This window comes from Cannabis sativa, chromosome 1 (genome assembly GCF_029168945.1).
Source record: "Cannabis sativa cultivar Pink pepper isolate KNU-18-1 chromosome 1, ASM2916894v1, whole genome shotgun sequence".
Lineage (NCBI taxonomy): Eukaryota > Viridiplantae > Streptophyta > Magnoliopsida > Rosales > Cannabaceae > Cannabis > Cannabis sativa.
This window is the reverse complement of record NC_083601.1, coordinates 67,346,945-67,419,033: the sequence shown is the minus strand read 5'-3', so window position 1 is coordinate 67,419,033 and position 72,089 is coordinate 67,346,945. Positions and strand designations below refer to the sequence as shown.

The window sequence follows — 72,089 nt, the reverse complement described above, 5'->3', positions numbered from 1 at the left end:
GGACCATGGGTCTATATAACCGAGCTTCCAATAAGTAGATCAAGAATTTAGCACTAAAATTCACTAACTTATTAATTCTTCGTTGAATCCACGCATAGAACTTAGAATTGCACTCTCAGTATATAGAATGCTCTATAAGTTCCACCATATAGACACATCATTAGTTATCCATTGTTATAATCCTAATGTGATCAATGATCCTCTATATGAATGATCTACACTGTAAAGGGATTAAATTACCGTTACACCCTACAATGTATTAATTCCTTAAAACACTTGACCCCGTATAAATGATATTTCAGCTTATGTGAAATGAGTACTCCACCATTTATGTTCGTTTGGTCAAGCTCGAAGGAGATCATCCTTTGCTTACTATTCGCCAGATAGAAGCTATAGATTCCATGTTTATGCTAGCGCTCCCACTCAATTGCACTACCGTGTTCCCAAAATGTACGTATCACCCTGACCTAAAAGTAGGCTTAACTAACAAATCAAAGAACACGAATAGCCTTTCAAGATTGAGCCTAATCATAACAGGATTAAGAACATTTGATCTAGGATCTGTTGGAATTTATTTTACCAGGATCTTAGATCTACTCACAAGTATGTTTATTAACATCCTAAATATGAACTTTCTAAAACGATGAAATAAACACATATAAAGTTTAGGAAACCTTACATTGGGTGCAGCGGAATAATATGACTCCTTCCGTTCAGATATCTAGCCCTTGATTCCTTTCTGTAGCAGAGCATTATCAATATCTGAACCTGGATCTCTTTCTCTGAATCTTTGATGCTGAATCTCCTTTGCTGATGATCTTTCTTCACGATCTTCCTCACTATGATTGAGGTATCACTTGATGTGTGTGGGCACTACTCTAATCACTAAGAGAGGTTCGAAATATTGAGGAAGAAAAGAGAGAGAGAGTGGCGGCTAGAGAAGAGAGTGGAGGCTCGGGTTTTCGATTCGTAAAGTGTGTTTTTCCTGAAGCCTTCACTATCTATTTATAGCATTCCTCTAGGGTTTGATTTGAATTATATGGCATTAAAATAATGAAAAAATCATTTAAAAAAGATGACATAAGTGGCCGGCCCTAGGATAGGTGGACTGGGCCTTGATTTTTGCAATTTTGCAATTTTACCACTTTTGTATTCCCATTTTCTCAAAAATGCCAATTTCCTAATTCAATCATTTAAATGCCAATTCTAACTATTTAATAACTATAAATAATTATTAAATAATATTGTCATTTATCATATTTATTAATTGCACCATACAAAGTATCATAATTAACAAATATGCCCCTGTTAACTTTTTCTTTACAATTTCGCCCTTACTTAGTGAAAATTTCACAAATAGACATAGTCTAATTCGTGAATTATAATTGATTAATCAAAACCAATTACATGAGTCTTACAAGCAATATTATCTCAACTAGTGGGGGGACCATGGGTCTATATAACCGAGCTTCCAATAAGTAGATCAAGAATTTAGCACTAAAATTCACTAACTTATTAATTCTTCGTTGAATCCACGCATAGAACTTAGAATTGCACTCTCAGTATATAGAATGCTCTATATGTTCCACCATATAGACACATCATTAGTTATCCATTGTTATAATCCTAATGTGATCAATAATCCTCTATATGAATGATCTACACTGTAAAGGGATTAAATTACCGTTACACCCTACAATGTATTTATTCCTTAAAACACTTGACCCCGTATAAATGATATTTCAGCTTATGTGAAATGAGTACTCCACCATTTATGTTCGTTTGGTCAAGCTCGAAGGAGATCATCCTTTGCTTACTATTCGCCAGATAGAAGCTATAGATTCCATGTTTATGCTAGCGCTCCCACTCAATTGCACTACCGTGTTCCCAAAATGTACGTATCACCCTGACCTAAAAGTAGGCTTAACTAACAAATCAAAGAACACGAATAGCCTTTCAAGATTGAGCCTAATCATATCAGGATTAAGATCATTTGATCTAGGATCAACTAGGCGATATTGACTTGAATAGATATTACGGTAAGTTTAATAAATCTAAGTCAAAGTTCAATATCGGTCCCTTCCGATGCATACTCCATGCATCCAACCCGAGCTTTACTTTAACCAATGTTCTGGAAAGAACATAGTATTTCTCCAAATACAAGTAAACTCTGTTGTAGATTATCATATCAGTAAAACCCTGTGTCTGATAAATCTAGGAAACTTTATTCACATAGTCATGTTTACTTTCCAATGTGTTGACGGCACAATAAACAGGATCAAGTATGTGAAAAGGGTTTCAGATGAATTTATACATTATGTACATATAATCATGAAATAAATCATGTGAACCATGCAACATTAAATGTTATTTCTGATCTATATTAATAAGTAAATCTGATTATATTGAAATGAGTTTTATTTAGGGCATAAAACCCAACAAACTCCCACTTGCACTAATATAAAACAAAAAGTGCGTTTCAAATAATCTCAACACCTTGATATACAAATCAAGTGTAGTAGTAGTAAACTCCTCGTAATAGGATCTGAAAGGTTGAATTAACCACAACCTTTTCTCCACCATTACTCTTCCTTTAATCACAAAATCATTGATAATGTGAAATTCCTCTCTATATGTTTACTCTCTTGGGATACTGGATTCTATACCTTTGGCAACTACTTTTGGTTAATCAGGAAATTAACACTAGTAGTTTAAGGCAATTTGGAATGGTGCCAAAGATGTATAGAACTTTCATTAGACTGAATAAGTAACTTTCCTGCAGCTTTAACATTCAGTCCCTCTCTGGTAGACTTAGAGAATTCAGATAGGTTTTTACACTTCTCCAAAATCACTATTCCACCCCCAGAGTAATCACCATCTTATCAGAAATATTTACTAGCACATAGGCAAATTTCGAAATCTGATATGGTGTAGTCTAAGAGTTTTAAACACACCCTTATAGACTAACATATAGTTCCTCTTCTTTATCTTAAGATTTACTTGATTGTCTTCCAATGTTCTTCTCCTGGATTAATCTGATACCTACTCATTACTCCCACTCAACAGCAGGTGTCTGGTCTAAGGCATACAAAAGCATATCTAAGACCTCTCACTGTTGATATAAGAAATTCTTTCATGGCTTTATCTTTTCTGGAATAGTTAAGACTTTTCCTTAGATAAATAAAATCTATGCCTAAGAAGTTGTGAAGCTTCTATAGATTGCCATTAGAAAGAAAATGCTTCAGCATCTTACTTAAGTTGCTTGCATTAGAGTAAGTAATTCCCAGGTATACCACAAGCCATAGGTTTAGATAAACTCAAACCTATAATACTAGGAACAGGAAGTTTGTTAAGTCCATTGAATAGACTTATAAACGAAAATTTCCTTTTATGTCCTTGTAATAGAAAAATTTAGGTTACTCCATGTGAATGGATTAAACCATAGTTCTATTGGCTTTCTACTTAGTTTCTTATCTTGACAATCCATTACTTGTTTAAACTCACAATGGATTTTAATCACTAGTGTCTCCCAAGTCATAAGAAGGTGAGTTCCTAGAAACTCTCCCACTACGACAAGGCACCGTGAATTATGTCTAAGAAAACTAAATGGTATTAACCTCTTTGGTTGTGACAAGACAACAGAGGCAGTGGGATCATCATATATTATATAAGATGATAGAACACTTTTGGAATCAAGAATTAAATATCTCCTTTATTTGCTACTTGTTTTCAGACTTAGTCATTTTCTTAGAAAAGTAGTATTTGTTTGAACAAACACTTTCTTATCTATTGACAATGGGATGGTCCACCCCTAATCATTTAGAATAGCTAACAAACCATGGTTAACAGTTCTAGCTTTTCTTAAGATTTTGATTAGGTCATCCATGAATCTGGTAATGATTTACGTTAAGTATACAACCATTACATCATTCTGAAATTGTATTACCATAGAAGGAATTAGGCAACGACTAGTAACTAATCATCAATATGCAACTCGAAATTTCTGGGGAGGTAAGTTTGGATATAATTCAAAAATCAATTTAATGATCTTTGAACTGCATATCTACTAACTATTTCTCCACCCCTATCAGTTCGCAAGATCTTTAACCACATACCTTAATGGTGTTTAACCATTGCTAGAAATTAATGAAATTTTTCAAACATTTCAAATTTCTTTGCATAAGGTATAATCTAGAGTTATCGTTTTAAGAATACAACGAAAAACTCATATCCACCCCTGAATGTACATCCATCTGCGAATGAGATGAACTACTTTCAGTGGATATAGGCATATGAACTCTTTGCAGAGATTGATCTTGTCAAATCCACTATGAACAAGATACAAATGCCATAGATTAAAAAAAATGTGGTAGTGTCTTTCGATGACATATGTTTAGTTACATCAAAGAGTTCTTAGAATACTGCAAGTGGATCCTGGTCACAGAATACCTAACTCATATTCCATACAGTTTTAATCCATTAATAGAAGATGGATATTAAACACTTGAGAAAGTGTAACTGTATTGTATTCTGGAATTAGAAATATAAGAATATTTCTGTTTGGATTCTAAAATTAAAGTCAAAGACTTAAATTTATACCAAATATTATGAGTAATTCTATCTTGGACCACCACTACTAATACAAACTCTAAGTCAGATTTGCCCATACAAGTAGGAGATTTCTAAGATTGAGGATTTATATCAATTGGGAATAGAATTTCGGGATTATAATCATATGCGTCATTTAATTTCTTAAGAGAAAATATAGAATGACATAAAATGATTTATAGACCATTCATCCAATGATATGTTATTAAGCTAATTCGAAATGAATAAGCTAAGAGGAATTAGGATAATTTCGTTTAAAATAAGAATCCAACGATGCTTCGATTAGCGAAAGTCAAAGTAATCTTATTTATATAATCTTCTTGTTTCATATCGTAAAAATACTAGTCTAAGGTGTCATCAATTGATGAACAGCTAGATGTCGTATATACAATATTTATCTTTCGAGATCTAACACTATTATGAATGTCTAATGGTGAAAATCCACTAGGGATTTATCTCATTAGATAAACAAGCCAAGTTAGACCAACAATGAAGATTCGAAATTAAACTACAACTTAATAACAGAAAATAACATGGTTCAATATAAATTCATACACAATTCAGAAATTATAAGCATATAGCAAGTAGGAATGACAAGAGAAAATACTAAAACTTACAATCCTAAATAATTTCCAAGGTTTTCAACAAACTGATATCAGTGTCCCGTTTAGGCGAGAGTCAAAGCTACCATTCATTGAATAGAGTTGTCAGCTCGTCTAAAATGTTAAACATTCTAGCAACCTTTTATTCGATCAAGATTGGAATTCAGCGTTGTCCCGTTTAGGCGAGAGTCAAGGCAATTCTATCTTATGAGCTTCCACCATTGTTTCATAATTTGCAAGTCAAGTATGGTCGCCACCATTAGGGTGATCCATACCATACAAAACACTTACAAACTACTTATCATGCGAGGTTAAACGGTGCGAAATTGCTAATGAACGTTCCTCCATTAGGGAGGATTACTCACTAAAACAAACGCGGTGTAAAACCCACAATGGAGATCGAATGTCTCTATAATAAAGCTCATTATTTGAAAAGAGTTGTATTTTCTTTTATTCTCTTTATTTATTCTATTTATTTTAAATATATATTTATTTAATTAAAATTTCCAATTTAGAATGAAAAATTCTAAATATAAATTTTAATTTAATATTTATAAATTTTACTTAGATGGATATGAAAATAATATGAATTATTTCCATCTTTGTAATAATTTCCAATAAATATTTAGAAAAAATATTTAAGTTGTTACAAAATTAATTTAAATTAATTTACAACTCAAATTTAATTTTCTATAAATATATATTGCATTTCGAAAAATTAAAGTATATAAGAATACAATTTTCGAAAAATGCATATTAAAATAAAAAATAAATCCTGGAAAAATTATTCTAATTTAATGTTGGCCCAAAATTAATTAATAAAATTAATTTGCAACAAAAAATATAATTTTCCTATTTAATTAAATATATAAGAAAAATTTCAAATATTTAAGTAGATGATGAAAATCAACTTAAATATTAATTTTCTATTTAATTAAATACACTAGAAAAATACTTCAAGCAAAAATATCACCTATCTAGATTTTCCTTTGACTAATTAATTCAATTTCTAATAATATACTTTAATTCAATTTATTTTAAATTAATCAATAAATGAAAAAATCATTGATTTAAGTTGATCCAAGAATTAATTAAAATAATTAATTTACAACTTAATCTATTTTTCAAGATAAAATTCGAAATTCTAGCATTTAAGAAATACAATTTCGAAAATTGATTAATAAAATAAAGAAAAAATATATTTTGAAAATTATTTAAATTTAGTTGAAAAAAAAAAAAATTTCAACTAAAAATAATTTTCTATTTAATTAAATGTCATGAAAAAGAAATATTTAAGTATGATGATAAAAATCAACTTAGATATTTAATTTTCAAATTAATTAAATGTATTAAATTCAAGAAATAAATAATTAAGTGTAGAGAAGGCTTAATTATTAATCTCTAGTTTAATACTAGGAAAAAATATATTTAAAATAAATTGTACCAAAATTAATTAATAAATAATTAATTTCACAATTTATAATATTTTCCTATTTAATATTAGAAATAATAAGTAGTCTATAAATAACTATCTAGAAAATATCTTATTTGACTAAGTATCTTTTCCACAAAATTTGAAAAAATATCTAATTTAAGTTGTACTAGAAAAATCTAGAACTTAAATATTTTCAAATTTAAATTTAATTAAATATCAAAAATTAAGTTGTAACCACTTAATTTGAAAATATTCCATTTTAAGTTAATATTTGAAAAAATATTAACTTAAAAAATATCTAAAGAATCTAAATAACCAATGTCTAAAATTCCTCAACTTAATTTTGAAATTTTGAATTCAAAAGATATTCAGATTTAAGTTGGTTAGTTGAAGATAACTAAATATCAACTTAAATGGGAATATTTAATGAAAAATTTAAATTAAGTTCCAGAAAGAATCTAGATGGTTATAATTCTATATTTAATTAAATACAAGAAAATACATATAGTTTATCTTAGAATATAAAATTCCTTAAACTATATTTTTCTTAAATTAATTTCAAAATAAATGAAATTAATTATGTTGCTAATCAATTTTATTAGGTTAAACTAGTGTAATTAACCTAGTACAGTCATTCAAATCAGGCAAATGGGCCTTCACAATTGGGGTGGTTTGTGTGAGGGGGTGCTGGGTTCAGTATGTCGTACCCACTTCTATGGCTCCCAACTCTCACACAAGGCCCAAAAGAGAGGAATTTAACCTTAATAAGAACAACTGTTATTAATTGAATAAGCCCAAAACTAAATGGGCCTAAATAAAATCTATCAATGTCTATGACATTTTATTTAGCAACATTAACCTATATGCATCTATAATAAAATTAAACACATAGGCTCACACAGGCACACTTTGGATGGGTCCTATCATGTTGCTAGGTCATACACAGATGAAAGAAGATTGTAAATATACCTGTTACAAATTATTATCTTGACCAAGGGAGCCATCAGATCATTAGATCTGGCAAAAAGTAACCATGGCTATTTGCAATCAAGTAATAATAGGTTTTAAAAACTTACACATAAGCTAAAACACATACTCCTGCAACAAGGTTAGTTGGATAGTTGGATGTAGGATTTATTTAATTTTAAATTAAATATTTAATTTCGAAAATAATTAATTAAATAAAAAAAATAATTTTTCGAAAAATTTAAAAAAAATTTGAAAAATTCGAAATTTTTTTTTTTTTTAAAAAATTAAAATTTAAAATTAAACCTACAATTTTTGAAAAATTAGGTTTCAACCAACCTAAATATCATTTCAAAAAAATTTGCTAACTACTTTTAAATTTTAAATGTTATTTTATAAATAAAAATTAAATAAAAAATTAGAAAAGATAAATAAATATCTTTTTCAAATTTTAAATTTAATTTAAATAAATAAAATAACAAAATTTAAAAAAAAAATAGCAAAATATCTTATATCATTTAAAAATTACATAATTATAAATATCTTATTTTTAAATTTAAAATAAGATAAGATATAATCAAATTTTAAAATAAGATAGATTTTTAAGCAAAAAGATAAATACTAATTCTATTCGAATTCAAATTACACTAATATCTTGAATTAATTTAAAAAAAAAATTAAATTAATTCAAAATGATAATTAGAATTGAATTAGGAATAGTAATAGTATATATACAAAACCATACAAAAAATTGGAAGTTAATTCCATGAAAAAGTATGAAAAATTGAAGAAAAAAAAAAAATTCGAAACTGTACGGACAGTTCTGCGATCGCAGGAAAATATCAAGACAAAATTTCCGATTTTGTCAAATCTTCAAAAAATCATAACTAATTCAAATAAAATCCAAATTGAGTTCTGTAAAAGGCTAACTTGCTTAATTTTTTCCATACTATCCAATAAAAATAATTCCAGAAACGAAATCACAATTATTTTTCACGAAAATTTCACAATCATCAATCAATCATCAAATAACACTCAATACAACATGATACCATCCAAAGAACATACAAACAATCGTTTTAAAGTCCAAATTTCATGTAAGTAAATCAATTACCATGGCTCTGAGGCCAGTTGTTGGAATTTATTTTACCAGGATCTTAGATCTACTCACAAGTATGTTTATTAACATCCTAAATATGAACTTTCTAAAACGATGAAATAAACACATATAAAGTTTAGGAAACCTTACATTGGGTGCAGCGGAATAATATGACTCCTTCCGTTCAGATATCTAGCCCTTGATTCCTTTCTGTAGCAGAGCATTATCAATATCTGAACCTGGATCTCTTTCTCTGAATCTTTGATGCTGAATCTCCTTTGCTGATGATCTTTCTTCACGATCTTCCTCACTATGATTGAGGTATCACTTGATGTGTGTGGGCACTACTCTAATCACTAAGAGAGGTTCGAAATATTGAGGAAGAAAAGAGAGAGAGAGTGGCGGCTAGAGAAGAGAGTGGAGGCTCAGGTTTTTCTGATTCAGAAAGTGTGTTTTTCCTGAAGCCTTCACTATCTATTTATAGCATTCCTCTAGGGTTTGATTTGAATTATATGGCATTAAAATAATGAAAAAATCATTTAAAAAAGATGACATAAGTGGCCGGCCCTAGGATAGGTGGACTGGGCCTTGATTTTTGCAATTTTGCAATTTTACCACTTTTGTATCTGATTTTCTCAAAAATGCCAATTTCCTAATTCAATCATTTAAATGCCAATTCTAACTATTTAATAACTATAAATAATTATTAAATAATATTGTCATTTATCATATTTATTAATTGCACCATACAAAGTATCATAATTAACAAATATGCCCCTGTTAACTCTTTCTTTACAATTTCGCCCTTACTTAGTGAAAATTTCACAAATAGACATAGTCTAATTCGTGAATTATAATTGATTAATCAAAACCAATTACATGAGTCTTACAAGCAATATTATCTCAACTAGTGGGGGGACCATGGGTCTATATAACCGAGCTTCCAATAAGTAGATCAAGAATTTAGCACTAAAATTCACTAACTTATTAATTCTTCGTTGAATCCACGCATAGAACTTAGAATTGCACTCTCAGTATATAGAATGCTCTATATGTTCCACCATATAGACACATCATTAGTTATCCATTGTTATAATCCTAATGTGATCAATAATCCTCTATATGAATGATCTACACTGTAAAGGGATTAAATTACCGTTACACCCTACAATGTATTTATTCCTTAAAACACTTGACCCCGTATAAATGATATTTCAGCTTATGTGAAATGAGTACTCCACCATTTATGTTCGTTTGGTCAAGCTCGAAGGAGATCATCCTTTGCTTACTATTCGCCAGATAGAAGCTATAGATTCCATGTTTATGCTAGCGCTCCCACTCAATTGCACTACCGTGTTCCCAAAATGTACGTATCACCCTGACCTAAAAGTAGGCTTAACTAACAAATCAAAGAACACGAATAGCCTTTCAAGATTGAGCCTAATCATATCAGGATTAAGATCATTTGATCTAGGATCAACTAGGCGATATTGACTTGAATAGATATTACGGTAAGTTTAATAAATCTAAGTCAAAGTTCAATATCGGTCCCTTCCGATGCATACTCCATGCATCCAACCTGAGCTTTACTTTAACCAATGTTCTGGAAAGAACATAGTATTTCTCCAAATACAAGTAACTCTGTTGTAGATTATCATATCAGTAAAACCCTGTGTCTGATAAATCTAGGAAACTTTATTCACATAGTCATGTTTACTTTCCAATGTGTTGACGGCACAATAAACAGGATCAAGTATGTGAAAAGGGTTTCAGATGAATTTATACATTATGTACATATAATCATGAAATAAATCATGTGAACCATGCAACATTAAATGTTATTTCTGATCTATATTAATAAGTAAATCTGATTATATTGAAATGAGTTTTATTTAGGGCATAAAACCCAACAGGATCAACTAGGCGATATTGACTTGAATAGATATTACGGTAAGTTTAATAAATCTAAGTCAAAGTTCAATATCGGTCCCTTCCGATGCATACTCCATGCATCCAACCTGAGCTTTACTTTAACCAATGCTCTGGAAAGAACATAGCACTTCTCCAAATGCAAGTAAACTCTTGTTGTAGATTATCATATCAGTAAAACCCTGTGTCTGATAAATCTAGGAAACTTTATTCACATAGTCATGTTTACTTTCCAATGTGTTGACGGCACAATAAACAGGATCAAGTATGTGAAAAGAGTTTCAGATGAATTCATACATTATGTACATATAATCATGAAATAAATCATGTGAACCATGCAACATTAAATGTTATTTCTGATCTATATTAATAAGTAAATCTGATTATATTGAAATGAGTTTTATTTAGGGCATAAAACCCAACACTCACTACCTTGGTAATTTACTAAAATGCCCCTTATACTTAAAATTAGGGTATTTCTAAAGCTAGGGGTAAAATGGTCAAATTCCATAACCCCATCTAACCCCGATATTTTATTTTCTCTAAAATATTTCCCATTAAGAAATAAGGTTCTAAACTTACCCATGTGATCAAACTAGCCATCCATCACATTTTCCGTTGTTGCCGAGCAAAAATTACAAAAATAATATATTTCACATATAAGCTAAATAATACCCCCGGAGTTTAATAAAATCCCCTGAATTGAGAAATTATAACTCTAATATTTATTTCTAAATATTGGGTCCACAAATAATTAATTTCATAAAATAACAAAAATTAGTGCTAATTGCCTTTTCTAATCCAATTTACTAAAGCGGTCATTACAATTATCCCCCCGTTAAAAGGATTTTGTCCTCGAAATCTAACCTGAATAGCTCTGGATGTTGAGTCCTCATATCAGGCTCCAATTCCCAGGTGGCTTCTTCCACCTTACTGTTCTTCCAGAGTACCTTAACTAAAGTAATAGTCTTGTTCCGAAGAACCTTTTCTTTTCTATCAAGAATTTGCACAGGTTGCTCTTCATAGGATAAGTCTGATTGCAGTTCAAGGGCTTCATAACTCAAGATATGAGTCGGGTCTGACACGTATTTCCTCAACATAGAAATATGAAATACGTCATGAACAGCCGACAATGCTGGTGATAAGGCTAGCCGATACGCTACCTGCCCGACCTTCTCAAGTATCTGAAATGGCCCAATGAACCTAGGACTCAATTTACCCTTCTTGCCGAAGCGCCTAATACCCTTCATGGGTGAAACCTACAGGAAAACATGTTTCCCCTGCCTGAAATGTGACATCTCTGCGCTTCGGATCAGCATAACTTTTCTGCCTGCTTTGAGAAGCCAGCATCTGAGCCTTAATCTTTTCAATAGCTTCATTGGTCTTCTGAACCAAGTCCGGACCCAAGTACTTCCTTTCTCTAGTCTCGTCCCAATGAATAGGGGAGCGACATTTTCTACCATATAGCATCTCATAGACAGCCATCCCTATTGTACTCTAATAGCTATTATTGTAGGAGAAATCGATTAAAGGCAAGTACTTACTCCATGAACCCTCAAAGTCCATGACACAGGCTCGCAGTAAATCTTCCAATATCTGAATCGTTCTTTCTGACTGACCATCAGTCTGAGGGTGAAAGACTGTGCTGAACTTTAACTTGGTACCCATAGCCTTCTGAAGACTCACCCAAAACTTCGATGTAAACTTTGGATCCCTATCTGAAACTATAGATTTAGGGGCTCCATGGAGACGAACTATCTCCTTTACGTACAGTTCAGCATATTGATCCACTGAATATGTAACTTTCACTAGTAGAAAGTGAGCTGATTTTGTAAATCTGTCCACTATGACCCATACTGAATCATACATTCCTGTGGTTTTAGGCAGTCTAATTACAAAATCCATTGCAATGTCCTCCCACTTCCACTCAGGAAGGACTAAAGGTTGCATTAACCCTGCCGGCCTTTGATGTTCAGCCTTGATTTGCTGGCAGGTTAAGCATTTGGACATGCAGTCCACCATATATCTTTTCATCCCATACCACCAGAAATAGGGTTTCAAATCCTGATATATTTTGGTGGTTCCCGGATGCAGTGAATAAGGTGTGGTGTGAGCCTCATCAAGTATCTCCTTTTTAAGCTCATCAACATTAGGAACACAAACTCGAGCTTTATATAACAACATTCCACTGTTCGAGACTGAAATTTTTTTAGGCCAACCAGCCTTTACCTCGTCTTGATCCTTAACTAGCTCGGGATCTTCTAATTGTGCCTTTCCGATTCCCTCTAACAGATCAGATTGAAGTGTTAAGTTATGCAACTTTCCAACTACGAACTCAATCCCTGCTCTAACCATTTCAAAGGCTAATTGAGGGGCTATCAGAACCGTAGTACAAACTTGCCCGGGACCCTTTCTACTCAAAGCATCGACTACAACATTGGCCTTCCCGGGGTGATACAGAATCTCACAATCATAATCTTTAACCAATTCCAGCCATCCCCTCTGCCTCATGTTCAAATCCCTCTGGGTGAAAACGTACTTGAGACTCTTATGATCAGTATAAATCTCACATTTTTCACTGTAAAGATAATGTCGCCATATCTTTAGAGAAAAACCACAGCAGCAAGGTCTAAGTCATGAGTTGGATAACGCTGCTCATAATTTTTCAGTTGACGAGAGGCAAAGGCTATGACTCTGTCAGCTTGCATCAGAACACATCCCAGACCCTATCTGGATGCATCACAATAAACAACCAATTCTCTTGATCTGATGGAAAAGCTAACACCGGAGTTGTTATCAAACGTTGCTTAAACTCCTGAAAACTTGTTTCACAGTTGTCTGACCACACAAATCTCTGATTTTTCTTAATCAATTCGATTAGGGGCATAGAGATCTTAGAAAATCCCTTGACATAATGTCGATAATACCCTACTAAACCGAGAAAACTTCGAACCCCTATCACAGACTTTGGCCTCGGTTAATTCTTCACTGACTCAATCTTACTTGGATCAACCATAATCCCATTCTTCCCAACAATATGCCCCAGAAAAGATACCTCAGACAATTAGAATTCACACTTTTTAAACTTTGCATACAATTTGTGATCCCTAAATCACTGCAATACCATTCGAAGATGATGCTCGTGCTCCTCTTCAGACTGAGAGTATACAAGAATGTCATCGATAAACACTATGACGCAGTTATCGAGGAAATCCTTGAATACCCTATTCATCAGATCCATAAAGGCCGCAGGAGCATTAGTCAATCCGAATGACATTAGCAGAAACTCATAGTACCCATATCTGGTTTGAAAAGCAGTCTTTGGTATGTTCTCTTCCCTGATTCTGAGTTGATGATAACCAGATCGCAGATCAATCTTCGAAAACACTGTCTTTCCTTGAAGCTGATTGAATAAATCGTCGATTCTGGGTAACGAATACTTGTTCTTAATTGTCAACTTGTTTAGCTCCCGATAATCAATACACATTCTAAGGGAACCATCCTTCTTTTTCACAAACAAAACCGGAGCTCCCTAGGGCGATACACTGGGTTAAATAAACCCAATAACAAGCATCCCCTGAAGTTACAACTTAAGCTCCTTGAGTTATGCTGGACCCATCCGACATGGAGCTTTAGAAACAGGTTCAGCTCTAAGTGCCAGATTAATTATGAAATCAATCTCTCGCTGCGGCGGCAATCCCGGCAATTCTTTGGGAAACACGTCGAGAAAGTCTCTTACCACCCTGACTACTTCAGGCCCAAATGTTTCGGGTCTGCTAGAGTCAACCACCACTGCTAAAAATCCTACACATCCACTGTGTAGTAAATCTTTAGCCTTTAATACAGAATTAACCGGGACCCGAGACCCCTAAACAGATCCAACATAAACAAACGGTTCTTCATCTTCTGGTTGAAAAGTCACCATTTTCTGCTTACAATCTATACTGCCCGAATACTTAGACAGAAAATCCATCCCCAGTATAAGGTCAAACTCAGTTAATTTCAACTCTATAAGGTCAGCTCTCAACTCCCTTCCCTCGATCTTAACTTGCATAGCCCTAATGTGCCTATTAGAGATAACCAATTCCCCGCTAGGCATTAGGGTTCCAAACCCTCTTTCTAAAATATCACAAGGCCTACCCAAAAGATCAATTATTCTTGTAGCTACATATGAGCGTGTAGCCCCTGAATCAAATAATACTGTAAACAAGGAGTTGTTGACAGGAAGCTGACCTGTCACAACAGAAGGACTGGCTGCAACATCAGTTTGGGTAATAGTGAACACTCGAGCAGGAACCGGTTTTGTCTCGGCTTTCGGCTCCTCTTTCTTTGCCTGAGGGCAATCTTTCTTGAAATGCCCCACCATGCCGCACAAAAAGCATGTCTTCCGGTTGCACTCTCCCGGGTGATGTTTCTTGCAACGAGGACACTTAGGGTAGGAGTAACCCTGGCGTCCACCTCTGCCTTGGTTCCCACGAAACCACTTACTTTGCCCTGAACCACCAGATGTTGAAGTAACTTTCCTTTTCTGACCAGTGGTGGAGTCACCACCATCCCTACCATAGACAGGAGTAGGAAAAGTGGGGGTTCCACCAACACTCGAAGTCACTCGGGGCTCCCGAAGGAATTTCACCGCACCTTTGGCTCTCAAAGCCTTTTCGACCATTTCAGCATATGAAGTTCCTTCAGTGGTAGTAATCACCAAATCGTGCCTAATCTTTGCACTCAAACCGGCCAGATACTTTTCTTTCTTGCTAAAATCAGCTGGCACGATTCCCAGAACAAGCTTGGCCAAACGGTCAAACTTAGTAGTATACTCCGTAACCGACATCCCTTCGATTTGTACCAGATCAGGGCACTCTTTTCGGTTAGCACCGCGCACGGCTTCATTGTAGTATTTAGAGTTAAACAACTCCTTGAATTCCTCCCAGGTCATCACTGTGACGTCCCATGTGAGGGTTATCAACTCCCACCACACGAGAGCGTCCTCCTGAAACTGGAAAGTGGCGCATGTCACTCGATCGTTACCAACCACTCCCATAAAGTTAAGGATGCACTCAATCACTGTGAGCCACTGCTCAGCCTTCATTCACTACTACAAAAATGGGTTTTCCCAACGTTTTTAAATAGTCGTTTAAAGTATTCTCGTCAGTTTCCATAACTGTCGCCTATACAACCGTCGTAAAACGGGCATAATAGGCGACGGTTCAAAACCGTCGCTAATGTGGGTTTCCCGACGGTGCTTGCTTTCGAAACCTTTCATACCACGGCTCCATACGGTTGCCAACAACAGGTTGTTCTGCTGGCACCGCTGGAACTGCAACGGCCTGAGCAACTTGTTAAGGAGGCTCAGCAGGAGGACCCTACTGCCTCAACCTTTGAATATCTTCATCCAGTTGGCGGATCTGATCTTGCATTTCCGCAAATCTTTGCTCCCAATCCAGAGGAGCTTGTGGTGGATTTATAGGGCGACCACCGTGAGTTCTGCCACGGCCACGGCCACGACCACGGGGATTTTGGGGATTTCCCTGACCGCCTTCGGTCTCAACCATCTTACCCTGACTTCTTGTATTTCGCGGGATGTCCATTTTATAGGACTTAGCCTTTGAATCCACAAGCCAGGTAGGTTAGACAGCGATCAAAAATTAACACCGCTCTTAAGGACTTAAAGGCAACACACTTTAAAATAATTAATTAAAATCTATTATGCTTCCTAACATGCTTTCATAATTATTTAAAATACTAAACAAGTACGGGCTTACTGAACCGTGAACCGAGATTTCTCTGATGAAGATTGTACATGTCTTGGCAAGCTTCGGTAGATAAGCCTGGCGGCTCTGATACCAAAATTGTAACGCCCTAATGCTAAGGCACGCTACAGTACTTTTTCAATTACAGTGCAATCTTTGTTAATCAAAGAATTTTTTCGAAAAACGTGTCAAATTAAAACTTTTATATTAATTAATAAACTTAATAATATATTAAAAGTTTACAAGCGCCGAGATCCCGTCTTTAAACGTTTTAAACTTAATATTCCAAAATACAAAATACAACTTCCAAATGTCCCGAGACCGAACACTCCAGGTCGCGCTGCTTTGACATGTACAATCTTACCCTAGTTCAAGTTCACTCCTGTTCAGCTTTCGCCTTTCCTTTACCTACACATGGAAGTAGAACTGTGAGTCGACAGACTCAGTAAGAAAAGCATATAACATATCATATAATTTTCGACTTGTACTTAGGCGCCCATACACTTATTTACAAGGCTTAACAGATGAGTACGAACGTTCCATACTAAGGTATAGCCACTATACCACATACACTACGTACCTCAATGTACGAGTGTTGGTAGGGTTTGTTCATACCCTGAGTACCCCTGAGTGATATACCACGCACTCACAGTACCTCTCCGTACCTATGCCGGTATCACGGTACTCTCAAATAACATTTACTATACCAATGCACTCTATACCATAACCGTATAAGTGTTGGTAGTGCAAATAACATTTTAAGCATGCATATATACATAACATATACATACACTCAGATATTCATATCACACATTATATAAAGTTCTTACCTTCTTTCTGAACTCAAGTGTGCTGGCCGACCTGAACAGAAAGTGTCGTGCTAGATGGATGCCCTAATCACATTAATTATAACACAGATGAGTGACTCGCTAAATCACTTTCCTGGGACTTAAACTTGAAACTAAAAGTTTCCATATCGATAGATAACATGGCAAAACCCTAAATATCTCAAAAATGGGAAAAACTAGGGTTCCAAAAACTCCTCCAACCGGCAGACCGGTTCCTAACCGGAAGTCCGGTTCTGGGTCACCAACCGGTCGACCAGTTGCTACAGGTCCCCCAGAACTGGAATTCCTGTTCTGTGTTGGGAACCCGAAAAATTCTCCCCATGAGCTGAAAATCCAACCAAACTCTACCAAACTTTCCAGTATACCTGTACAATGCTTAAATAATAATTTCCAACCAGTATTTCACAAAACAAACCAAGGAAATTCAACTTGCCATTAATGATTAAAGCTTTAAACTCAAAGCTCAAAGTTGCATAAAACCTAATCTAATCAACAATACCAGCAGCTAGGGCCCTTAATCAACTCAAATTAAACTTAGAATTCAAACCTTAAGCATATCTAAACCTAACATCCACTAAACTTAGAAATCACATATTAAAACTAAAATACAACTTCAAAAGCTTAAGGGAAAAGAAGCTAGGGTTTACCTTATCTCCATGAACACTTGAATCTCTAGTTGATTTCCAGCAAAACAATGAAGATGAGCTTGGTTTCCTTCTGGTCTAGGTTGGCCGAGCAAAGAGAGAGAGGAAAAGGAAAGAATTTCCTTTTGGCTTTTCTTTATCTTTCTTAATTTTCCTCAAATGAAAAGGATTCTATCTAATCCTTTGCTGAGTTTTAATTGCTAGGTGTCATCATACAAGGTAGCCACCAACTCACTACCTTGGTAATTTACTAAAATGCCCCTTGTACTTAAAATTAGGGTATTTCTAAAGCTAGGGGTAAAATGGTCAAATTCCATAACCCCACCTAACCCCGATATTTTATTTTCTCTAAAATATTTCCCACTAAGAAATAAGGTTCTAAACTTACCCATGTGATCAAACTAGCCATCCATCGCATTTTCCGTTGTCGCCGAGCAAAAATTACAAAAATAATATATTTCACATATAAGCTAAATAATACCCCCGGAGTTTAATAAAATCTCCAGAATTGAGAAATTATAACTCTAATATTTATTTCTAAATATTGGGGTCCACAAATAATTAATTTCATAAAATAACAGAAATTAGTGCTAATTGCCTTTTCTAATCCAATTTACTAAAGCGGTCATTACAGATTAGAAGTTCCAGGGTCTTTTGGATTTGTTTTCTTCGTAGCATTATTTTTCTAAGGAGCATGATCATCAGGAATATTTTCATCGTGAGCTAAATCCCCTGATTCAATTCTAGCCTCCAATCTGGCTAAAGTTTCTTGCATTTTGATGGGAGAATTCTTAGTGATCTGCCCATTTTCTTTTTGGTTTCAACAAGTTCTTTAGCCATTCAAATGACTTCAAGATTTGGCTCATAGTAGTACTCCTCTTCTTTGTCTTTTTCATCATTTTCAAGATCATCCTCTGGATCTTCTGGGTCATCTTCATTGATGGGATTTTCATCAACATATTTTTCATTATGTTGAGTCTTCTTGGTAGGACGACTAGTCACTTTTGATGCATCTCCTACAATACATCCTTTCACATGTACAGTAGGACGATTCACATCATCCATAGGAGTGTTCCATTCGGGAGAACTAAACTTTTACTCGTCCTCGAGTAAAACACTAAATAAACATTAAACAAGTCAATCTCCAAAACATGAGAAATTTTCAAGTAGCTTCAATAACATGATTATGTAAAATTTCACTTATGCATATAATCTAGAATTTCAGTTCAATTACACCCTTGACATACTTCAATTTATTTTCATTTAGCTCATGAAACCATAGAATGCAATTAACTACAATTGAACCACTTTATGCATGCCAATTACAATCATCAATCCACTAACTCAAAATTAGATATGCTTGCAATACTTACTATTCTCCACTAATATAAATAAATGCACAACTAAGAGTCAGAATGTCTTTTTAGGCTTGTAGTGTTAGACTTAGGTAAGGGTAGATTACTGTTGGGTTTTGTGCCCTAAATAAAATCCTTTACAATCTAATTAGTTATCAATATAAGAAAATTGAAGTGATTTATGTTTGCATGAATTTTACATGCTTATGGTTTATTATGTTTATACACAAAATCTGTTAAGTCCAGATCAAATGTTTATTCACAATTACAGCATTGTCAACACAGTGGAATGTGATTGTGATTATATGATTCAAAAGACTAAGTCCCTGTTTAATTAGTGTTTTGGATTTACACCGATGTGATAATCAGCGATGATGTGTACTTACACTTGGAGTAAGTGTTATGTTCTTTCCAGGACATTAGTAAAGTATACTAGTTTCGAATGTATGGAGTATACATTGGACTGGACCGATATTGAACTTAGTTAAGATATTATAAACTTACCGTTGTATCTTTCCAAGTCAATATCAGTAGTTGATCTTAAGATTAAAAGAATCTAAATCTTGATATGCTTAGGCTCAACTCAGGAGTGTTATTCATGTTCTTTGATTTATTACTTAAGCCTACTTTTGGGTCAAGGTGATACGTATATTTTGGGAACATGATAGTATGATTGAGTGGGAGTGTTGAACATAAATATGGAATCTATAGCTTCTACTGGTGTATAGACGTCAAGTGATGATTCCCTTTGAGCTTAGCTAAATAGAAGTAAATGGATGAGCTCTTGTTTAAGTGACTAATTCTTAGATCACTAAACATCATTTACAGGTAGCTAAGTGTTTTAAGGGGCCAAATACGTTGAGGGGTGAAAACGGTAAAATTATCCCATCTCGATGTAAATCATCTATATAGAGGATCTTTGATCACAATAAGATTATAACAATGGTTAAATGAGATAGCATATCTATATCGTGGAACATATAATATGCTCTATATAAGTCTGAGAGTGCAATTCTAAGTTCTAAGAGTGGATTCAACGAGAAATTAATAAGTAGAAATTTACTTAGTAAATTCGGTTCACTTATTGGAAGCTCAGCATATAGATCCATGGTCCCCATTCTAGTTGAGACTATACTGATTGTAAGACTCAATAATTGATTTGAAATTAATCAATTATTATCCTAAAGTTAGACTATGTCTAATTTGTGAATTTTCACTAAGCAGGGGTGAAATTGTAAAGAAAAGAGATTCTAGGTTAATTTATTAATTAAGAGACTCTACATGTCTAATTAATAATTAAATTAAATGACAATATTATTTTATATTCTATTTTAGTTATTAAATAATTAGTTTTGACATTTAAAAAGTTAGAATTGAAAAAATGACGTTTTTGAGAAAATAGAAATAAAAATTGTGAAAACTGCAAAATCCAAGTGAGGCCCAATAACTGTAACGCCCTAATCTATAGGGACGCCACGTGTGTGATTTTATAAACTAGTTTAATACTAATAGAATAATTCATTATTAAAAACCGTGATAATATTAAAAACTTGACTAAGTTAAAACACTAAAAATGGACATTATAACGGCATAAAAAGTGTGTTCCGGGAATCCCTGTTGTAAAAAGTTTTGCTAAAGAAATATATACGACAACCATTTAAACATAAAATCAAAATACACAGCAGATACAGCCAGTCTAAAACAACTCCTGGCAACTCGGCACGCAGGCCGGCGAGGTCAATATGTACATTGCTGGAGAAGACTGCCACCTCATGGTTGATCTAGCTTTTCTTTGCCTTTACCTGCACCACATAGCACCCGTGAGTCACAAGGACTCAACAAGAAAAGTAATAATAACAATCATATAGCTTATTATTCGAATATTGTCATTTATACACAATAAGAATCAAACCATCACACTTTGTTCATAAGATGAAATCCAAATCACTACTGGCATCTGCCACGAATAAACATTAGTATACAGATATTTGGTAATACAAAACCATTATACCAATAATGGAATTCATATTCATTTAATCATATAAATAATATATATGTTACCTCATTAAGCAACCATCTTCATGACATCATGTTGCCTAATTAGGCAAGTCGATGCTTTAATCTGATGATCTTGTATTGTATCGCCTAATCAGGCAAGCCCATGCCATAGCCTGGCACCCATATGTCGCATAACTGCATCACCTAATCAGGTGAGCCTATGCCCAAAAACCTGCACCATATATCATACAATTGCATCACCTAATCAGGTGAGCCCGTGCCACAATCTGGCACCAATATATCGCATCGTCTAATTAGACGAGCTCGTACCTACGCCCAGAACTTATCATATGTCACTGACGCTCGTACTTACGCCCAGTACGTTGCCGGGAAAATTGCATCACCTAATCAAGTGAGCCCGTACCTACACTCGGTACTCATCATATATCACTAACGCCCGTACTTACGCCCAGTACGTTACCAGGAAAATTGCATCACCTAATCAGGTGAGCCAACATATCACATGCATAATATTATCACATTATCAATACTCAACCAATCAATCTTTTCACTATATAACAATATTAACTATATCTCAATATTAATCAATTCATAACAATACTAATTGTATTACATACAACGTACTATGCAGTACAATATACTTTTCAATATATAACAATATTAATTATATCTCAATATTGATCAATTCATAACAATACTAAGCGTATTACATACAACGTACTATGCAAGATACAATATACTTTTCTATATATAACAATATTAACTATATCTCAATATTGATCAATTCATAACAATACTAACGGTATTACATACAAAGTACTATGCAGTACAGTATACTTTTCTTACCTTTAATCCAGATTCATATATTTCAGCCAACCCAAGTGGAGAACTACCCCCGGTGATCTCAGCCCTATGTCACAACAACGATAAACCAATAAGTGTTTATCCCAAAATACTGCTTATATTCACATAAGACAATCGAAGGTTTTCTACCAAACCCCGCAGTATATATACACTAAAATAAAACTTATATTTTGGCTCTAAAACATACACCATGTTGTAGAGCTCGTTGCAATCTTCGAAACGGTATATAGAATGTCCAAAACGGACACCTGAGTCAAAAGTTATGACAAAAATACGATTTCTGATCTCTTAGGAATTTCTATAAACTGTGAAATACGAAAATTTCAATTTTCGCACTCACCGAAACACTACCAAAACTTATCCAAATCACTCCAAACTTCACAGGGTGCATGTATGCCATAAATACTACCATCCTTACGTAACAGAATTAAAAATCGACCCCTTAAATGAAAAACGCCATTAACGTTCGGACTAAGCTTTAAAAAGTTCCAAACTCGAATTCTAACTCAAAAATCACTTCTAATTCAACAAGAAAATATCGAAACTAGTCCCATGGCTACCCGAGAACAATTCTATAAGGTCAGAACCTTCATAACTATTCAAATTCACAAAACCCCTATACGAAACCAATTGTTTTTAAACTTAAAACGAAATTAAACCATACCTTAAGCTTTCCCTCTTCAAGGATTTGCTATCCTGCTACTACCAGAGCTTAGATCGCTAAGTTTTGGATTGAAAATTAAAGAAAATGGATATAAAGAGAGAAGGTTTTATCGAAGGAGGAAGAACGAAGGTTTCGTTCGTCGTTCGTTCTGTTCTGTTTCACTGATAACTTAATATATATATATATATAAAAATTAACTTACGTTAACTTATATATATAAATAATATTATAATAATATATTAATAATAATAATAATAATAATAATAATAATATAATAATATATTAATAATAATAATATAATAATATTAATAAAAATTTTATTATTAATAGTTATCTTATAATTTCTTAGCCATTAAGAAATTTCTATTTCTAAGGTATTTAGCCAACTTTGAGTACTCTAAAATACCCCGATATTTCTAAAATCAACTTATCCCAATAATCTCATCAATATTTCTAACTAAAACTGTTGTGACATTTTTAGCCTCCAATCGAGTCTCTCTGTGGTCGCCAAACTTGAAAATATTTTTATTTCACAAATAACTCATATTATATCCACGTATTTCAAATAAATCCCCGTAATTAACAAATTACGCTTATGTATCCACTTATTAAGTCTCCAGGGTCGCCCAACCTGAAAATATTTTTATTCCACATATAGCTCATATTACATTCACACATGCTATATAAATCTCCGTAATTAACAAATTACGATTATTTACTTACTTATAGCAAAATTTAAATTTTATACTGAAATAGATTAGTAAGATCATAATCCCACTAATTACCTGATTAACTCATAGTACAATATAAACTCTAATTATTTACCATTAGGCTTATCGGGATATTACAACCATCCCCTCCTTATAAAAATTTCGTCCTCGAAATTTATTTAAACAATTCGGGATATTACCCCCATATTTATGATTCTAATTCTCAAATTGCTGCTTCTATCTTACTGTTTTTTTTTATAGCACTTTCTTAACTAGTAGAATTGTCTCATTTCATCTTTCTAGTCCAAAACCTGGACAAGATATTTTTCTCATACAATAAATTTGTCTGAAGTTTAACATCGTCACAACTCAGAATATGGGTCGACTCTCATTCATATTTTCTCAACATGGAGACATGAAACACATTATATACTCCGGACAACGCAGAAGTTAAGGCTAGCTAATAGGCTACCTAGCCTATTTAATCCAGTGAACAAGTATATAATATTTCTCTTGTACCGCACTTATTAAGGTACCTAACCAGTGGTACATTAATTATCACTTTTTAAATAAACACCTCATCAGGGAAGATATTATTCTAAGATATTCTAACTTTTATCAAATATGCTCACAGTATATTTCTAATATTCTATTGATTTTCGCAGGTTACCCACCTTTCAAGAATAAAGCATTATACTATTTTCGCTTTAACCTCCATGGTTCTCAATAACCTTCTTTAATTCTTAACATCATAGCCAAAAATATCAACCTTGGAATTTTACAAGATTAGACTATTCCTTCGTATGAATTCTGTATTCTCATTTATAGTATAAATTGTCTACACTGATAGACAACATATTAACTCTGTATGTCCAATCGTTACTACTCGGTCAAAATCATAAGATCCCATAGTACATAATTCATAATTATGTCTTTCTACTTCTTCTATGAGATCTCCTAAGTTGATCTACTGACTTAACTTAGTAACTAGTTAAGTATTCATTTCTGGTAGATATTCAATTAGAGCATTTCTTATTTCCACCCACTTACTTGTCTCAATACCTTGTAAATTTCTGCTTATTAACACATCACTTCCTCTGGAACGACTATCGATTCTGCATCCTAATATGAATCTTTCTAGCGTACTTTGTCCTCACTCGTACGCTTTCCGGGATGACTCCCCGAAAGATTTCCCATCTTGAGATTACCCAAGTTAAGTATGCTTATCTCCAAGGTAAGCTCATCGTGGGTTATCAGAAAGTAGATGCCCCTTATTTTGTCGTTCTTAATTGTATTTCTTGCTTTCATTCTTTCATTAATAAAATTCAATTGACATCACTCCCTTCATAAACCTCTTGCAATTCCTCATCGATTTTTGTTCACTTAAACTTGAGGGATTCCCATCTTATTGCCAACTTAAATCTTGTTCATCTCCACTTATTTTAACTTGTATCAATTTCCCTTGAATTGACACAACTTTTAATTAATTAATTAATTTTTTTTTTCCAATCATTTACGATTAACCACCATTATAAAGTAATTTGATTAAACCTATACAGTAGAGGCAACACTGCTCATACCAGGTACCCACAACTAAACTGGAAATACCCATTTCCCGAATTCTCAACTAATAACAATTAATTAAAGATCATTCCTTGATCCTGAAGTTTCTTTTCATCATCACCACTAAGGTTTCACTCCCTGATTCATATGATACCATTGCTTCTCTGCAATCATCACTATCTTCATACTTCGTTAACCACTTTAAAACTTATTCTACACTCAATTATATAACTCGTTGTTTAATAAACAACCTACTTTGTGATCCAACATCCACCAATCACTCAATTACGTGTCTATTAAATTGCATCTCAATTCATAAGCTTTTCTCCATTCTGGGTGAGTATGCCTTTCCATAATTGCACAATAAAGTAATCTTTTCCAAGAATGTCAATGGTCTCCTTATATACCATATTGACTATCTAGTCAATTATAAAGTACTCTCCATCATTACCGTATCACCTTAAGTAATTTAGGTAATCTTCTTTACCTTAGTGATACCACTACTCTTCCTGATGTTCTTTTATACGTTACCTCGCAACGTCACCGCTTCAAGCCTCCATTGGGCCCTTATTCCCACGAATTAATGGCTTTTATACATGACTGCATCACTCTAGCTGTTTCCTGGACTGACGACTGGTCCCACGGACCAATCCAAGTGTTTCTAACGTGCTTTGCTCTTACTCGCACGCTTCATGGGAAATTTTCTTAAATGAAACCACCCCAAGTCAAGGACACTCAACCATGGAGTTCCGTCATGGTGAGCTACCAAAAAAAGATGCTTCTTGCTAACATAGGTAGTCCCACTCCTACATAATCTCAAAATTACTACACAATCGTCACCTTTAATTCATCTAGGATTCCAGACAATACTCATAAATTGTCCCACCTTTGGTAACGCTAGATCACTTTTAAACAAAAGATTTTGTTATTTGAATCAATTAGATCGATGCCTCCATTAACTACTCATTTTCTATATTCCACTAGGGAATATTAACAATTTAACTCATATTGTCATCCTTCTAATCTGTCTACCCTGTTAAATGGGTTACTACTAAATAACATACATGCACAGTTCATTCAGATTTCTTGATGTCTCTAACTAAATGTACAATGTTTAATATCAATAGCAATTATAATATTGCCCGTAAATTCTAACTTGAGTCAGCCGAAGGACCAATATCCCTGTCCCCTTGAGTCATAACCAGAACTTGGGCAAGACCCGTACACTTTTCTCCTTTAACATAAGTCTTTCTTAACCATGTAGGTTCTTTTCAGATGACCCACTACCCCATAAAAAACAAGATATGGCTCTACATTGGCTCAAATGGCGCCTTTTTGCATCTTGAACACTCAGGATAAGGTCGCCATTTCTTATACTCACTTTGACCGCTATCATGGTCACCCTAGAACCTTTCGTTCTATCCCATAATTTGTGGTTCATTTAGTTTTTTGCTTCTAGATCTACTAGTAAGTTGACTTCATATATTCCACCACATCCAGTGGTACAACAGGAAGTGTCGGTAGTATAAGAACAGACACAAGATGAGCCTGCTATCTTTTCAAATCTTAGATTTTTTTTTCTCCTTGTCGTCTAATCATGTGCTGTATAACAGAATTTACATGTTCCCAGCATTATGGCAATAAATAATTCTCTTCCATATTGTTTGCATTGAGCCAAAATAGCTCGCTAATTAGACTCTTTGATTGCCCTTACTGTATAACTTATCACATATATAGTCCACATCTTCTGACTATTTAAAACTCAAACGGATATTAATATCAATATGCATATACTATACACATATTCTTATCAAAATTATCAGTATGCTACTTTCCAACACACTTTATAATAGCCTAGGCAGGTAATCCAATAGCAATTAATATAACCACTTACTATACCATGAGTTGACCTATCCTCGCAGCAAATGTACATATTCGACCAGTCTTCAGGACCTTTAAAACCATGGTCGCTTCCGATACCAAGTTGTAACGCCCTAATCTATAGGGACGCCACGTGTGTGATTTTATAAACTAGTTTAATACTAATAGAATAATTCATTATTAAAAACCGTGATAATATTAAAAACTTGACTAAGTTAAAACACTAAAAATGGACATTATAACGGCATAAAAAGTGTGTTCCGGGAATCCCTGTTGTAAAAAGTTTTGCTAAAGAAATATATACGACAACCATTTAAACATAAAATCAAAATACACAGCAGATACAGCCAGTCTAAAACAACTCCTGGCAACTCGGCACGCAGGCCGGCGAGGTCAATATGTACATTGCTGGAGAAGACTGCCACCTCATGGTTGATCTAGCTTTTCTTTGCCTTTACCTGCACCACATAGCACCCGTGAGTCACAAGGACTCAGCAAGAAAAGTAATAATAACAATCATATAGCTTATTATTCGAATATTGTCATTTATACACAATAAGAATCAAACCATCACACTTTGTTCATAAGATGAAATCCAAATCACTACTGGCATCTGCCACGAATAAACATTAGTATACAGATATTTGGTAATACAAAACCATTATACCAATAATGGAATTCATATTCATTTAATCATATAAATAATATATATGTTACCTCATAAAGCAACCATCTTCATGACATCATGTTGCCTAATTAGGCAAGTCGATGCTTTAATCTGATGATCTTGTATTGTATCGCCTAATCAGGCAAGCCCATGCCATAGCCTGGCACCCATATGTCGCATAACTGCATCACCTAATCAGGTGAGCCTATGCCCAAAAACCTGCACCATATATCATACAATTGCATCACCTAATCAGGTGAGCCCGTGCCACAATCTGGCACCAATATATCGCATCGTCTAATTAGACGAGCTCGTACCTACGCCCGGTACTTATCATGTCACTGACGCCTGTACTTACGCCCAGTACGTCGCCAGGAAAATCGCATCACCTAATCAGGTGAGCCCGTACCTACACTCGGTACTCATCATATATCACTAACGCCCGTACTTACGCCCAGTACGTTACTAGGAAAATTGCATCACCTAATCAGGTGAGCCAACATATCACATGCATAATATTATCACATTATCAATACTCAACCAATCAATCTTTTCACTATATAACAATATTAACTATATCTCAATATTAATCAATTCATAACAATACTAATTGTATTACATACAACGTACTATGCAGTACAATATACTTTTCAATATATAACAATATTAATTATATCTCAATATTGATCAATTCATAACAATACTAACTGTATTACATACAACGTACTATGCAGTACAATATACTTTTCTATATATAACAATATTAACTATATCTCAATATTGATCAATTCATAACAATACTAACGGTATTACATACAAAGTACTATGCAAGATAAAGATACTTTTCTTACCTTTAATCCAGATTCATATATTTCAGCCAACCCAAGTGGAGAACTACCCCCGATGATCTCAGCCCTATGTCACAACAACGATAAACCAATAAGTGTTTATCCCAAAATACTGCTTATATTCACATAAGACAATCGAAGGTTTTCTACCAAACCCCGCAGTATATATACACTAAAATAAAACTTATATTTTGGCTCTAAAACATACACCATGTTGTAGAGCTCGTTGCAATCTTCGAAACGGTATATAGAATGTCCAAAACGGACACCTGAGTCAAAAGTTATGACAAAAATACGATTTCTGATCTCTTAGGAATTTCTATAAACTGTGAAATACGAAAATTTCAATTTTCGCACTCACCGAAACACTACCAAAACTTATCCAAATCACTCCAAACTTCACAGGGTGCATGTATGCCATAAATACTACCATCCTTACGTAACAGAATTAAAAATCGACCCCTTAAATGAAAAACGCCATTAACGTTCGGACTAAGCTTTAAAAAGTTCCAAACTCGAATTCTAACTCAAAAATCACTTCTAATTCAACAAGAAAATATCGAAACTAGTCCCATGGCTACCCGAGAACAATTCTATAAGGTCAGAACCTTCATAACTATTCAAATTCACAAAACCCCTATACGAAACCAATTGTTTTTAAACTTAAAACGAAATTAAACCATACCTTAAGCTTTCCCTCTTCAAGGATTTGCTATCCTGCTACTACCAGAGCTTAGATCGCTAAGTTTTGGATTGAAAATTAAAGAAAATGGATATAAAGAGAGAAGGTTTTATCGAAGGAGGAAGAACGAAGGTTTCGTTCGTCGTTCGTTCTGTTCTGTTTCACTGATAACTTAATATATATATATATATATAAAAATTAACTTACGTTAACTTATATATATAAATAATATTATAATAATATATTAATAATAATAATAATAATAATAATAATATAATAATATATTAATAATAATAATATAATAATATTAATAAAAATTTTATTATTAATAGTTATCTTATAATTTCTTAGCCATTAAGAAATTTCTATTTCTAAGGTATTTAGCCAACTTTGAGTACTCTAAAATACCCCGATATTTCTAAAATCAACTTATCCCAATAATCTCATCAATATTTCTAACTAAAACTGTTGTGACATTTTTAGCCTCCAATCGGGTCTCCAGGGTCGCCAAACTTGAAAATATTTTTATTTCACAAATAACTCATATTATATCCACGTATTTCAAATAAATCCCCGTAATTAACAAATTACGCTTATGTATCCACTTATTAAGTCTCCAGGGTCGCCCAACCTGAAAATATTTTTATTCCACATATAGCTCATATTACATTCACACATGCTATATAAATCTCCGTAATTAACAAATTACGATTATTTACTTACTTATAGCAAAATTTAAATTTTATACTGAAATAGATTAGTAAGATCATAATCCCACTAATTACCTGATTAACTCATAGTACAATATAAACTCTAATTATTTACCATTAGGCTTATCGGGATATTACAATAACACCTGTGGCCGGCCACTTAAGCCGATATGTCCAGTTGATATTTTCATTATTTTAATGCCAAATAATTGCTAACCTAAACCTAGTAGTTGCTTATAAATAGAAAGTAGTGGCTCAGTCAAATAACAAGTTTTTATATGCCTTTTGGTCAGAAAATCAGAGATTGTCTTTTCAGAAAAACTGAGCCTTTCACTTCTCTCTCTATAGCCGACCCTATCCCTCTCTCTTTTCCTCTTCTCAATTTCGAAACCTTAGTGATAGAGAAGTGCCCACACACAGCAAGTGGTACCTCAATCATAGATTGGAAGACTGTGAAGGATCACACACAAAGAGAAGGACATTCGGGCTCAGATCTTGATAATACTCTGCGACAGAAAGGATACAAGGGTTAGAGATCTGAGTGGAAGGAGACATTATTCCACTGCAACCAATGTAAGGTTTTCTTTACTTTATATGTGTTTAATTATCGTTTTAGAAAGTTCATATTTAGGGTGTTAAACAACATACTTGTGAGTAGATCTAATATCCTGGTATAATAAATTCCAACAACTGGTATCAGAGCCATGGTAATTGATTTGCTTGCAAGAAATTTGGACTTTAAAATGATTTGTATGTGATTTGGATGGTTTCATGTTGTTTTGTGTGTTATATGATGATTGATTGATGTCTGTGAATTTTCGTGAAAAATAATTAAAATTCTATTTTTAGAATTATTTTTATTGGATAGTATGGAGAAAATTAAGCAATTTACTTTTTACAGAACTCGATTTCGATTTAATTTGAATTAGTTATGATTTTTTGAAGTTTCGAAAAATATCAGGGTGGTGCAACTTCCCACGCGCGCGGATGAGGGGCATCCCTCGGACAGCACGCGCACAGACAAAATTTTTGTCTGAAACCGAGCCTTGCGCGCGCGAAGAGGATGCATGCAGCCTCCTGCGCCGAGGTTTCTCGGACAAGCATCATCCCTTGCGCGCGCGGGCAGTATGCAATGCACACTGTCCGTACAACTCGCAATTTTTTCGTTTTTCTTCGATTTTTCATGCTATTTCATGGAATTAACTTCCGATTTTTTGTGTAGTTTTGTATTTAGATTTTTATTTTTCAATTTTCAAATCTAATATCATAAATAAATTAATTTGAATTTTTTAAAATTAATCTTACATATTAGTGTAGTTTGAATTTGAAAACAAGTAAAAATCTACTTTTTTGCTTGATTTTTTATCTTATTTTAAATTTGATTATATTTTATCTTAATTTTAAAATTTAAGGTCAGATATTAAATTTTTTAAATAAATTTTTTTTAAATAATTTGACCTTATTTAAATTTAAAATAAGATAACTATAATCATGATATTTTGAATAGAAATAAGATATTTTGCTAACTTTTAAATTTTGTTATTTTATTTATTTAAATTAAATTATAAAATCTGAAAAAGATATTTATTTATCCTTTTTAATTTTTATTGAATATTTAATTTATAAAATAACAATAAATTTTTAAAAGTAGTTAGCAAATTTTTGAAATAATATTTAGGTTAGTTGAAACCTAATTTTTCAAAATTGTAGGTTTAATTTTAAATATTATTTTATTTATTTTTTTTTTAAATTCGAAAATATATATTTTTTTCATTATTATTTAATTATTTTTTCGAAATTTAATTATTTAAAATTAAATAAATCCTACATCCAACTATCCAGTTCATCTTGTTGCAGGAGTATGTGTTTTAGCTTATGTGTAAGTTTTATAAAACCTATTATTGGTTGATCTAAATTGTCATGGTTAACTTGCTGACAGATCCAATGATCTGATTTTAACCCATGGTTCAATTGTCAATACGTCAAGTAAATAATTTGTAACAGGTAAATTTTACAATCTTCTTTCATCTGTGTATGACCTAGCAACATGATAGGATCCATCCAAATGTGTGTCTGTGTGAGCTTATATGTTTATTTTGTTATATAGATGCATATAGGTTGTTGCTAAATAAAATGTCACACCATGATAGATTTTATTTAGGTCCATTTAGTTTTTGGACCTATTCAATTAATAACAGTTATTTATTTTAAGGTTCAATTCCTCTCTTTTGGGCCTTGTGTGAGAGTTGGGGACCAATAGAAGTGGGTACGACATACTAAACCCAGCTCCCCCTCACATGAACTACCCCAATTGTGAAGACCCATTTCCCTGATTTGAATAACTGTGCTAGGTTAATTAAATTAGTTTAATCTAATAAAATTGATTAGCAACATAATTAACTTTTAAAATATATGAAATTTATTTTCATTTTAATATTTTAAAGTTAATTTTAAGAAAAACACTCTTAGTTTTAGATATTATTTCTGAACAAACTATTTGTATTTTTCTTGAATTAAATTAAATAAAGAATTTTAACTAACTAGATTCTGTCTGAAACTTATTTAATTAAATATTCCTATTTAAGTTATAAATTAGTTATTTTAACTGATTTTTCTTATCAAACTTAAATTTCAATATTTTTTTTAAATTTAAAATTAAGTTGAGGAATTCTAGGTATTAGTTATTGAAGATTCTTAAGATATTTTTTTTAAGTTAATTTTAAACTTAAAATGGAATATTTTTCAAATTAAGTGGTTACAACTTAATTTTTGATATTTAGTTAAATTTAAATTTGAAAATATTTAAGTTCTAGATTTTTTCTATAACAACTTAAATAAGATATTTTTTCAAATTTTTGTTGAAAATATACTTAGTTGAAATAAGATATTTTCTAGAAAGTTATTTCTAGACTACTTATTATTTCTAATATTAAATAGGAAAATATTATACATTGTGAAATTAATTATTTAAATAATTAATTTTGGTACAATTTAAGTTAAGTATATTTTTTCCTAGTATTAAACTAGAGATTAATAATTAAGCCTTCTCTACACTTAATTATTTATTTCTTGAATTTAATACATTTAATTAAATTAAAAAATTAAATATCTAAGTTGATTTTCATCATGATACTTAAATATTTCTTTTTCATGACACTTAATTAAATAAAAAATTATTTTTGGTTGAAATTTATTTTTTCAACTTAAATTTAAATAATTTTCAAAATATATTTTCTTTATTTTATTAATCAATTTCGAATTGCATTTAATTATGCAAGATAATTTTGAATTTATCTTGAAAAATAGATTAAGTTGTAAATTAATTATTTATTTGAATTAATTCTTGGACCAACTTAAATCAATGATTTTTTCATTTAATGATTAATTTAAAATAAATGAATTAAAGTATATTATTAGAAATTGAATTAATTAGTCAAAGGAAAATGTAGATAGGTGATATTTTTGCTTGAAGTATTTTTTCTAAGTAATTATTATTTAAGTATTTCGAAAATAGTAAAGTTTTATACTTTCTTTTTCAAAATACAATAAATATATTCTCATGAAAATTTAAATTTGAGTTGCAAATTAATTTAAATTAATACAACTTAAATTAAATAATTTTCTTAATATTTATTTTAAAATTACTACTAAGATGGAAATAATTCAATTTATTCTAATCACCATCTAAGTATAATTTTATAAATATTAAATTAAATTCTAATTTAGAATTTTATTCTAAATTCAATATTTAATGAATATATTTTATTATAAATAATAAAGAAAATACATTTTAAATAATGAGCTTTATTATTATTAAGATATTCGATCTCCATTGTTGGTTTTACATAGCTTTTGTTTTACTGAGTAATCCTTCCTAATGGAGGAACGTTCATTAGCAAGTTAGCACCGTTTAATCTGGAAAGATAAGTAGCTTTGTAAGTGTTTTATATGGTATGGATCACCCTAATGGTGGCGACTGTATTTGACTTACAAAATATGAAACAATAGTAGAAGCTCATAAGATAGAATAGCCTTGACTCTCGCCTAAACGGGACAACGCTGATTCCAATCTTGATCGAATAAAAGATTGCTAGAATGTTTAACATTTTAGATGAGCTGACAACTCTATTCAATGGATGGTAGCTTTGACTCTCGCCTAAACGGGACACTGATATCAGTTTGCTGAAAACCTTGGAAATTATTTAGGATTGTATTTTTTTAGTATTTTCTCTTATCATTCCTACATGCTATGTGCTTATAATTTCTGAATTGGATTTTGTGTTAAACCATTATTAATTTCTATTTATTATTTTGTAGTATCCTGTATAACCATGTCGAATCCCATGTTATCACTCTTGACCGAAAATAAGCTAAATGGATCTAACTTTCCAAAATGGAATGAGAACATTAATATTGCTCTCATAGGAGAAAGTGCCTTGTTTGTGTTAACTGAGCCGTCTCCTGAGCTGCCGCGTGACAATGCAACCAAAGCTGTTAAAGAGAAGTACGAGCGTTGGAAGAATGCTAACAATAAAGCTCGATACTTCATGCTTTCCAGCATGGTTGACACCCATAAAACTCGGTTTGCAAAAACTGAAAAGGCTGCTGAAGTTATGACGAAGTTAACTGAGCTATTCGGTAGGGCATCTATTCAGTCTCGCTTTGATGCGACTAAGAAATACATCAATGCACGAATAGAACCCCATCAAAATGTGCGTGATCATGTTCTCCTAATGGCAAGTTATTTCCAAGAAGCCCAGGATCATGGTGCTGAAATGGATCACACTACTCAAGTAAGCCCTATCTTGAATAGTTTGACTCCAGCTTTTCTGCCCTATACATCAAATTATGTCATGAACAAAAATGACGTAGACTTTCATGAGTTAGTCAATGACCTTCACACATATGAAAATTTGATTGGATGACCCAAGAAGAAAGGGGGTAAACCTCAAAATTCTGGCAATGGTAATGGGACGGTTAAACCTGAGGCACATGTTGCCTCTACTTCAAGACCCAAATCTAAGAAGAAGTGGAAAAACACCAAGAAGCGAGCCAAAGCTGTGAAAACAGTTCAAAACAAAAAGGCTACTGCTACTGGTGATACACTAAAAGGAAAGTGTTTCTACTGCAATGAGAAAGGTCATTGGAAACCCCAATGTCCTAAACTTCTTGCAAAGAAACAAGGTATTTCTTTTTTATAAACTTTAAGAGTTTTAGTGAATTATTATCCAATTGGATTTTTGATTCTGGACTAACTTTGTTTATTTGTTCTTCTTCTTATTATAGGCCAAGCTACTTGAACTCAGATGCTATCTTAGTGAGTTGGATCGGAAAACTGGACAAAAGGGTGAAGATCGTCCAAGATGAAGATGAAGCTCATTTATTTATCTATTTTTTGAATTAATTGTTTTAGTTTAAAAACAATTTGGATTTCGAATTTTTAGTTTGGGATTTTTATCCCTGTTTTTCTCATAATGTTGCAATACATTTTTTTTTCTTATTAATAATATTTTATTTTCTATTACAAATAAATTACAATTTATGAGATTGAGCTTCATTTACTTTATCTTAAACCACAATTACCACATTATATTTATATGTTTGTATGTGTAAGTGTTTTTGTTATTGATACAAATTCTATAATATTTACAACTCTTCATAGAGTTATATTAAATGAACACTAGAAATTATTTCTATGTTTATTAATAATTGTTAATTCTAATACAATTATTAAGAATTTATTTAATAAAAAGATCTTTTGATCTGATAGGGGTGGAGAAAAGTTAAGAAAACTATGCAGTTCAACGATCTTTTATATCTAATGAACTCTGGATTGTATTCAACTCCACATAATCTCTATAACACTTAGAGAATCATGATCTTTATAACCTTTAGGGGTGGATCATAATCTCTATATACTTAGGGGTAGTTTTTTAAAACCCACAGTACTCTATGTTACACATATTTTCTTCAAACATGGAAGTAATATAATTAGCTATTATCAGTATAAATCCTTGATCTTGATTGTATGTTCCAATTTAGTTTTACTGTTGTAGTAAATAATGATGCCTATAAAAGTTCTTTGATAATGTATCACACTACCTTAATTGAGTTGGAGAATTTTAAAATTCTTTACCCATCTTCATTAGGTTGACACTTGTGATAGGAACTTAAGAACACTACTGAAAAGCAAATCTAACCATTCATGTGGGTAGAAATAACTTATCAGAATTATGAGAATAAGATAAAAGAATTCTAGCACAGTCTATTCGAATGACTTGAGCCAAGATTTCTTAATTCTCATAACATTTTATGGTATCTTAATTTTGATTACTTAATCTCTAGCAAGTATTTTTCACTTCAAATACTAGTCTGCTATGTTGATGATTTAGTGTTAAAAGAAACTTATAGTTTCTAACTAATACAATAAGTCACAACTAGATAACTCTCCAAACAACAAGAGGTTAAAAGTATTATTTAACCAGACATCTGCTATTGAGTGGGAGCTATTTGAGATGTAATCAATAAGGAATGTTTGAAGATATTCAAGAAAGATTTATGAAAGTGATCTATATGTTAGATATTAAGGAACTGTATATCAGTTATCCTTATATCTACCCCAACTCATTCAAGATTTTGAGATGGTGGCTACTCTGTGGGTGGAGGAGTTGTTCTATAATAATTCAAGCTCTACTAGAGAAGATTTATAACTTTATAAATTCAAAATTACCAGAAAGTTATTTTACTGAAGAGAATTCTACACTGTATTATCTCAATTCCATATTTTAAAATATGAGAGATATGTCTTCTGTTTATTCAGATGTACTTTAAAACAGTAAGGATTTCAGTATCCCTTGATGAGTAAAGCATATAGTAAAGGATGTTTCATAAATTTATTTATGAACTAGTTTCTGAAAGTTTGGGTGGATTCAAATATACTACACTTGATCTGAAGATCGAGACAACAGATTGATTAATTTGCACAGTTTGTTTTAAGTTAGTGCAAGTGGGAGTTTGTTGGGTTTTGTGCCCTAAATAAAACCCTTTACAATCTGATTAGTTATCAATATAAGAAATTTGAAGTGATTTATGTTTGCATGAATTTTACATGTTTATGGTTTAATATGTTTATTATGTTTATACACAAAATCTGTTAAGTCCAGATCATATGTTTATTCACAATTACAGTATTGTCAACACAGTGGAATGTGATTGTGATTATATGATTCAAAAGACTAAGTCCCTGTTTCATCAGTGTTTTGGATTTACACTGATGTCATAATCAGCGATGATGTGTACTTACACTTGGAGTAAGTGTTATGTTCTTTCCAGGACATTAGTAAAGTATACTAGTTTCGAATACATGGAGTATACATTGGACTGGACCGATATTGAACTTAGTTAAGATATTATAAACTTACTGTTGTATCTTTCCAAGTCAATATCAGTAGTTGATCTTAAGATTAAAAGAATCTAAATCTTGATATGCTTAGGCTCAACTCAGAAGTGCTATTCATGTTCTTTGATTTACTAGTTAAGCCTACTTTTGGGTCAGGGTGATACGTATATTTTGGGAACATGATAGTATGATTGAGTGGGAGTGCTGAACATAAATATGGAATCTATAGCTTCTACTGGTGTATAGAAGTCAAGTGATGATTCCCTTGAAGCTTAGCTAAATAGAAGTAAATGGATGAGCTCTTGTTTAAGTGACTAATTCTTAGATCACTAAACATCATTTACAGGCAGCTAAGTGTTTTAAGGGGCCAAATATGTTGAGGGGTGAAAACGGTAAAATTATCCCATCTCTATGTAAATCATCTATATAGAGGATATTTGATCACAATAAGATTATAACAATGGTTAAATGAGATAGCATATCTATATCGTGGAACATATAATATGCACTATATAAGTCTGAGAGTGCGATTCTAAGTTCTAAGAGTGGATTCAACGAGGAATTAATAAGTAGGGATTTACTTAGTAAATTCGGTTCACTTATTGGAAGCTCAGCATATAGATCCATGGTCCCCATTCTAGTTGAGACTATACTGCTTGTAAGACTCAATAATTGATTTGTAATTAATCAATTATTATTCTAAAGTTAGACTATGTCTAATTTGTGAATTTTTACTAAGCAGGGGTGAAATTGTAAAGAAAAGAGATTCTAGGTTTATTTATTAATTAAGAGACTCTACATGTCTAACTAATAATTAAATTAAATGACAATATTATTTAATAATTTATTTTAGTTATTAAATAATTAGTTTTGGCATTTAAAAGGTTAGAATTGAAAAATTGGCGTTTTTGAGAAAATAGAAATACAAATTGTGAAAACTGCAAAATCCAAGTGAGGCCCAATAACACCTGTGGCCGGCAAATTAAGCAGATATATTTCCAGTTGATATTTTCATTATTTTAATACCAAATAATTGCTAACCTAAACCTAGTAGTTGCCTATAAATAGAAAGTGGTGGCTCAGTCAAATAACAAGTTTTTATATGCCTTTTGGTCAGAAAATCAGAGATTGATTTTTCAGAAAAAACTGAGTCTTTCACTTCTCTCTCTATAGCCGACCCTATCCCTCTCTCTTTTCCTCTTCTCAATTTCGAAACCTTAGTGATAGAGTAGTGCCCACACACAGCAAGTGGTACCTCAATCATAGATTGGAAGACTGTGAAGGATCACACACAAAGAGAAGGACATTCGGGCTCAGATTTTGATAATACTCTGTGACAAAAAGGATACAAGGGTTAGAGATCTGAGTGGAAGGAGACATTATTCTGCTGCAACCAATGTAAGGTTTTCTTAACTTTATATGTGTTTAATTATCGTTTTAGAAAGTTCATATTTAGGGTGTTAAACAACATACTTGTGAGTAGATCTAAGATCCAGGTAAAATAAATTCCAACAATTACATGGTCATTTAGGCTAGTCTATACCACAAGCTTCTCCAATCATGTCACCCAAAATATTTTTCACACAATCTCAATACCCCTTTTTCATGAGAGATATTTAATTTCGTTTTTTTAACAAGATTGTAACAACTTTATATTTATCTTTTTTTTTTCTATATTTGACATTGGTTGCCAATTTTTTTTTTCTTTTTCTTTCTCAAGTTGCTGTCAATCTAAAATTTTTCACGTTCTCTCAATTTTCACACTTTTTCTCACACACATACAACAAATTTCCCATCTAAATTCTCCCAAACTAAAGATCTACTTATGGTATGATTAGGTTTGAAATTTTGGATATTTATGGGTTTATCTTTTTAGGCTCATGTGTAGAAACAAAGAATAGGTTAAGGCTCAACAAAAAAGGGTAACTAGGATAAAATTACAGGGATGGCTTGAAAGGCACAATCGATCCAAAAAATGCCTACATCACTTTCCTAGTCATGTATAATTTATTATTTCTTCTCAAATAGCAAACAAACAAGTTTTAGAATTTTTCAAACATCTTTCCATAAGTCAAATTTAGCATACATAAATCAATTCAATTACTAGAAAATTACCTAATATGATTTCATGTTCTTTTAAAGCACAAAATTGAAATTTGTCAAGAGTATAACATCACCAAGAACACAGATTTTTTCGAAAAATAAATGAACTTTCCAAACCATGCTATTTACCTACTTTCAAATTGACTCACATTAAGCAAATTAACTCAAAATAATAAAAAATAAAAAATAAAAAATAAAAGACATAAAACTTAAAAACCAAAAACTAAAAATAAAAGTTTAAGTCACCCCCAAACTAAAGTGACACATTGTCCTCAATGTGATATTAAAGAAAAAGGAAAGGAAACTTACCTGAGCACTACATCAATAAGCAGTTGACGCCCATAATAAGCGTCATATAAAACAACTTTAAAATTATTGTTGTACTTACCTTCAAGCTTGGCAAGCGATGAGTTTGAACCAAAGCTAGCACCAATAACATAAGCCTTTGGATGATGAGCCTGGGGAGAAGCTTTCGTAGCTCGTATAGGATATAATATGGTGTTGATGAAATATATAGATCCATTGGTTGTTTATTAGTTGATATCATTGATGAAGTCGAATCAATATGGCATGTGCTTCCTCATCCTCCAATGTCACAGTATTCACACTTTCATCTAAACTCTTCTTCTTGTTGCTCACTCTCCACTTAGCTATCCATACCCTTACTTGTGATTTCATATTCAATGATTTCTTGACCATGGATGAATTCATACTCTTCTATCATTTCATTCACGACACGACATTCATTATTTATCGAGTAAGAATCTGATGTAGCCAAATTTTGAGTTAATACCACTTCAAAAGGATCTTGATCTTCAATTGTAGGCTCATTATGTTCCTTGTATTCAACTAATGACCCTTCTTCATTGTACCAATAACTCTCATAACATTCATCATTGGAGTTATTACATTCTGAATCATGAGCCATTAAATTATCACATAAGGATCTCACCATGTCAGTTAAACAATTAATCTCTCTTGGAAGTGATTGTAGAAGTGATAGTAGTTTTTCCTTTTTTTCAGTTGGTTGGGGTGAGTTTGGACAATAAGGTGGGTATTGGTGACTCCAACCTTGAAGTGATGGATCCTAATGCCAGTCGTAACCAAAATCTGCCATATTATTCAACAGATTTATTACATCATAGCCTCTCATTAATAGAGGCACTCCAGTGACCTCTACTCCATAATCAACCCAACTTCTTGTTTCATCATTAAGTCAGTTATAGAAGAGCCACATAAAACATCCACTTGAGAAAGTGGGATAACATCTCTCTCCAAGCTCTTTAAATCTCCTCCAAGCAAAATATAATGGCTCATTGTGCTGTTGGGCAAAATTCTCAAGGTATAGCATCTGGATTTATCTTGCAGGTCAGACTCATCAGTAAAACATTAGTAAAATTAAAAAAATAAAAATAAATTAGTACTAAAAAGATAAAAATTTGAAACAACAAAATTAATACTAAAATTGAGAAGAAAAATCAAATTAGAATAAAATTTAATTTTCAATAATATTAACTAACAATCCCCAGTAACGACGCCTGTTACGAAAATTATGAACAATACGCAAGTGCACGTAATCAAGTAGTAAACTCACGAAGGTGAGGTCGAACCACAGGGAATTGAACTAAATACCACTAAATTAGACTTATGATTCTATTTGGTAGATAAATAATTTTGATAGATTTTGAAATAAAGAAAAACAAGAAAATTAAAGAAAGAAATAAAGGTATTTAATCAAGGATGAGAAATTAGGGAAAAGAATCTTGTTGATTTAATTACCCAATTGTTAATGCTAATTACTATTCCTCTTTCTTTATGTGAATGACAGATTATAAAATTAACCTAACTCTTTTCAGATCTTTTAGGTCCTAAATCACATGCTATCTAATCATCTCTAAGATAGATTAACATATAATCAGCATTAATCAATAATCTAAATGTCACAAAGGCTATGCAAATACTTTCGTTTCACATCAAAACCTAGTTTATCCAATTTTAGCATTCCCAATTCTCACTTTTCAGATTTTGAATTGGGATCATAGAACATGTAGAAGGTGATCAATCTTAAACATGTAATTAAACACAAATATGGATAAATTTCCAATCAAGAAAGGAGAAATAGCAATTATCATTAACCAAAAGTAATTTCAATAAACATTCATCATCTCCCTAAATAGGAGTTTAGTTCATAAAATCCATAATAACATCCATAATCAAAACTAAAACAGAAATTAACATAGAAATTAAGAGTTTAAGAAAGAACTAGTTGGTGATTGCATTCCGGATCGCCACCATTGCTTCCTCTGCCTCCTTCTCTCACTTTTGCATCCAATTTCTGCCTCCCTTCTTTCTAAAACACGAGTCCCTTTAATAGAAATTAGGGTTGCTACCTTTGAAAAAGTCAAAAACTGGCCAAAAATCTCGTATTTCGCCCCTGGTCGCGACCATATAAAGCCTAGTCGCGACCATAGGCAAAATACGAAAAAAAAAAAACTTGCTGTCTGGCCTCCTAGTCGCGACCATGGTCGCGACCATGAAAAAGGGTCGCGACCATGGAAAGTGGTGGTCGCAACTACTGGAGCAAAATTTGACAACTTCAGCATCTTTCAGTAAAATGTGCATAACTTTCACATACAAACTCTAAATGAGTTGATTCAAAATGCGTTGGAAAGAAGAAAAAAAAATCTAAAACTTTTATGTTTTAACATTTTCCAAAATCTGATCAGAACATAGTCAAATTTAAGCTTGAAGTTTCAGCTTTATTTTCTTGCAGAATTTTCTCTATTCTATAGATTGTTGTTTTCCAAAATTTGATCAATTGATATATTCCAAGTGTGAAACCTGAAACCGAAGAAAACAAGCGTAATTATATTCCAAATATAATAATAAAGAAGGAAAACAACTATAAAAAAAAGTGACCCAAAACGTAGGCTAAAAATAGCCTAACAAATTCCCCCAAACTAGATTCTTACTCGCCCTCGAGTAAGACTAACACTAACACTAAAAACTCGATTAACTTAGCTATCAGATAATTATATTATTGGTGGATCATGTGAAATTTCCTTTCATTAACTAAACTAGATTTTCAATCTTAAAACTCTAACAATTAATTAGGATGCTCATCTTATCACACAATGTACAGATACAAACTAACTTCAATATTGAAATAATGTCATAATTGTTTCACTCCATCAAATCAGTCCACAAACTAATAGCCAATATGCTTGCATGCTTATCTCTCTCCACTAATATTGACAACATTCTTTTCGGAATCAAAAGAACTTTTTAAGTAAGAATTTATGGCTTAGATATTTAGAAAATGAAAGACAATTTTGGCTAAAGATATCATAAGCACAAAAGAACCCACAAGCTTCTCATAATTTTAAAATTTCTCGAAGTGTTCCCACAACTAACCATGATTGAGATTTTTCTATTTTTTTTTTAATAACTAGACATCACTGAAATTTTTTTTTTTTTGTTTATGATTTTTTTCATTCTTTTCTTTTTTTCAAGTGATGCCGAGTTACAATTCTTTTTTTTTTCACATGTTTCTCAATCACGCAAGATTTTTGTTTCCTTTTCTTCAACACTTCCACACACTCTATTTTTCACTCCCCCAAACTTATTGTACGGCTTATGATACCATTCGAAATGTAATGAGGACAAAAACAACAGTGTGAATACATCTTTTAGTTCAATGGGTGAAGAAACGAAACAGGTTTAGGCTCAAAAGGGTTCACTAAGGATATTCATTTTATGGTAGGCTTGAAAGGCTCAAACTATCCAAACAAACTGCCTAAATCATGTTCCTATTAAATGTTGTCAAGGATTTCGCCTCAAGAGAATAAGGCATGCAAGTTCTAAGCTATTCAATCAATCTTACCACAAACCACAGTAAAACAATTATAACATATTTCACAGATTGTTAAATTGCATTCATACACAGGTTTCACAAGCATCCAAACTAATCCAAAGTGTTAACAGAATTAAGCACACAGTTTCAAAATTTTAGGACATATCACAATTAACAGCAGCACACAACTATCTTCAGTTTATTTAATCGAATAACAACCAAATAAAAATAGTAAACTAAAGCAAAATAACTAAAAAGAACAGAATAACTAAAACAATTATTTTTTTTTTATAAGTCCCCTCCCCCAAACTTAGAATACACATTGTCCTCAATGTGTCATGCAAAACAAGGAAAGGGAGACTTACCTGCACCCCCATCAGAAGGGGTTGAACCTCAATACTACTTCAAATTGGATCAAGTCCACCCCTTGCATCCAAAAGAGCCCTCGTACCGAATGAAGAAAATTGACCTCCAATATTGTTAATTTCAGAGTTTTGCACAAGAGTAAGTTCACCTTCAGAGCTACCACACATCAATCTTTTCCAACAACGCCTAATCGTTCGAAGTCGCTCTTTAGGCTTTACTCTCTTCTTATCAGCTTTAATAAAAGAACCCTTCACCATCTCAATCTTGCAACAGGTAGGAATGTCGGTTGGAGCAAAAACATTAAAATTGACCTCTTCATCTTGCACTCGCAACTTTAACTCCCCCTTTTGAACATCTATTAATGCTCGCCCCGTGGCTAAGAATGGTCTTCCCAAAATAATAGGAATAGTTGAATCTTCCTCCATATCAAGAATTAGGAAATCAGCAGGGAAGATAAACTTACCAACCTTCACAAGTACATCTTCAATTATCCCACGAGGATGAGTCAAAGAACGATCCGCCAGTTGTAAAGTCACTGTTGTGGGCTTTGCTTTTCCCAATCCTAGCCTTTTGAAGACAGACAAGGGCATTAGATTAATGCTTGCTCCCAGATCACATAGAGCTTTAGTTTCCACCGAACCCCCTATAGAGCATGGAATATTGAAACTACCCGGATCTTTAAGCTTGGGCGGTAGTTTCTTCTGCAAAATTGCACTGCACTCCTCAGTGAGTGCCACTGTCTCGAATTCTTCCAACTTCCTTTTCTTAGCTAAAATTTCTTTCATGAACTTCAGGTAAGTTGGCATTTGCTCCAAGGCCTCCGCAAATGGAATGTTAATGTGCAGTTTCCTGAATATTTCAAGAAACTTTGAAAACTGCTTGTCGAGGTTGTTCTTGCGGAGTCTTTGAGGGTAAGGAATTTTAATATGGTGATCTATGCTGATCGGAGGTGAAGCTTCTTTCGGTGCAAGACCCTCAATAGTGTTCTTTTCCTTCGGTGCCTGTGTCTGTGCCTGTTGATCCTGAACCCTATCTTCAACTGGTAGCTTGCCACTAGGTCCCTTATAACTCTTTCCACTCCTCAAAGAAATTGCTTTACATTGCTCTTTTCCTTTTGCCTCACTAGTGCTAGATGAATTTCTTTGAGCTTGTTTTGCCACTTGAGTAGTTAATTGTTCCATCTGAGTTTCTAGAGTTTTAATAGAGGCTTTAGTCTCCATCATGAATTGGAGCAATAAGTCAGCTTGGATATTTAAGCCTCCACTAGGACTTTGTTGTTGCAGCTGTTGTTGGTTTTGTTGGGGTTGATTTCTCTGCTGGTAGAACCCCTGTTGGCTGTGCCCATAATTATTTTTTTGAGAATAGTTCCCAATGGTCTTTGCTTGATCCATTGGCAAACTGTTCACATCCACCGGACATGTGTCATATGTGTGAGGGCCCCCACATAGCTCACAAGTAACTTGAGCCTGTTTCACCTGAGCAGTCATCAACTTCGTCAGGGCCTCCACTTGGGCTGTCAACTTGGTGATGGCGTCTACCTTGTGCATACCAGCAGCTTTCTTTGTTTGGCTTCTTTCAGTTGGCCATTGTTGGTTATTCATGGCCATTTCTTCGAGCAGATCATAGGCCTCGTTTACACTTTTTCTCATAAATGCCCCACCAGCTGCGGCGTCTATAATTGTTCTGGTATTACCAATCAGCCCATTGTAGAAATTATGAACCAACATCCACTTTTCGATCCCATGATGTGGACATTTTCTGATGAGATCCTTGAACCTCTCCCTAGCCTCATAGAGAGATTCATTGTCCAGTTGACAAAAATTATTAATTTCACCTCTCAGCTTGGCAGCTTTTGCTGGAGGAAAAAACTTGGACAAGAACTTTGTCGCCAAATCAGTCCATGTTTCAATAGAGTTCGGTGGCAAGGAGATCAACCAACTCTTAGCTCGCTCTCTCAGCGAGAATGGGAAAAGTCTCAAGCGGATTGCTTCATCACTGACTCCATTTACTTTGAAGGTCTGACATAACTCCATGAAATTTGACAAGTGCAGATTGGGGTCTTCAGAGGGGAGTCCACCGAACTGAACTGAGGATTGCACCATTTGGAGTATGGCAGGCTTTATTTCAAAGTTATTGGCATCTACGGCGGGTGGTCTTATACAAGACTGAACCCCCGTCAAAGTTGGAAGAATGTAGTCCCTCAGACTACGACCATTTGCTTGATCTTCAATGGCACCACCGTTATTACCGTTGTTGCCTCCATTGTTACCGCCATTGGCATTATCAGCCATCATTTCTTCTGTTTCAGCAGTTGCTGAAACTCTTTCTTGCCTCTTGTTTCTTCTATTTCTCCTACAAGTCTTCTCAATTTCAGGATCCACCAGCAATATGACACCTTGTCCTTGACGTCGCATACACCTTTAATTCTTGAAATAGACAATCTAAAAGAAACAGATTAGCAATAAGCAGAAAGAATTAACCAAAGTAGAATTTAATCTAATTTTTGTAATATCAATTTTTAAACAATTCCCCGACAACGGCGCCAAAAACTTGTTACGAAAATTATGAACAATACGCAAGTGCACGTAATCAAGTAGTAAACTCACGCAGGTGAGGTCGAACCACAGGGAATTGAACTGAATACCACTAAATTAGACTTATGATTCTATTTGGTAGATAAATAATTTTGATAGATTTTGAAATAAAGAAAAACAAGAAAATTAAAGAAAGCAATAAAGGTGTTTAATCAAGGATGAGAAATTAGGGAAAAGAATCCTGTTGATTTAATTACCCAATTGTTAATGCTAATTACTATTCCTCTTTCTTTATGTGAATGACAGATTATAAAATTAACCTAACTCTTTTCAGATCTTTTAGGTCCTAAATCACATGTTATCTAATCATCTCTGAGATAGATTAACATATAATCAGCATTAAGCAATAATCTAAATGTCACAAAGGCTATGCAAATACTTTCGTTTCACATCAAAACCTAGTTTATCCAATTTTAGCATTCCCAATTCTCACTTTTTCAGATTTTGAATTGGGATCATAGAACATGTAGAAGGTGATCAATCTTAAACATGTAATTAAACACAAATATGGATAAATTCACAATCAAGAAAGGAGAAATAGCAATTATCATTAACCAAAAGTAATTTCAATCAACATTCATCATCTCCCTAAATAGGAGTTTAGTTCATAAAATCCATAATAACATCCATAATCAAAACTAAAACAGAAATTAACATAGAAATTAAGAGTTTAAGAAAGAACTAGTTGGTGATTGCATTCCGGATCGCCACCATTGCTTCCTCTGCCTCTTTCTTTCACTTTTGGATCCAATTTCTGCCTCCCTTCTTTCTAAAACACGAGCCCCTTAAATAGAAATTAGGGTTGCTGCCTTTGAAAAAGTTAAAAACTGGCCAAAAATCCTGTATTTCGCGCCTGGTCGCGACCATATAAAGCCTAGTCGTGACCATAGGCAAAATACGAAAAAAAAAACTTGTTGTCTGGCCTCCTAGTCGCGACCATGAAAAAGGGTCGCGACCATGGAAAGTGGTGGTCGCGACTACTGGAGCAAAATTTGACAACTTCAGCATCTTTCAGTAAAATGTGCATAACTTTCACATACAAACTCTAAATAAGTTGATTCAAGATGCGTTGGAAAGAAGAAAAAGAAATCTAAAACTTTTATGTTTTAACTTTTTCCAAAATCTGATCAGAACATAGTCAAATTTAAGCTTGAAGTTTCAGCTTTATTTTCTTGCAGAATTTTCTCTATTCTATAGATTGTTGTTTTCCGAAATTTGATCAATTGATATATTCCAAGTGTGAAACCTGAAACCGAGGAAAACAAGCGTAATTATATTCCAAATATAATAATAAAGAAGGAAAACAACTACAAAAGTGACCCAAAACGTAGGCTAAAAATAGCCTAACAACGCCAAAAACTTATGGTAATTTGTACACGCAAGTGTACGTATCGTTAACAAGTAGTAAACTCACCAAGAGTGAGGTCGATCCCACGAGGATTGTAGTTAATTACGTTAAAATTAAACTTTTACTTTTATTTGTTTGGATAAAAATTAAGAAAAGATTAAAACTAGAAAATAATAAAAATAGTGAAAGAAGAAGCAATTAAACTAATAAGGAAATTAATAGTTAATAAAAATTAGGACTTTGATTTCAATTGTTTCTATTGAATTATGGCTTAATATGATTATCTTCCTATTATCAATTTTTATGCAATAACAGGTTTACTAAGGTAATTTATAGTCTTCTCAGATATATAAACATCAATTACGTGCAAACTTTCTACTCTCGTGATAAATTTAACATGCAACAGGCATTAAACACAGAAACCCTATAAGCTATCTCAACCATATAGGTACTCTCATCCTATATCGAAATTAAATTTTATTTTACTATAGCATAATCGACACTCACTTCTCAGATCTCGCATCGAAATCATAAAACAGTTAATTGATGGCTAGACAATTAAAAGTAATTAAATACAAATGAAATAGAATACATAGAATTTAGGGAGAAAATAAATCATATTAAAATCATAAAGTAATGTCAAACAACATCCATCTAACCCTAATCAAGTGTTTAGCTACACATGTTCATGGAAGAAAAATCACACATATTAACTTTAAGAAAGAGAAGAAGATAGAGAATAATAATGTTGAAAACCCTCTGCAGAATGCCTCCAGTATTGACTTCTGTCTCTGAAATTCGTACTCCTTTTTCCCTCTAAATTGCTTTCTCAAAATTATTAAAGTCCACTTCCTTTATAGCCAAAAAATGATAAAATAAAATACAAATTGCTGAAAAAGAAAACTTATTATGCTTAGGATTAGAAAACATATTCTGCTTAGGATTAGAAGGGGTGGTGAGTTTTCTGATGCGTCGACTGATAGTATTTTGGCAATAACTCTCTCGATATTCCTCGGAATTGGACAATTCAAGATGTTCTAGAATGATAAAAGAGAGATCTAGAACTTTTATGCTTTGAATTTTTCCAAAATCTAATCAGAACATAGTCAAATTCAGGCTTGAAGTTTCATCTTTATTTTCTTGCATAATTTTCTCTATTTTATATATCATCTTTTTGTGAGATTTTTTTTTTTTTTATCTTTTTTCCATCTTATTCCTTTGATATTTTCTAATCTTCTTCTATTTTAAATATTCAAAAATAAAAGATAAAAAGCTTAGAATTGCTCCAAACAAGAGTAGAACTAAATTAAAAATATACTAAACTTAATCTAAAATTAATACTAAAAATAACCTAACACCCATCACGAGCACCGAATTTGCTGACAGTGGTCCTTGTTGCTACCATTGCTGCAGTATACAACTTTGATACTAAATCTTTCTTCAGCTCTCTATGAAAACATCAAAATGTTTACGAAGATGTTCAAAAAATAATAAAATATAACAAAGCTAAAGAAATATATCATAAACGAAGAATGAGACCAAAGTTTTTACGTGGTTCAAGGATGAACGACCTCTAGTCCACGAGTTAAGATTATTATCATAAAACTGGAAAAGCCTCTTTGATTTACATGTTTTAACCCTAGAATTTTCCTAAGCACTCAAGGAATAAGATTCTAACTTTTTGCATGAATGTGTTTTCTTATATTTATAGTGCTAGGGTTCTAATCTGTAAATTTTCCTCACTGATGGGGTAAATACATGTAAGACATTGACTTCAGGCTCACCTAGTGGAGCCCGACCCATAGGCATTGATTTTCTACTGACGCGAATGCCACGTCATGTTGATAGTTGTCAAATCGTGTCCTACTTTTGTGGATAATAAAGATACATAAATCCTTAATTGATAATTACTTTATTTCCATATTCTAAAGATATGATTTTCAGATATGATCTTGAGAATTAAGTCCTGATAGTGTGGGATTTAATAATTAATGAATGATATACGGAGCTGAATATCCAGTTGTTCTTTTACTACTCATGTGGACACTTTGCTTGACACTATTCGAAGATACACTGTGTTGGAGATTTATCTCGCATGGATCAGTCGTCTGTCCAACATTCGGAAGACTGAAATTTGCTGATGGATTCAGTCCATTATCTTGATTGGCCCTATTCTAATTAAACTGAACCATCATGGAATTACACGTGTTCTCTAACCGGTAACACGGATAATACAAAACATATAAAATTTATATGAGATTTGGTATTCGTAACTAGTTTAATCATTAAGAAACAAGTTTTGATTACATGGAAGTAATTAGTTTCTTAATTCATTGCCTAAACAAAATTATTTTTAACTAGTTTTTTCATCAAAAAAATTGGTTATTTTATCAAAAAATCAATTTCTTCATTATAAAAACTAATTTTAATTATATAGAAGTAAAATTTATGTATAAACTACTAAATTTTTTTACAATTAAATTTACATCTCATATATGTAATTTTTGGGACAACTTTCATTTATATACAAGTAAATGTACAATATTACAGAAAAAGTACAAAAAAAAACATAATTAAATAATTCTATGCAATTTTATGAATATTTACAAATAAACATATATGTTTACAATTTTAATTTGTTGATTATTTTCAATTCATGATTTTTTTTAAAAAACGCATAAAGCTAAATATGTAAATACAAAAGTTAATATTTATATTTTGATATATTACAAAAGTAATATGTTTACTAAAATTTAATATAAAATTAAAAAAAAAATACAAACATATTTATAAATTTTATTTATATTTTATAAATAATACATATATTTATTAAATATTTGATTAGTATTATTAATGTTTGTAATGCTATTATTAATCTAATATGTTTATTATGATAATAAATATAATTTATTTGTTAAAATAACATAATAATTTTAAAAATAGAACACTTAACTTTATTTATTTATTTATTTGAATAAACACTTTAAATAACACTCATATTTATTAGTTATTGAAAAATGTGTTTAAAAAAATAAACGAAATTATAATTAAATGTGGTCTTATGTATAAACACTATGTTTATATTATTATTGATAATGTTTATTAATTATTAATCTAATATATTTAGTATGATAATGTTTGTGATGCTATATTTTTTTAACTAAGTGTGTGATGAGAGGTTGATACAATGTGTTTATTATAATTTATAAAATAAAACATGCATGTTTATTACTTTTTTTTTACCATATATAGTTTATAAATAAAAATTACTAATATATTTCTTATAGTTAATAAAATATATAATAAATTGTAAATAATTTTTTATGAGCATATAATATAATTAAGTACTATAACATACATAAAATTATAAATTCCCTTTTTTTCTCCATATTTTGTAAATAACCCATCTTTAAATTGGCTAGGCAATATAGTTAATTAATACTGCACATAAATTTCACAAAAATGCAAACCCGCTGAGTGTTATATTTGACTTTTGTCTTTTTTAGGTTCGCAATCGCAAGTCGCAACCACACGAGAGGTATTTGATTCTAACACTATTCTTGTCAACAAAAAAAAAAAAATAGTATATGTAGATGGCAAATCCAAGTATTCTTACAATTAATAATAAGCTAGAGTCAAGATCATTGGATTATATTACAAATATAAGTTTTAAACAACATCTTCACCTAAGAAACGAGAAAGGAAAGAAAAAGAACAAAATATTTTATTCGAAGAAAACAGCACAAGATCTTTTTCATCATGCAAAATTTAAAAATAACACCCAATATTGACGTTTGACCAGAAAAAGGAGACCAAAATCAACTTCAACCATTACACCCTTTTACGAAAGCTTTTATTTGTTTTACATTATGTACTTACTATACTATTTTGTTTATCTGTCACCTTGTTAATCTTCGAATTCTCCTATGAAATTAAATCAATGGTGTCGAATATTTTCTTAAAATGCCACACGTCTAATTTTAATATAGTCCACATAGTTTTCACAAAACTCCAAAAATCAGTGAGAAAAAAAATGGAGGATAAAAATTAAAAATCGAACCAAATCAAATCTTATGGCAGCCAAGAAAAATAAAAATAAATAAATAATTTAATAAACACTGAAAACGACGTAGCTGGTTACTGCTGGCTTGGTGGTTTGGTCTCGTTGATTGGAAAAGTGTAAAAGCTCCAAAAGAAAATTCCAATCATAATTTAAAAAGTTTTCCGTATTTCAAAGAAACCACGAGTAAACAAAAGAAAATTTCTCCTCTCAATTAAGTTTGGTTTTTTACGTGTTGGGATTCACAGTTTCTCAAGAAATGGAAAACCAAATCGTGAATGGTTCTTCTCATGGCTCAAGTTTCTCTGCTCTCAATTGTATCGATCTCTCAAACCCAGATATCGAACACTCCGTCTCTTTGCTTAAACAGGTTTAAGCTTAGTTTATGTTTCATAAAAAAAAGCTTTGATTTATTTGTAATCTGTAATTTATTATTTTATTTATTTTTTTGTTTGGGTTTAGGCATGTTTGGATTGTGGTTTTTTCTACGTAGTCAATCATGGAATAAACGAGGAATTCATGGATGAGGTTTTTCATCAGAGCAAGAGGTTTTTCAATTTGCCATTGGATGAAAAAATGAAGCTTTTGAGGAATGAGAAGAACAGGGGCTACACCCCTGTTCTTGATGAGCATCTTGATTCTGAAAACCAAGTTCACGGTTTGTCTTTTTATGTTCATCACCTTTCTTTGATATATTTTGGGTTATATGATTAGGGTTTGATGGATCAGTTGTTTTTCCTATGATTAAAGTAGGAGATTATAAAGAGGGGTATTACATAGGCGTTGAGGTACCTGAGGATGACCCAGAAGTGGAAAAACCATTTTATGGACCTAATCTTTGGCCTGAACAAGGTAACTCTTGTTCTAAGAATTAGAATCTAGTTACTGATTTATTAGTACAAGAGTTTGACATAAATGCGTTTAATGATGTTGTCTTAACACTTCCCATTGTTCTCTTAGATAAATTGTCTGGTTGGAGGGAAACCATGGAGAGATTTCATCTAGAGGCATTGTAAGTATGTTTTACCTATGTGATAATAAGTTCATGAATGGCTGTGTTCTGTTCCATTGAATTGTATGGAGAATTTGTGATCTCATGCAAAAAAATGTGTTGACTTTCTTTGTTTATTTAGATTGATTTTCTCCTGAATCTTTGACCACATATGATAAATTGTGTTATGCTCATTTTCTGTTCTTTGTTTTCCTTATGAAAACTACGCTTCATTTGCATTCAGGGAAGTTGCAAGAGCGGTTGGAAGGATCATAGCTCTTGCTCTGGGACTGGACAAGAATTTCTTTGATAAGCCTGAAATGCTAGGCGAGCCTATTGCAACTCTGCGCTTACTTCACTATGGAGGTGAAAATTCAGTCAAACTTTTTAACTTTCATCACTGATCTCATCAGTTGTTATGATTTTGATGCAATTTCTTGTTTAGGTCAAGTTACTTCTGATCCATCTAAGGGCATATTTGGAGCTGGAGCTCATTCTGACTTTGGCTTGATAACCCTCTTGGCCACAGATGATGTGTTAGGTCTCCAAGTATGTTGGCTTCTCACTACTTCATGATGTATCTTCTAGTACTATTTTTCTAAGTTGGTTCCTTTACCTTACTCATTCTTTTTACAGATATGCAAAGATAAGGATGCTAAGCCTCAAGTATGGGAATATGTAGAACCAATGAAAGGGTTAGTAACTGAGCCACTCTTCATCTTCATTTGTTCTTTTTCATTGATCTTTGCAGTCTTAAATGGCAATCTAAGAAAGAAAGAAAGAAAAACAGAAAATTTAAGAGCATTTACTTATCTGTTTCTCTTGTTTTATCGTAACAGAGCATTTATTGTGAATCTTGGTGACATGCTGGAGCGCTGGAGCAACTGTATTTTCAAGTATTCCAAAGCTCTATGCTTTTTTGGTGTAGTTAAATACTGATTTCCCTTTACACCACTCATGTTTGGTCTTTTCTGGTCTCTATTTTGTGTTTAGGTCCACGTTGCACAGAGTCCTGGGAAACGGTCAAGAAAGATACTCAGTAAGGAATCTTTTCCTTTACGTCGCTTTTAAGTGTGTGTGTGTGGTAGTCTTCCTAGTTCCTGTGGCGTTCACTAGCTTTTGAATAATTTAAAATTCCAATAAACTACACACCACTTAATACTAATATCAAAAGTCTAATTATATGGAATTTGAACTCGTTTTCTACTTTCACAGATCGCATACTTTGTGGAGCCTAGTCACGATTGTCTTGTTGAGTGTTTGCCTACCTGCAAATCAGAAAAAAACCCTCCCAAGTAAGTTATGCTTTTTGAGATGTAACCTATAAAAAAACCCCATCTCAGTATCATGATAAATGCAGCAGAGCTAGTAATAGAAACCAAAGAATAGTACAAGTTTGTCTATTGAATAAGAAAACATCTTAATGTGATGTTAAACTATTAACTTCTATAATACACTAATGCCTTTTTTTGTCTCTTTTCTTTGGTCAGGTTTTCTCCAATCTTATGCCGGACTTACCTTAGCCAACGGTATAAGGATACACATGTTGATCTGAACATCTACAAAGAACATCAAACGTAAATGCTCTTTTTATGATACAGCATTTGGATATGAGAGATAAATCCCTTAAGAGCTCAGAGACAGATAGCAAACAATAAAATATATTCTACAGCATCTCTAGTGTAACATAATATGTATCAACTAGTACAAGAAGTGCCATTTTTCAATGTAATAGAATTGTTTATTTCCTTGGTTGAGCATCATTTTCCATTGGAATGTAAAGACATTCCAAGAATAGTACTTTAGAATGTGTACTTAATTAATAGCCAATAAACACTTTGAATGAGTATGGTAGTATTTTTAACCCTTGTTGAATGAGTATGGTAGTACACAAAGAACTGAGTTTATAGCTAGAGTGAAACTGAATATAACAGACAATGATCTACATAAATGAAAAAAAAAAAAACACAATAAATGATAATCTACATTAGATGCTATCCAACAAAATCCCAGATAAAATAACCACTCATTTTTTTTTAACATTAACAAATTAACTCTAAATATCTTATATAGGTTTTACTACATATGTTTTAGGTTGGAAATAAATTAAATTATTTTCCACTTTGTATGAATGGTATGAAGGGATAAATGGTCCACCAGACTGAAGCTTTTATTTCTCTTTCTTTACAATAAGAGAGCTTCCATATAACACGTAAAAGTTGATGAAAATGCTTAGCTAACTCGTTTTAATCAAGTCAAGTCTCTCTCTCTCTTATAATTTCTTTTATGATATATATATATTTTAAGTGAAGCCAGCCTTTTAAGTCCACCAACTTTTTTATTATTATTATTTTTAAAAGAGACACTTGCAAACAAAAAAACAACAACCCACCACTAGCTTGGGATGGGTCTCCGCCCAATTGTTCCAACATGCATTTTGATAAGTACCAACGTTTTCTTTGCTACTTGTGCCAGAACGTGCTCAGGCCATCTCCATCACCTTCACTTCACCTCATTTTATCTTCTTTTTTTTTTCACACCAAATTACTCCTTCATCTCTCCAAGGACCACCACTTCAAATTTTACAACAGACAAGAATATTCTTTTTTGATTGTTTTCAATCATCAATAATTAATCAATCTTAATGATAAATATTTGATACTATAAATAATATTTTTAAAGTATTTTGATTTTCATCTCATATTTTAAATCTTGTAATATTTAAAATTTTAATGTTATTATATTTTATTTTTATGTTTTCAATTTTTGAGTTGTACATTTTTTTTAGACTAATTAGGATTTTTGCCCCTTGAACTTTGACGTGTACTAAATTATGCCCCTGAATTTTTAAAGTCGTTAAAAATGCTCCCTGAACTATTGAGAATGTTGACTTTAAGGATTTTTGTCTAATTTCATTCAGTTTTACTATTTCAGTGATTGTTTATATACTAAATCATGCTCTCCAGACTTTAATATCTACCAAATCATACCCTTCGAACTTTGACATGTACTAAATCATGCCTCCTAAACTTTCATCCATGTTAGATTTTTTTACTAAAATTGGACAAAAGTCCTTAAATCCAACAATCTTAATAGTTCAGGGGGCATTTTTAACTACCTTAAAAGTTCAGGGGGCATGATTTTGTACATGTCAAAGTTTAGGGGACAAAAATTCTAATTAGTTTTTTTTTTTATTTTCTTTTAAATTGTTTTTTATAAATTTTAAATCTTAAAAATAAGAAACTTAAATTAAAATAGAAAAAATGATATAAATATAATATTGTAACAACTATAAGAGTATCTATGTGTTATTTACCTCTCAAATGAAATGGTGGTGACACTAATGTTAGTGGTTAATAGTGCATTTACATTAAAATGATAATAAATTTGATTTTGGGTTGGAGAGATATTTTATATTAAAATAAGGTAAAAGTGTTTTTGATGTAGTGAATTGGAGATGCCTTCAGTGATCAAAACTGTCTATGGTTTGCCTATTTACTATTTAGGAAAGAAACTGGTGACATTTTATTAAATTTAAGCTATTATACATAGTAGAGTTTAGATACAAAAACCATCCTCTCACTGAACAAAGGGACACTTTCAAATCATTATTATAAGAGTCCTTACAAATTTGTTATTCAGATGTTTATTCATTAAAGATGGTAGAAACAAATAAACACACTACCATGATAAAGCTCTCATAGTGAAATTTAAAAGAAAAGGCTTTCAAAGGGCCAGAACAAAGCTAGTCTGATTGCTCAGCGGTAGCTGCGATAGTTAGGAGTATACATACAACTCTCAGCATACTTGAAAAGATCAGCCGGACGAGGAAGACGAGTAGCCAGGCCTAAATAAACATACACACGAAATTCAAATTAAATACAAACTAAATAATATATATGTATTTGTGTGTCATATCTTGGTTGGAGAAATGGAACACTTACCAAGTTCATATGCCTTGGCAGCAACACTGGCAGCTATCTGAGCTGAAATTTTTCTGATGTTAGAAAATGGTGGGTATATCAGTCCCATATCATAATTCTCCTTTGAAACTTGTCCTGCCAAGGCTTCAGCTGTTTTACAAAAAGAAACCAAAAGAAGAAAGAGAATTAATCATTTGCCAATTTACTCTCATTCCCACACCTATTACTAAATAAGAAACAGAAATTTGGGCCTTTTCTTTCTGATTTAATGAAAAGTTTCACAAATATTTATCCACTTACAGGCTGCCAGAAGCATGTCATCATGTACACGGATTGCTCCAGAGATTACCAAACCAAGACCGAATCCAGGGAAGATGTAAGCATTGTTGGCCTGAATTGAAAATAAAAATGCAAAGTTGAGAGTAATCTCTAAGTAGAATCTAACTTTTATTGTAAGAGTGTAAGTAGGGAATATTTCAACCTGTCCAGAGACATAGACTTTCCCATTGTACTCGAAAGGATCAAATGGACTTCCACTTGCGAAAATTGCACGCCCCTATAAACAAAACAATAGCCAAAAGAGAGGTTAATGTTATGTCCTCTGGCATTGTATCTTGTCTAGTTATTTGGAAACTAAATTCCTTGACTAAGGAATGATAGATAGAAGTAGGGGTTGAATACCTCACTCCAAGTGTAAGCTTCTTCTGCTGTGCATTCTGACTGTGAGGTTGGATTAGACAAAGCCAGAATGAGAGGTTTCTGCAAATCATTCATTTACAGCAATGTCAGTGAAGAGAGATGGAAATAGAGAGATAACACAACAGAGGAAGGAAAAATACAGGGGAAGGAAATACAGGAGGGAGGGATACCTCATTATAGGAGGACACAGCTTCGATCACTTCCTTTGTAAATGTTCTTCCAACCCCGGAAGATCCAATGAGAACTGTTGGTTTAATTGCCTGAAGAAGTACAAAAGTACAATGAAAGATCAACTACTTTTAAATATTGTGATTGGGATTCAATTGTATTTAAATATTAACTTACCTTGACAGCACTTAGGAGATCCTTGACAGGTTCATGTTCATGAGCCCAAGGCTGCTTAAAGTGCTGAAGTGAATCTTTGCGAGAGCTAACAATCAATCCCTGTATAAATAGTTTACCGGATTTATAAAACTCGAAGAGAAGAAACAGAAAAGAAAAGTAGCAATGATTATCAATTAAGATCATTATTTTGTTGAGCTTTATGCAACCTTTGAATCCACAAGCCAGATCTTCTTTCGTGTCTCTTCCAACGGAACCTTTGTCTACAAGTGACAAATAAACTATTATGCTAAAATCCAAGGTAACCAAAACTACATATGACACAATTCTGAAGCAGTAAGATAATTACCCGCTTCGAAACCTCAAGAGCTATAAGCTCTGCTATACCAGTTCCAGCCTACAATCATGAAGCCACAAATAGGTCAGTTAATATCAATTATAACTATAAAGCTAAGAAAAAAAAAATCCAACATCAAAATTTATCCATGTCTTCCAATTGTAAAATCGATTACTGAATAAGAAAAGTGGGTGAAGAGAAGAATTGGTCATACTTCCCCAGCACCAAGAAACAAGAATTTGTGCTCATTCAAAGAGCCTCCAATCAAATTCAAAGCAGCCACAACTCCAGCAAGAACAACAGAAGCCGTGCCCTGCAACAAAAATATCCAACTTCTTTCAAACATGTTGAAAAGGACAAGAATAGTAAGTCTTCATACGTACAAGCTTGACAATAAATCTACTTCATGCCTGTATATCATCGTTGAAGACAAGATGCGTGGTTCCATATTTCGCTAGCAGATCAAAAGCATTGTGGTTTGCAAAATCTTCGAACTGCAAACATCAACAGAAATAGAATGCTGAAAACCTCAAGTAAATCCATGCATATGCTGAAAATGTAGCTTTAAAATCAAATGTTTACCTGCACAAGAACTTTTTCCCCATAGTTTTGCTTAACTGCGGTCATGAACTCGTGCAAAAGCTCAGAATATTCCTGTACATAATGCAAACAGATTCTCAAGGCTGATTTAACTGCATTTTGAAAGTGGAAACTATAACCTTACACATCAATAAAATGTAACAAGAAGTTACTAGACCTTCCCAGTTGCTCTCCTTTGCCTAAGTCCAATGTAGAATTCGTTATTCAACAACTCCTCATTGTTAGTCCCCACATCAATTGTTACAGGCAAACACTACAAAAGGAAACACAAATTTCTTACAAAGCTGGATCATTTAATGCATCAAAACTAAAATGTGGAAACTATATCCTGAAAAATGCTTACCGATGAAGGACGAAGCCCTCCTAGTGCCGTGTACAAAGCCAATTTTCCTACAGGAATCCCCATACCCTGAACAAAATTAAGGTCATATGATATGAGGCCTACTTTATTCTTCTGATGATCAAACAAACTCTTAATTAAACATCTTTCATACCTGACAACCAAGGTCCCCAAGTCCTAAAATACGCTCACCATCAGTAACAACAATAACTTGAATACTCCTTTCTGGCCAATTCTTCAGCACCTCTAGAATTTTTCCCCTACAAAAGTTATAAAAAAAAGTTTCAAATTTAGTCTAATGAACTCCCCCACTCTAAATTGTTCGAATTCACAGGGTAATGAAACAACTATACACACTTCTCATTCAAACTTATGTAAAGACCCTGAGGACGCCTGAAAATGCTCCCATATTTTTGACAAGCTTCACCAACTGTTGGAGTGTAAACAACTGGGAGCAACTCCTCAACATTGTCAACAAGAAGTTTGTAGAAAAGCCTTTGATTCCTCTCCTGAAAAAAACAAAAAACCACCTCCCATTTCCTTAATTCTGAAAAGATCACTTCTTAGCAGGAGATATTATAAGACACATTATGCAGATTTCAAGTTGAAAAACCTCAACTAAATTGATTTAACAAAAAAGAATGCTACCTGAAGGTCCATCATGGCTACATATTTTTGCAGTGGAACTTGATATTGTCTGATGCTGTTCATCAACTTTCTCTCCTGGTAATGAGAAAATTAAAGGTTAAAGGTCAACACTTTTACTTTTTGTTCATAAATGTTAGTTTCCATAATTCCAAAACCAAACCTGAAGCTCTTGATTCACAACAGCCGGAGGAAGAAGCCCTCGCAAGTAATGGGAGTCTCTTTCATTTTGAGTAAATGCAAGTCCTTTGTTGTGTTGGGGATCCCTCAGTAAAGAATATCCACTACATCACAATCACAATATCCCAACAATCGTTAAATTTTTTTTTTCTAGATACTTAGACCAAATTAAGAGGGTCCCAAGAATTTAAACACAAACCCAGATAGAAAAAAACATGGACAATTATTCAACCAAGTAAATATATAATCTCAAAACTCCAAAATTAACAATAAATCAGCTCTGATCACCATCACTAGTCACCACCCTTAATATGGTAAAGCTAAAAATAAAAAGACTAGTTCACCTGGCGACGGAGAAGGTCCAAGGGGTGACGAGTTGGTCCTCTGTGGCACGATCCTCGCCGTACACGTCCTCAACTCCGCCACCAACGGTGGATTTGGGGTCCAAGTCGAGGACTGAAACACCATCCCTCATTTCTTTCATAGTGCTTTCCATTCTCAGTTCTCAATTCAGTTCTCTCTTTATTACAAACACAACAACAGGTTTGCCTGAATGAGCTTAACAGAATTAAGTTGCATACCAATTATATAGTGAAAGATGAAGACTTTTTCTCTTGAAAATGAAAACAAATAATGCTTAGTCAAATCAAAGGTAACGACAAAATAATGAAAAGAAAAATGTAAATATAATAATAATAATTTAGTGTTATGACTTCTACCATATTTTGTTTTTGTTTTCACACCGTTAAAGAGTATAGTCCATTTATTAAATTATTATGTCACTACTTGAGTGGACTGGTTTCAATTTTCAAACATGGGGAGGGAATTGGGATAATTAAGGCTTTTTATTACATTAAAATGTTTAGGATGTTTGGATAAACTCGTTTAATATATCATAATATAATATATTTGGACAATTTTTCATGTGCTTCAGTTTTGAGATACTTTTTACGGTACTTAACCAATAATATTAGTTGAATGAGTTTAGATTGATATTCTTTATGCATCAACGTTTTACTATTTGTTTGCATGCTTTAAAAGATTATTAATATATATATATATAAATATTTAGGAGAATTTAAATTTAGGACATCATGTTTGTCTTAAGAAATAAATATGTATGCAATTAAATCTTTGAAATCATTTAATTATTTAAAAATTTTAAAAGGTAAATAAAATGTCTACTATACTTAAAGTGTAGATCATTGTATGTATAAAAATAAACAAATTATAACTTCTTGCTAAAAATTTAGATGTGCCTACCACCGATAAGGAGAAAAGTAATATTATTATGGGTAAATAGCGGTATAAGTACTCAAAATTTTATATTTATAAGCGGCATAAATTCAATGTTTCTTTTTAGCGACATAAGTACCTAATGTTTGTAAAACTGTAATTTTCTTCCAGTTTCGTCAGTCTATAAAGTACAGACTCTGTTTTGAATTTATTAAAAGAATATTTAGAAGTAACTGATATTACATATTTTTATCTAGACCCAATGATCAAGAATTTAGGTCTTATGTGTGCCAGAAAAATTAAAATTTTACAAACATTAATGTGTGTACTCTATTTAAGCATTGGTTTATGCCGCTTACAAATATAAAATTTTGGGTACTTATACCGCTATTTACCCTATTATTATAAGTACATCTATTTTTTAAAATGATAAAATGGATCATGTATTTTCCAAAATTGTACAAATAGGATCTTGAACTAATTTTTTTGTCAAAATAAAACTTAATAATAATCTAATCTATAGAAGTCATAATAAAATTGGTTACATTTTTCTGTATCTGTTCGTGTTAGAAATTGTCTTAAAGTTAGTTATATTAAAAAATAAAATTGTTAAAAATTGAGTTGAGGGTCCTATTTTTACCATTTAGGAAAATATAGGCTCCATTTTGTCATTTAACAAAACAGATGGTCCAATTGGTAACTTTTACAAAACACAGGATCCAAAATGGTATTTATCCTATTTTATTTAATTTAATTAATTAATATAAGGGGAATTACCCCATATACTATATTGTTAACTTTTTTTTTTCAAATTTACAGTTTGGGTTTCTAAAGTGGTTGCAGCGCTAGTTGCAATAGGAGTTTCTATACGATTTTTGTTGCAATTTAGAATGCAGCGCTAGTTGCAATAGGAGTTTCTATGTAGAATTCCGTAAAAATGCAAAAAAAAAAAAAAAAAAAAAAAAAAAACTGTTTTCAAGTGTAAAAATAAAAAAAAAAAAACCCTTAATATAATTTATTATTTAATAATTAATTAAAATATTATAATTATGGTGAAATTTAATTACTAAATATTTCAGTTACTCGATTTAATTTTCAGAATTAATTGTCAAAATATTCTGACAATTAATGTGGCAGAGACTTTGATGAAAAGTCTCACTTATATAAATATAGGGTCTCGGTCCCTGAGCTCACTATTCATTTAGTGAAGCACAGTAAATACATCTAAAGAAAGTAGAGAGAGCTTGAAAGTCTGAATACTCACACTAACTAAGTTTAATTTTCTTTTGTGAATCCAAAACTTGTGTGAGATTAAAGCTAAAAAAAAAATCAATAGCTAGAGGTTTGAATCCTTAGTTCATAGTTCATATTTCATATATGTTTGATTAATTTCACACTTTATATATGATCATTGTTATAGTGCGAATTTTTTACCTAAAAATATGAGCCCAATCTCGTGAAAAGTTACCACGTGGAGTCAGTCTTCGCGGGAAAAGATAATTTGTCGCAAGTATCCACTACTATGTTGTTAACTGTAGAAAGAAGAAGTATGGACACAGAAACTAGTGCGATCAGAAAGAATGATTAGTTCACCTTGCTTGATGTGAACTTGCGAGAAGATGCGACCGAGACAGAGCCTAGTCGCATACCATGCCCCGCATAGTCAAAGAATAACCAGGACCAAGAGAAGTTAATACTAGTCGCGCATATACTGATTATATGCAATGATCAAATATATATTTCCTGCAATGAGTAAAGATCATCTCTTTACATAGGTTTGGTTCGAATGACTAATGTGTTTGACAACTCGTCAGAGACTCGCATGTCTCACGTTGTCAACGCATAGAATGTCTGACTATGCGATCAAAGGTGAATGCATACATTCAACAACGTAGGCCCAAAGGCCCATCCTGTGAGTACAACACCATAGAGCTCACGAGCTCGTGTGTTGGAATATGAATAGACGAGTTGCGGATTATCAAGTTGCATACATTGTTGCAGCCAAATCAAGAACGGACGAAATTTTTCTTGATTTATTCTTTAAATGTTTATTTTGATTTAATACATTCATTTATTGTAAAAACGGTCTAAACTTACCAGTTATATAATTTTAAAGGATACTTGCTCTTTATATAAAAGGGTGATCCAAATCAAATAAATTAAGCTAAATTATTACCAAAAATAGACTAAGCAAATCAAACTCTAACTGAACCACTATAATTCTCTTGTCTTCTTTTAATTTTTACTTTTATTTTTTTTGCCTAGTAATTTATATTTTGAGTACTCACTATTTTAAGAAAATACTAGCATAACTGCTAGTAAATATTTTAATTTTATTTGAATATTCGTAATAATTAGTGTTATTTAAATTTCTCCGAGAATAATCATATATGTCAAGATAAAAAAAAAATACTCTAAATTATGGATCCATTCATATCATTCATATAATTATTTAACATGTAGAGTAAGAATGAGTATAAAATAGTTGCATATAGTTTCTAAGAAAACATAGTAGCATACTAGCATATAGGTAGTGATGATTGTTAACAGATTTAGTTTACTCTTTCTTTTATTTTACATTTTAAATGTTGGCATCATAATGTAGCAAATTATTATTAACTAATAGCAACTACAAAGTATCGTATATAGTATCTTCTGTTTTTTAAATGGAATAGTCGTATTTATATAGTAAATTTTATGTTTGAGGCATAAGATAAGGTGGGTGTCACATTATTTAGTGCGGGAGAGGACCCTACCAAATAGATAATGATGGGAGGGAGGCGGCTCAAGAATATTTTTATGGATATTCAAAACATTGTTGTCACATGTTTTTTTACAAAAATAATAAACAAGCAGTGTTGTATCTCACTCCAATAATGCATATAATAAATAATAAAGCAATTTATAAAGATGATAACTTTACTATTGTCTGCCATTTTGTTTCTAAATTGGCTGAAAACATAAATTGTGAATGCATGTGGTGTTTGAAAATGTCAAACTATTACTCAGGAAAGGATTTCCACCAAAATATTATGGAAACTTTTTTTTGGGAGAAAAAAATTATGGTAACTTTTATTGCCCTTCTTCCATTTTTTTTTTTATATCTGAAGCCCTTCTTCCATTTTACTCTAATGCTGGACAAATTTGAACAAAATTATTGGTGAGTGAAGATTTAGTCAATGATGCTGACTGCTGAGTATATATATGAAAGAGTTAAAATTAAATGACTGATAGCAGGATTTGTAGTGGTTTGACTCCAAATAGTAGTAACAATTTACTCTATTTTGATACATTAATTAATGATAATAGGTTTGTGATATAGTTCCTCCAAATATAAAGATTTCTGATAATTGTTTTGGTTATGAAAAGTTAGATAACATCTTGAAAGACGTTCCCGAAAGTGTAACTTGTCCATTTGGAAGAAGTCTTCGGAAAAGTTAGTCTTCCTCCAAAAGGAAGTTTAGGATGGCTAATTGTTCCCTCCTGGAAGTGAGTCCTAGATAGTCGGCTCCAATTGTGGCCTTTCCAATCTAGGAAGTCCCTTCAGCATACACTTTGGTCTTTCTTCCAGGAAGCGTACATCTCTTTCATAAGTACTTTATCTTATGCTGACATGGAGATACTGTGTTACAAGGAGTTTGTTAAGTCCCAACTAACTTAACAACTTAGCATCTGCAACCACCGACTCTGGAATTCATATCCTGAATCTATAAATACCACTACTTAGCTTTACAGAGAGAAGAGAACGAGATCAGATGAGTTTCGAGAGGTGATCTTAAGAGAGAAAAATTGAGAGGTACAGAGAGAGGTACAGAGAAAAGAGAGAGATTGGGTTTAGTTTTTTGTATGAAGAAGATTCTTGGAGAAGAGTGTGAGAGATAAATACTTTGAGAGAATCCACAGAGAATCGATCTTGAGTGTATTGTACCATGTTCTTGTTCAATCAATAAAAAGGATTTTGGTTGTGTTCCAGAACTAAAGTAGAGTCATAGATCATATCGATTTATTGGACTTAAACCAGTATATATCTTAGTGTTGATTTTATTATTTTATTGTTTTATCAATTCTGTTCTTTTAATACTCTGTTCATCCATGCTTTAATCTCCGATCATTGTGTATGGATTGTTAATCTTGTCATTACTAATTGTTTGTTGATTAAGTTTTAATTGTTTTGATTCCTCACTTTAGTTGTAATTTTCCCACAATGTCTAAAACTCAAGATTACCAGAATAAGATTCTAGTGAGTTTCTTACGCACTACTATGAAGGAGGGTTTTCCATTATTTTTTTAGTAACATATAAGAGATTTGTTTCGATTGTCAAAACTAACGTAATAATCATAAACACAAATAGTATTTTTTTTTTCATTGGCTGTCAAATGACGCAGATGAACAACACCGTCAGTTATAAATTGACGTAGAACATGAAAATCCCCATTTTTTAGTCATCCCAACGGTTTTGCAAAGACGCAAACTACAAAAAAAAAACAAAAAAACAAAAAAACTAAATCTGAAGTCGGTTCCAAATCTCAGATTATATGCCACCGCCACCTGCAAGACTCACCCCACCACCGCGAACCCAGCCAAGCTATGCCCCTACCACCCCAAACCCATTTTCTTATTTATTTTTTAGCCACCCCAAATGTAACGCCCTAATGCTAAGGCACGCTACAGTGCTTTTCAATTATTGTGCAATCTTTGCTAATCAAAGATTTTTCTCAAAAAACGTGTCAATTTAAAACTTTTATGTTAATTATTAAACTTTATAATATAATAAAATATTTACATATATCGGGATCCCGTTTTCAAACTTTATAAAATTAACTTTTCAAAATATACATTTATTACAGGTCGCACAGCGACTACCAAAATACAAATTCCCAGATGTCCCGAGACCGAACACTCCAGGTCGCGCTGCTTTGACATGTACAATCTCACCCGAGCTCAGGTCCACTCCTGTTCAGCCTTCGCCTTTCCTTTACCTACACATGAAAGTAGAAACTGTGAGTCGACAGACTCAGTAAGAAATGCATATAACATATCACATAAATTCCGACCTGTAAATAGGCGCCCATACACCTATCTACGGGGCTTAACAGATGAGCAAGAACGTTCTAACTGCTTGTGCTACTGACCATGATATCACTCCTACTAGCACTATAATCGTGCTGTAGGACCGGCACTATGTTCGTGCCGCTATGATAGCATCAATAGCATCCAAAAGTATGATTGGCCATGATATCACTCTTAACCAGTACGATGCCTGTACTGCTGAACCGACACAATGGTTGTGTCGCTATGATAGTACCAAAACATACTTTCCAGGGTGAATAACACTCTTAACCAGTACGATGCCTGTACTGCTGAACCGACACAATGGTTGTGTCGCTATGATATCACCCAAACATATACAAGGATACACACAGCATGCATATATATATCATACATATACATACACCCAGATATTTATATCACACGTTATATTCAGTTCTTACCTGTTTTCCGAATTCAAACGTGCTGGCCTACCTGAACGGAAATCTCGTGCTAGATGGATGCCCTAATCACATTTTGAAACTTGGTAAGTTACATGATTCAAAACCCTAATCCCGAGAACCCAAAACTAAAACATAGGTTCTGCTATACCCTAGAGGGGTTATTCTAACTCTGGAAATGGGGAAACACCCATCCGAGGCATTGAAAAGGCAAAAATTGAGAAAATGAAAGGCCCGGGGAACCCTGCCAAAACCGGCTAGCCGGTTTTTGTGGCCCTGCAAACCGGCTAGCCGGTTTGCACCAGTTTCCCCAAAGCATTTCATTCAATGCTCAATCTTCCACCAAATGCCATGAAACCTTCCAGAGTACCTAATTAGTGCATAAGCAACAAAATCCAGGCAGTATTTCACAGAACAAACCATTCAAAATTAATTTGCCATTAAAGCTCAAAGCTTTGAACTCACTATTCAAAGTTGCATTAAACCAATCAATAACCTCAAAACCAGCTGCTATGGGCTAAATTCAACTCAACCTAACCCTAGAATTCGAACCAAACCAATATTAAACTCAAACAGCTCCTAAAACCAAGAATTACATATTCAACCTAACTCAAAAGCTTGAAAACTAAAAAGGGTTTCATTAGAACTTACCTTAGGTTGATCCCCCCCTTGGATTACTTGCTGAAAACTCAGAAAAATGGAAGAGAGGATTGATCCTTGCCCTTGCTTGTCCCAGCCGAAAGAAAGAGAGAGAGAATTTCAAGAAAAGTCTAAATTTCTAATTTTCTTTCTTTCCTTAAATGAAAAAGGACTTTTCCCCAAATTAATTCATGCTGAATAAATCACTTGGCTAGGTGTCAATCACCTAGGGCAGCCACCTATCCTTGTCAAGGAAAAGACTAAAATGCCCTTTAAGTTATAACTTAAGTATTTCTAAAGCTAGGGGTAAAATAGTCAAATTCCATAACCCCGCTCAATCCCGATAATTATTTCCTTTTAAAATATTTCCCACTAAGAAATAAGGTTCTAAACTTACCCATGTGATCAATCTAGCCATCCATCGCATTTTCCGTTGTCGCCGAACAAAAATTACAAAAAATATTATATTCCACATATAAACTAAATAATACCCCTAGAGTCTAATAAAATCTCCGGAATTGAGAAATTATAACTCTAATATTTATTTCTAAATATTGGGATCCATTATTAAATAAATTCACAAATAATAATAAAATAATAAAAATTAGTCCTAATTGCCTTTACTAATCCTTATACTAAAGCGGTCATTACACCAAACCCAGTCAAGCCTTGCCTAAAAAAACAGAGATAACGAGAGAGAGTGAGTCAAATAGATAGTGGGAGAGAGAGAGGGAGAGAGAGAGAGAGAGAGAGAGAGAGAGAGAGAGAGAATACCTGATGTGTACGAGCAACTTTAGCGACGAGGAAAGCAACCATAGCGCAACAGAGACGCTAACAAAAGGGAGATGTGTAATACCCGGGATTAAGAAAAGAATTAGCAAAACCCTAACTAGATAATTATGAGTTAATTGAGGAATTATATTATTGTATAGTTCAACATATGTGAAATTATATGAATTTAACATGTTAAGACCCCGTTGGTGAGCCAGGGGCATTTTGGTAATTATGACCCGAGAAGGGTAAATTGTTGAGATTAATTTAATTACGTGCTTAATAGAACTATATTATTATATAGTATGCCTTCGTTGTCTTTTCAGGTGTGTTCTGACAGGTTGGCGCGGTATAGTCACACCCGGGAATTTCAGGCCGAACCGGGTTCGGGCCCGAAATCTAAATTTGATTGATTTATTTGGCATTATTATTTATGGGTGATAATCTGAATTTTTATTTGAAAATAATTGAGTATGAATTTACTTGAATGCCCTTGTATGTGTGAATAGGTGAAAAATTGGCCTTAGGGGCAAAATGGTCATTTGACCTTTATTTTCTATATTTGGTAAAAGCTGATTTTTTAGAGAAGTAAATGAATTTCTGGTTTTTGTATCCCTCACACCCGACCCCTCTCTCTCTCTCTAACCCTTTCTTTTAGAAATCTTGATTTTGAGAAAAAAGGGCTTGATTTGGTGTAGCTTTGTGGATGTTCTTGCTTGGGAAGAACTTGAGGAACTTGTGGTAATGATCTTTAGCCATTTTGATTTATTAATTTCTGATGTTATGTAATGAATTAAGGTGTTCTTGATTTTCTTAAAATTATGGATGCATGATAGTGGAATTAGAGGTGATTTTGGTGTTAATCTTAATGTTTTAGCTTGATTATATTGTTGAGTTGAGGAGTATGTTTACTAGTAATTTCAGATGAGATTTCTAAGGTTATATTGTGTTTGAAATCTAACCTTAAGTTCTGATTTTTGTTGTGTTCAAGCATGAGGTATTTGGGGTTTTGATGTTCATGATTATAGACTTGATTTCTAGGTTGAATTTTGCTCAAGTGTTGAGCTTGGCTTGAGTGTTGTTAATCTAATTTGTGGGATACATATTCTGTGGTGAATTTAAGCATGAAATTTGTGTTTTTACTCTGTGATTTGGTTGAGGTTCGAAGTTATGGAAAATTAACATGTTTAAGACCTTAAAAATGGAGTTTTGGGGTGTTCTAAACCCAGTAGTCGCGACGGGATTTTCGGCCGTCGCGACTGGATCTGGCAGTGAGAAATTCTGTTTTTCTCAATTTTGTTTTGGCCATAACTTTTGACTCGGGACTCCGTTTGGGACGTTCTTTATACCGTTGGAAAGCTCTTTTCGAGCTCTATGTGATTATCTGTATTTGAAATGCCATGAATTTATTTTATGAATATGAAATCAGGGGTTAACCCTATTTGTGAAAATCCCGGATTGTGTGTGACTAGGATTACCGGCACCTGGTCAGGAGCACCCGGGGATTTGGAATCTCTACTATTGCGGGACAACAGGTAAGACAGTGATTAGCACGTAGAGTATGCGCAGTGGCGCTTATGTTGAGAATGATATGCATGAATGTTTAAGTAACCGGGATTAGGGTTATTACCCTAATAGGAACGGTCTAATAGCCCTAGGGTTATTACCCTAGTGATATATGTGTATAAATGCCATGCCATGTTAATTGAAATGAGATTTAAGGATTATGTGCTCAAGGCATAATCAGGTTGGACTCGGTACTCATAACCGAGATGAACCGCTTCTAAGGCCTTAATGTATTTAGACGTGTGAGAGTAACACGTGGGTCTACGTCATGTAGATTTAATTAGATGTGTGAGCGCAACACATAGGTCTATGCCACGTAGACATAAATGGGCATGATGAAATAATGATCAGGTCTGTGCTATACAGACATATGTGAATGAGCATAATATATTTGTTATGATTTATACTGTCTTGCTGGGCTTGGCTCACGGGTGCTCTACTGTGCAGGAAAGGGTAAGGCATTAGCTGATCAGCCATGAGTTTCAGGAGCAGGGCGAAGAATGTACATGTTCATGCCACTTCAGACCAAGCGGGTTATGGGTCTAACAGTGTTGACTTTTGTATTCTGTTTTGCCGCTTAGGTCGGCTAGTAAGAAAGAACTTGTAATAATTTTGTAAATATTTTTGGGATCCCAACTATGTTTGAAAAAGTTTAAATATATTACAAGTTTATTTTCAGTCTGTTTAATATAAAAGTTTAAATTCACATTTGTTTTTAATTAGTAATCCCGGTTAGGGGATTAGGGTTTCATAATCATTTTGGGTAGCGTGCCTAATTATTTAGGGCGTTACAATTTGGTATCAGAGCGCCAAGGTTTTTAAACTTCCTGTAGACCGGCTGAACATGTACATTCGTCGTCAGAGATAAGCTCGACTCATGGTGCAGTAAGTATTGAGAGTAAATACTTGACTGTATGTGTGATCATCTGTTTACCGCTTTCCATTTTAGGCAGTATGCAAGCATCTAGAGTATGTATGTGTTATGTGATGCCATACTATAAATGTTATTTGTTTATGTAAATATGTATGAGGTAAATAGATGAGTTAGGGTTTAAGGCATTAAGTGCGTAAGTGTGGTATCGGTGCTTAACTCGCTAGGGTTGTTGATTACAGGGGTACTAGTAATGGACCCTCCGCAATCATCCAGACCACAGGGCGAGCAAGTAGAGCCCGGGGCTACCCGAACCGATCCACCAGCACCGCCTCCACCTCCGCAAAATCCGGGGGATAATGCGGAGGCTGTTAATGCTAATCCTCCCGCCGATTGGCAGCAGATGTTTCATGAAATGCGGAGTGTCATACTTCGTCAAGAAGAAGAGTTGCAACGTTTGAGGCAACAAGCTGTCCCAGCTAATCAAGGGTTACCACCAGCTCCTGTGCCAGTGGTGGGTAACCAAGGGTATGTTATGCCGCACCGGGACTCTGTGTTCGAGCGGTTTGTGAAGCTGCAACCTCCAGTTTTTCTGGGAGGTATTGATATTATTAAGGCCGATCAGTGGATGAGCACTGTTACCCGTATCCTCGATAATATGGGGGTGACGGGAACTGAGAGAGTAAATTGTGCGGCCTTTATGTTTCAAGATCATGCCCGCGTCTGGTGGGACATAGTGAATCAAACCCGGGATGTCAGTGTGATGACATGGGATGAATTTAAGAAACTTTTTGAGGAAAAGTTCTATAATGTGGCTGTAAGGACTTCACACCAAGAAGATTTTGTGAAGTTGACTCAGGGGAAAATGTCTGTGGCCGAGTATACTCTGGAATTCGATCGGTTATCTAAATTTGCTGGTGATCTGGTGCCTACAGATTTCACCAGAGCAGAAGTATGTTCGAGGACTGAATGCTACAATCAGTCGAGACTTGAAAATTACCACATCCCATGACACTCTGTATAAGAGAGTGGTAGACTTGGCCTTAATTGCTGAAGAGGCCGAGCAGCAAGTGATGAAAGAGCAGGCTGTAAAGGATGCCGCCATGGCATCAAATCCTCCTGCTGGTGGTAATTTCAGTAAGGGGATCGACAGTAGCAACCCTGAGCACAAGCGGAAGGCTGAGGCTTCCGGAGCTTCAGGAGGAAATAGAAAGTTTCGGGGAAACAGAGGTGGCCGTCAAGGCCGCGGGTCCTCATTCCGGTCATACCCTGAGTGTCCTAAATGTAAGAAGCATCATCCTGGTGAGTGCCGAGCCAAGGCATGTTTCCAGTGTGGCATGGTGGGCCACTTTATCAGAGACTGTCCCCAAGCCAAGAAAGAAGAGCCTAAGAAGAATGTTGCTCAGAACCCGGGGCGACTTTTCACTATAACTCAGGCAGATGCTGATGCTAGTCCGTCAGTTGTGACAGGTCAGTTATCTATTAATGGTTGTGCTTATACTGTGTTATTTGATTCGGGAGCTACTCATTCATATGTATCGAGTAGAGTGATAGAAAGTTTACATAAGCCATGTGATATTTATGCTTCGGGGTTTGGAACCATGTTACCTTCGGGAGACCTGATAGTATCCACAAGGTGGATTCGGTCCTTGTCTTTCTGGATTGACGGTTGTGAATTGACCGCCAATCTAATTGAACTGCAATTATCTGATTTTGACATAATCCTGGGAATGGATTTTTTGTCTAAATATGGAGCAATGATTGATTGTAAGCGAAAGATGGTGGTGTTTGAGCCCGATAGTGCTAACCCAGCAGTGTTCGTGGGTAAAGTTCAGGGGGCACGCATACCGAGAATATCGTTGTTGAAAGCTAAAGACCTGATGGGTAGAGGT

At 33.2% G+C, this 72,089-nt stretch overlaps 2 protein-coding genes, 1 long non-coding RNA gene and 1 other non-coding gene across 6 annotated transcripts; 3 read left to right on the top strand and 1 right to left on the bottom strand.

Moving 5' to 3' along the window:
• The first annotated feature begins 45,302 nt into the window (after positions 1-45,302).
• Positions 45,303-45,409, top strand: LOC115724296 (small nucleolar RNA R71). Its single transcript, XR_004013094.2, has one exon. It is a non-coding gene; the product is annotated as a small nucleolar RNA R71 (small nucleolar RNA).
• A 6,138-nt stretch (positions 45,410-51,547) lies between these two features.
• LOC115707727 (2-oxoglutarate-Fe(II) type oxidoreductase hxnY) lies at positions 51,548-54,426 on the top strand. 2 transcript variants are annotated; one of them, XM_030635761.2, is made up of 11 exons: positions 51,548-51,937; positions 52,030-52,225; positions 52,321-52,419; positions 52,528-52,579; positions 52,803-52,924; positions 53,004-53,107; positions 53,195-53,253; positions 53,398-53,454; positions 53,552-53,597; positions 53,774-53,853; positions 54,049-54,426. In XM_030635761.2, exons 1-11 carry the CDS (start codon positions 51,827-51,829, stop codon positions 54,137-54,139), a joined length of 1,017 nt encoding a protein of 338 aa, XP_030491621.1. In that variant the 5' UTR covers positions 51,548-51,826; the 3' UTR covers positions 54,140-54,426. The 2 variants fall into 2 exon arrangements, with proteins under 2 accessions (XP_030491621.1, XP_030491620.1); XM_030635760.2 differs by having other exon boundaries at positions 51,586-51,937; positions 52,318-52,419.
• A 1,633-nt stretch (positions 54,427-56,059) lies between these two features.
• On the bottom strand, positions 56,060-60,373 carry LOC115705049 (NADP-dependent malic enzyme). Its single transcript, XM_030632289.2, has 19 exons — positions 59,969-60,373; positions 59,608-59,728; positions 59,448-59,522; positions 59,157-59,308; positions 58,954-59,059; positions 58,803-58,868; positions 58,617-58,712; positions 58,442-58,513; positions 58,270-58,353; positions 58,074-58,172; positions 57,872-57,919; positions 57,732-57,785; positions 57,526-57,624; positions 57,351-57,440; positions 57,163-57,240; positions 56,963-57,037; positions 56,782-56,872; positions 56,503-56,631; positions 56,060-56,405 (listed from the first exon to the last, which is right to left on the bottom strand). The coding sequence occupies exons 1-19, from the start codon at positions 60,118-60,120 to the stop codon at positions 56,317-56,319; spliced, it is 1,776 nt and encodes a 591-aa protein (XP_030488149.1). The 5' UTR covers positions 60,121-60,373; the 3' UTR covers positions 56,060-56,316.
• A 7,770-nt stretch (positions 60,374-68,143) lies between these two features.
• LOC133029629 (uncharacterized) lies at positions 68,144-70,004 on the top strand. Of its 2 annotated transcripts, none has more exons than XR_009683757.1 (2): positions 68,144-68,501; positions 69,774-70,004. It is a non-coding gene; the product is annotated as an uncharacterized LOC133029629 (long non-coding RNA). The 2 variants fall into 2 exon arrangements; XR_009683763.1 differs by lacking the exon at positions 68,144-68,501 and adding an exon at positions 69,232-69,295.
• Positions 70,005-72,089: the final 2,085 nt, after the last annotated feature.

Coding starts and splice junctions, on each gene's coding strand:
- LOC115707727 (XM_030635760.2), top strand. CDS start 51,827: ATGGAAAACCAAATCGTGAATGGTTCTTCTCATGGCTCAAGTTTCTCT. Junction 53,254..53,397: donor TATGTAGAACCAATGAAAGG/GTTAGTAACTGA, acceptor TTATCGTAACAG/AGCATTTATTGTGAATCTTG. Junction 53,598..53,773: donor ACGGTCAAGAAAGATACTCA/GTAAGGAATCTT, acceptor CTACTTTCACAG/ATCGCATACTTTGTGGAGCC.
- LOC115705049 (XM_030632289.2), bottom strand. CDS start 60,120: ATGGAAAGCACTATGAAAGAAATGAGGGATGGTGTTTCAGTCCTCGAC. Junction 57,786..57,871: donor CTCTTGAGGTTTCGAAGCGG/GTAATTATCTTA, acceptor TGTCACTTGTAG/ACAAAGGTTCCGTTGGAAGA. Junction 57,038..57,162: donor AAGCTTACACTTGGAGTGAG/GTATTCAACCCC, acceptor TTTTGTTTATAG/GGGCGTGCAATTTTCGCAAG.